At 33.4% G+C, this 72,089-nt stretch overlaps 4 protein-coding genes across 13 annotated transcripts; 1 reads left to right on the top strand and 3 right to left on the bottom strand.

Moving 5' to 3' along the window:
* Positions 1–4,433: 4,433 nt before the first annotated feature.
* Positions 4,434–13,742, bottom strand: LOC7457187 (uncharacterized). 3 transcript variants are annotated; one of them, XM_024605769.2, is made up of 14 exons: positions 13,562–13,742; positions 12,163–12,543; positions 11,432–11,509; positions 10,280–10,470; positions 9,180–9,255; positions 8,078–8,145; positions 7,675–7,927; positions 7,346–7,465; positions 7,141–7,247; positions 7,004–7,057; positions 6,688–6,771; positions 6,057–6,220; positions 5,238–5,387; positions 4,434–4,938 (listed from the first exon to the last, which is right to left on the bottom strand). In XM_024605769.2, exons 2-13 carry the CDS (start codon positions 12,452–12,454, stop codon positions 5,240–5,242), a joined length of 1,635 nt encoding a protein of 544 aa, XP_024461537.1. In that variant the 5' UTR covers positions 12,455–12,543; positions 13,562–13,742; the 3' UTR covers positions 4,434–4,938; positions 5,238–5,239. The 3 variants fall into 3 exon arrangements, with proteins under 3 accessions (XP_024461537.1, XP_052310615.1, XP_024461538.1); XM_052454655.1 differs by having other exon boundaries at positions 4,434–4,901; XM_024605770.2 differs by having other exon boundaries at positions 10,280–10,437; positions 13,562–13,740.
* Positions 13,743–24,675: 10,933 nt separating this feature from the next.
* LOC7471426 (nuclear transcription factor Y subunit C-2) lies at positions 24,676–28,371 on the top strand. Of its 3 annotated transcripts, none has more exons than XM_002310045.4 (2): positions 24,676–24,845; positions 27,302–28,371. In XM_002310045.4, exon 2 carries the CDS (start codon positions 27,355–27,357, stop codon positions 28,129–28,131), a length of 777 nt encoding a protein of 258 aa, XP_002310081.2. In that variant the 5' UTR covers positions 24,676–24,845; positions 27,302–27,354; the 3' UTR covers positions 28,132–28,371. The 3 variants fall into 3 exon arrangements, with proteins under 3 accessions (XP_002310081.2, XP_024460707.1, XP_052310750.1); XM_024604939.2 differs by having other exon boundaries at positions 24,679–24,841; XM_052454790.1 differs by lacking the exon at positions 24,676–24,845 and adding an exon at positions 25,689–25,710.
* An 8,762-nt stretch (positions 28,372–37,133) lies between these two features.
* On the bottom strand, positions 37,134–41,400 carry LOC7462542 (probable splicing factor 3A subunit 1). Of its 5 annotated transcripts, XM_024605133.2 has the most exons (6): positions 41,239–41,400; positions 38,736–40,986; positions 38,303–38,600; positions 37,811–38,117; positions 37,558–37,618; positions 37,134–37,453 (listed from the first exon to the last, which is right to left on the bottom strand). In XM_024605133.2, exons 2-3 carry the CDS (start codon positions 40,884–40,886, stop codon positions 38,331–38,333), a joined length of 2,421 nt encoding a protein of 806 aa, XP_024460901.1. In that variant the 5' UTR covers positions 40,887–40,986; positions 41,239–41,400; the 3' UTR covers positions 37,134–37,453; positions 37,558–37,618; positions 37,811–38,117; positions 38,303–38,330. The 5 variants fall into 5 exon arrangements, with proteins under 5 accessions (XP_024460901.1, XP_024460900.1, XP_024460903.1 ...); XM_024605132.2 differs by having other exon boundaries at positions 37,811–38,600; XM_024605135.2 differs by lacking the exon at positions 37,811–38,117 and having other exon boundaries at positions 37,558–37,810.
* Positions 41,401–52,416: 11,016 nt separating this feature from the next.
* Positions 52,417–56,302, bottom strand: LOC7462543 (protein S-acyltransferase 11). 2 transcript variants are annotated; one of them, XM_024605749.2, is made up of 5 exons: positions 56,158–56,302; positions 55,189–55,411; positions 54,685–54,762; positions 54,464–54,591; positions 52,417–53,152 (listed from the first exon to the last, which is right to left on the bottom strand). In XM_024605749.2, exons 1-5 carry the CDS (start codon positions 56,179–56,181, stop codon positions 52,670–52,672), a joined length of 936 nt encoding a protein of 311 aa, XP_024461517.2. In that variant the 5' UTR covers positions 56,182–56,302; the 3' UTR covers positions 52,417–52,669. The 2 variants fall into 2 exon arrangements, with proteins under 2 accessions (XP_024461517.2, XP_002310659.4); XM_002310623.4 differs by having other exon boundaries at positions 54,464–54,762.
* Between the last annotated feature and the right edge of the window lie 15,787 nt (positions 56,303–72,089).

Below are 72,089 nucleotides of genomic sequence, written 5' to 3'. Positions count from 1 at the left end.
ATGTTAATACTTATCAGCACAATGGAAGATGGACCACTTATGGGATTCGGAGTTGAATTGGTCACTCCATCAGTTGTGCTACTAATCTTGGAAATGGCACCTTAAACCCAACCTTGCATCTGAGTGCTTCCAGTGGAACTTGTAGAGCCATTTTGACCACCCTAACTTGGCGCAGGAGATGCTGAACTTTGAGTAGGACTAGTCACCATATTGCGGTTACTGCATGTGCCTGCTGTAACAGCATGAACTAGCCAATGTGCGCTGATGCATGCTCACAATGCACGGAGGTGCATGGCTGAGATGAAGGATGATGGTTAATGGGGAGAGTGAGAGCGGCGAGGATGAAAAAGAAAAGAGTCGAGGAGGGGGAAGGTATGGCTGGTTTGAGACCAGGGAAGAGGAGAAGAAAAAACTGGGGGAGGGGGCAGCGGCGGCTAGTCTAGGATTCTGCCGCGCCCCCTTTTCTTTTGTAATTGTCTTTTTTTTTATATGTAGGGTTTTTGGTAATGACCTTCTCCTGGGATTTTCTCCGCCTCCCTTTTGCATACATTAAGATCTGTATTTATAGTGCAAGAGTCCCTTTGCGTGTGAGAAACCAAGTTTCAATCAAAGTCATTCTCTTCTTTGAAGTTTGAATTTGATTAAGAATCAAATTTGAAAGCAGATAACTATCATTATCTTGAAGACAAGGATTATCTTGAAGATAAAGATAGAATGACAAAAGCACATTGTAGTCCTTAATTTTCACGTAAGTTCACAAATCACACTTTTCATCGAAATAAATCTCTGATCTTTTAATTTTACATTTTAAACCCTGTAAAAATTAAATTAAAAGCCAATGGGCCAAAATTGGATTACAACATGAGTATTGAAAACTTGCCTAGATAAGAAAGAGTCTCACACTTAATGAGGGTTATAGGCATCACCCTAAATGTGCTCAAAGATCGATCGTCTCTCAATCCTTTATTTACTAGGCTTTAAAGAGCTTGAGTAGTCTTGTTCGAAACGAAAGAAGTGATAATTGTTGTTCATCCTGCGGTAACGAGAATGAACGCACCTTAAACACTCACTCTGTGCAGGGGTACCACGATAATGAGAGCAACCCCTCGTGGGGCTTGATATATGTTGGGGCAAAACACTCTCTTGAATGTTGTCTTTCTTAGACTTTTTAGAGTAGTGTTACTTACAGGAACCCAGAGCGGCCAATGATGGTGGCATAGGGGCATCTAGTGTCACTAAGGCATTTAGTGTCACAGAGGGGGCCAAAACTTGCTAAGGTAACATGGCTTGATTTTTCTTCTAGGTTGCTAACACTTCTTAAGGTAGGAGTTACACCTAATTAATAAGAACTAATGAGGCATATCCTGCCCCAGGTGCGTCTTGGTTGACTACTAAAGAATATCATGGAAATGTGAAAAATAAGTTCTAGAAAGAAACTAATGGCTTTTTTTTTATCATTAGTTCCCATAGACAACACTAATGGATGATGTTATAAAGTTCAAGATGTTCAGGAATAAGATTCTTTAGTGGTTGAATTATGGGTTAATCAAGTGCTCTTATAATTACTTTTATTCTCCATCATAAAGGAAAGTGATGGCTTGATATAATGCTCATGATACCTACAAGGACTCTCAAATGCTTAATTCAATATCTTTGTTGAAGGAAAACGTAATAACTATACAAAAGAACATTAAATTCTAAAAACAAGATTTACTGTATTTACATGAGTAATGTTAAATGTATAATAATATTCAGTACATATAATTGAACATATATAATAATATAACCTATTAAACAATAGATTGATGCAGTTTCTTAAAAAAAAAAACCAACCAAATCATGTTCTTCCATCATAAGAATATGAGACCATTTATTTACATCATGAACTTGTTGGATTCTCTTACAAAAAAAATCAGCCAAAGATGTTCTTTAGATTGGTCAAGATATTAGTTGTGCTCTTTACATGTAGCTTTTGTTCTAGAGACATGTCATTGAACTAAAATCTACTTTGAATTTTAGAATATGAAAACCTAATTCTCATTTCTCTATTAATGACATTCATTTACTCAATGAATACGAGAGCAAGAACCCTCCCCACTAAAAAAAAAAAGTGACTTAGCAACCAAATGAAGAGAGAGAATGTTATGTCATCATGACAAAGCCATCCATAGTTGATTGTCTCAGGCTGCATAGTAACAGCAATAAGATATGCAATATCTACCAAATCTCATAAAAAATAAGACATGCAATCTATTGTTACAATCCACAATAAATTATCTCTGTCTACATAGTAATATCACCAGGAATTTATTTTTTTTAATGGTAATTCTGCTACCTCATAAATATATTTTTCTCTTGTTAAGAATTGTTTTCTATCAAATCATTTTCAATCTAACCACTCATGGAATGAACCTTTACTTAAAACTCTATAAGAGAATGGAAAAAAAAATCATAAACTCAAAAGAAAAGACTTAGAAGGGTAAGAAAACCAATAAACTAGATATTATAAAATGAAAAATATCATATCCAAGACATAAATCCGAAAATATTGAAAAAAAAGAATAAAAAATGCTACAGCTAGTGACAAAATCCTTTAAAAGACCCTTGAAACCCTAGAAAGAGAATAGAAAGAAAAAAAGGTTTTATTTAACTCTATTGACTAATTTTCATCCTTAAGGTAAATATTTTTTTATAAATAAATCCGCAATTGAAAGTAAATTATTTTTTCACCATAGTTTTTTTAATATCCGGCCCATGTTTGCTAACAAGATTTTTTAAAATTATTTTTAGAAAAATTATCTTGACCCTTATATAATTTAGTTATTTTTTTATTTTATTTCTATTCTTTTAAAGATTACAGAGTTAATATATTGGGTCAATTCAATTTTTAAATTTAAACAAAAAAATAAATATATCCTTATATATAATATAACATAAATAACTAAAATTTACTCTTCATAAAAAAATACCTTAAATAAATTTCATAATCTAATTGATTTCATCTCTCCTCTTTAACACAAAACCTCACAAAAATCAAAACCTAATCTTATGTATTTAATCAATTTGTTTTCTCTTCACTTATGATGCAATTTTAATTAGGTTGGGAGTTGTAAATTAATTATTTTTATTTTTTAAAAACCAAAAAAAAATTCCATATTGATTTCAAAACCTGTTTTTTCCCTTTATAAACTTCAAAAATTGCTTGATTTTTGTATAACAAAAATGCCATTCAACCTTTTGCTTTTTCCACTCAATGAAACCCAAGCACTTCTTACAAAATACTTGCCACAAAAATTTGAATTTTTAACTAGAGCTTGAGAACAAGAGCAAGGCCTTTTTGTTTTGAAGTTCACACAACATATGAGAGAGGGGGGGATAGACTGTGGAGATGTGTGGCTGTTGTTGGTGTGAGATTGCTGGTGTGGTTTTGATTTGGAAGAGATAAGAACTAATCGGTGATAATAGTTGTCGAAGGAGGAATAGACAATGTGCAGTGGTTGTGTTGGTTTGTAGGGATTGTTGATCTTCGTGGAGGAGGAGATGGGTTTAGTTTTCATTGGCTGCAGTCTCATTAGGCATGAGATGTTTCGCCGAAGATGGTGGATGTGGCATGGTTGGGCTGGCTTGACAGTGGTGGTCGGTGGTAGAGAAAGACAACAAGGAAGAAGAGTGGTCAAGGTATGAGAGAAGAGATGATAATTTTGTAATTTTATAATTTTAATATTAAATCTCTTTAATCATTGATTGAAATGGAATAATAATCTTATAAATTATTTAAATTATTTTGTTAATTTTTTTTAATAAAAATGTAAAGTGTCATACAATTTTAAAAATCATTTTGAATGTAAACTATAATTTTTTTTTAAAATCACAACAAAGTAAAAGAATAGTAATCAAGTCGCACCAATACTTATTAAAAACCTGTTTGAAAATATGATTGTGGTTGTTTTTCAATGTACTTTTCATGCTGAAATATATCAAAATAATATTTTTTTAACGATCCAAAACATACCAAAAACATTAATTTTTAACAAAAAAAAATTAAATTTTAAAAAAACACGGTTTAGGTGTTAGCAGTTATGATTTAAAATATTTTTTATTTAAAAATTTATTAAAATAATACTTGTATATTTTAAAAAAAAATAATTTTGATATCACAACGATTTAAAAATACAAAAAAGAATTATTTTTAATAAAAAAAATTAAATTTAAAAAAACACAATTTATACCACCACAATTCAGAACCTTAGTAAGCTAGATTAGACAAATACCAACTCCATACTCAAAGCCCGAGAAGGCATTAGCAACAACGCAACAAATAAAGCGACCCTAGAATCCCACAAGTCTGAAGCAAATCGTTCCCAATCTCAGATAAATTGACTTCTTCATTGTAACCAAGAAATAAAAAAAAAACCATGGAAGGAAGAGAGACCTTAATAATGTAGTGTTCATCTTCCTGAATTCTTATTGCTAAAAAGCCTCTCATTTCATTCAGCACATTTCATATCAGTTCTGCTTTCTGATTTCACAATTCTTTGCTGCTATTTGCACTAGCCTGTCACTCCACAATACAGGCCCCCTGATCCAAAAGATCCATGCACATGCGAGCATGAACTGAGAAGTTATTATGGTTCTAAAGAATAAAGCAATATTAGGAGACAAAAACTAGACATTGATTGTTCACACACATTACTGACTCGAGGAGGGGCTCAAAATGGGAAACCTCGAAAGTTTGGATGCCCCAAATCTGGCAATGTGAACACATCTTCTAGGAATGAGTTTTATGGATATTTTGTGTGCATGCAAACAACAAAGCTTTGCCCAGCTTTTCGTTCCGTGAGGAACTTGCCATAAGTTGTAACTGAGTAGGAAAAACCCGATTCTTCTTGTCACCTTTGTTTCTGAATAAGCCAATCAAACAACTTCAAAATTCAAATCCTGAAAAAAGATCCAGAAGCCCACATTAACTGAAATTTGATATTAAAGCACTGTTTGAGGGCATCTTAAGTAAGTATATGAATTTTCTGTCCACGACTCTAATAAGATGTTAAAGAACAACTGATAGCTGTCGGTGAACTGTAGAAAAGAGAGTCAATTTCACATAAATGATTTCAAATAAAATTCAGTTTGACACCAGGGTAAAAATTAATTCAACCAGTTTTGCAAAGAATTAATTCATTTCATCATAACATGACCAAGGCAAAAATTAATTATTTAAATCCAAAATTTCCGTATACCTTCAAGTACGAACCCACAAAGGTTCTAAGGAAAAACCCTTCTCATTTCGGGAATGGGCAGCTGAAGCCCTAGGTGGGGGTGCATGCACTGTTATAGGAAGAACCCACTCACTTTTGTCTCTACCTTCTATCAGAAGAGGATGCTCATATCTGAGTATGGAAGGTCAAGAGAGTTAAGGAGCAGAGAGAAGTAAATATAATCAAAACTGAAGAGCAAATAACCATATGAAATCACACATCATATCAACATAGCTAAAAGCGAGATTTTTCACGTATTAACACAAATGAGCAGTAATTTTACACTTATAGATGCAATGTCTAGTCATCTAAGTGTCCTCAAAGAAGAGATCACAAGCTCATTCACCAGGCTTCAACCTTCAAGACCTTAATCCAACTAGCTGACACAACAGAATTGCCTTTAAAACACTGGTTATCTCTTTTTCAATTGCAAGTAATTTTATTGTTGATGATTCCAACTTCCATTCAATGAATTTTCATGCTTTTTAGTAAGAACAATTTCACGACTATGATATCGCCAAAATCTGATAAGTAGTTTTTTCCTGCAATCTACATTTTTGTAGTTCCTTCCCTTCTGCTTCTTTTTTTTTTTTTTTTGGAGTCAACTTGTCATCTCAAGTTAGCAACTAAGAGTCATTCAAAACTGAGCTATGAAACCCAAGATAGAATAAATAGCATCCAGAAAAGAGAAAAAAAAGAAAGAATATTAGTCTACAGTTCATTCTTTGCCACCAGCATACAACAATTTGCATTACCAAGTGTATTATCTATGCTATATAAGTAAAGACCATATGGGAATACCTTGTCCAGTCCACATTTTTTGGGGTGGTAAAAAATTCAAATCGTAGAACCCATTGCACAGAGACATGGGATGTGGAAAAAGACATAGGCCCATCCATGGGAATTGAAAACAGGAAGCTCGTCTGCACCAAATCTGCAACAACCTCATGATGATCGCTTTGAACCTACATGAATCATTCAACCAATATGCCAGATAAATTTTTTTTCAGAATGTTCATATTCATTTAAGAAAGTCAGATTAACACTGGATTCCCCACAAAAGAAAACAAACTCAATAAGTATCTTTTAGTGTTCCATAATAACTGTTTGGTAATGCTGCTTTTCCTTCATATACACAACAAATATGTACACGCACACCAGAAGACAGATATGAAAAACATCATTTGCTATTACAAAATTCCATTCGGAATAACTTGACTCTGTCTATGGCTTGTCTCAAGTTACTGAGCACAATAACTCAGGTTGTTAAGTTAGAATAGTGACCACTCAGAGATAAATTTCGAGGGCATTTTTTACAGTGATATATATGGACAAGGGATGAGTCTTCATTTTTTTTTTGCAAAATAAGTACATCTATGATACATCAACCTCAATCAAGCAAAGCCATATTGCATCAAATTCTATGATGTACCTTAGTAATGGTCGGGGAGTTCTTGCGAGAAGGATGAATATAACGTCGACTTACAGTCTCTGAAGTTTCCAATGTTATTGAAACCTGCAAGACACCAATCCTCAAGTCAACTTCACAACCATTACATCATTAGTAGTTTACAATGGGAGAATTTTTCCAAATAACTGATCCATCCAGCAGTGGATGGTAGGTAATGTATGCATTGACTGGCAGTAATGTGCACTGGAGGGATCAGTTTGTTCTGGAAATACCATTTCCCTTTCACTACATGCTATATATGCAACAGACTATTCCATTGCTTGTTATATGCAGTTACCTCAAGACATTTCTTGGCTCCTTCTTCGTGAAAAAACGTAAGAGTTCCACCTATCTGTTACTAAAAACAGGTAAATAAAACGAAGGGCAGAGGGGGGGGGGGCTGAAAGGAAAATAGATCTCTGCAACTGACGTTACCATATCACTGAAGTAATAAGTGGAGTCTGAGTTCCTAGGGGAAAATCTCAACAGAACATGATCATCCATCCTGATATTGTAAGACCTCCCACGAATAAAGCCTTCTGCTGCAGGAAATGTTTGTAGCAAATAAGTTTACAGGTATAACATGTAAACAATAGAGTTTTTAGGATACTTAGAAGGAGAAGAAGGTTTGATAATTTACATGCTGCAGGTTCATTGTTTACAGATACAGTTCCTGGTGTATAAGATACCCCTGCCATGTCATCTCTAAGCTGCTGGCTTGGAAAGACCATAGCTGACGACTTATCAGGTTCTGCCATATCTGTTAAGAGATAATTTACAGTTCAGAAAGCCTTTTTTATGACTAACAGATAACAGAAGTCTTGATTATTTCAACAGGCAAGCTGAACAAATTGCAAAGGAAAGTTTCATTATCATCCAACCAACTTTTATCTGAACTAAGAAATGTAAAGTAAAGCACATTTAATCATGTGCAGAACATATAATCACCAATGTAGCCTCATGACTCACCTGCACCAGAGTCATACAAAACCTCAGCTGCGGACAGGCGAGGAAGTGCCAGAGTTGATAAACTTCTGCGTCCTCCTTCAGTAAATGACGCATCCTTATTTGAAGACCTTGCCACAGATTGCAGGGACAGAGAACTTCCAAATGTCTTGTGTATACTTTCTCTATTGGGATTGTAGGAAGAAACAGATGAGATTTCATCCCTTAAGCTTTCATGCCCTTCCTCAACTCCATCATCTAAATCATTTGCTCTGGCCTGTGAAGATCAATTGAATGACTAAATTTTGACAGTAGCTTTCAAAAGTGAATGATGTTAAGATGGCTCCAGTGGAATACATAAAAACACAAACATAAACGCTACATATAGCACAAGCAATGAAAATAAACAGAACAACAGACTGACTACCCATTCATTGTCTCCATCCATCTCTTTCCAGTATATATCCAATTGAATGGTTGTAGGTGGAACAATCCCTGAAACATCGAAGTAAGAAATGTATTCATGTAAATGTTTCAATAGATATTAAATAAATTAGATTCAGAAAATCTTATCAACATGCAATTTGGATGCACTATTTTTCAATTTCAGCCAAAGTTGGGGGCTACTATAGTTTTTCACTTTTTCACATGTAGCAGTATAAGTCTAACAAATCAAAATCCACTTGGAGCTGCCAGAAGTTTTCACAAATCAAAATCCACTTGGAGCTGCCAGAAGTTTTCTGGAAAGTGTTTTCGCAGTAATTAAGAGTTGAAGTCTCTGACAAGAATGGACTTCAAGTTTCTGGGAATGCAATTTTGATCATTTATAATAAGAACAAGAATTTCTCGCAAGCCTTGGCTGTAAGAGTACCTACTGCCTAATCTGTGGCAGTTTCTCTTGTCACCATGTTTGCACGGCATTAATTGCTTCATAAATTTTCGTCAACAAAACTCTCTTATTCTACCATTATATTACTTTTGCACCTCCTCATGGTTTTTAAAAGGAAAACTTACCACCTTTTGCTACACTATAATGATTTTGATTCCCTGAACTTTTGTAAGCAATAAATGCTGTCCAACACATGGTGGACTGAGAAACTGCACATGTCGGGTACTGTGTCCTACTGACAAGGTTTGTAGGAAAATTTTTGTTCTTAAAACAATTAAGTCAGTTTTTCCTTGTACAATTTTGGTTCTGCAGCTAGGCAGCTTGTGTTGTCAATATACACAAGTCAGTCATACTGTCCAAGGTTTGAATTTTTGCCAGTTGAAAGTCTCAGACCCTAGAAAGGATAACATCACTTTCTTTTCCAATTAATTCTTAATTTCCTAAATATAGAACCCTGGAAACCAAATGGCACAATGATAGCAATTATTCCTCTCTTTCCCTTATTCTTTTAATTCCCTGGAATCTATGTGCTGAACTAAAGATTTGCGATTTTTTATCCCACATTTTACAATCATCCTACATCACCAAAGCATTGGTATTTGTTCAAAACCCAAAGTAAAGGGATCTGAAAACTACTCACCATCACTTTGACCTTCTTCCACTATTAGGCCATTGCCTTTCTGAGCCACCCATATTTGTAACGGAATACGATCTTCCTGCCAGGATTTAAATTATAATTGCATGAGAACACATATGAAGAAAAATTACAACAAGTCAAGGACTTCAATATACAACCTTAGTGTTTTCTGCTATGACATCGAATGGGAAAAAAACATAAATTCACACGATTGCTAATGTTTTTCTTTGGTACGGCAACACACAATTGCTGACTAGAAATGGCAAGATCAGAAAGTTGTCTTCAAGATCAGTCAAAATGCACTCGCCATTATGTAAGAGATGTAATATAGTACAAGCTTATGGTCATTGTTTATCTATGCTGGAGGCAGTAAAGTTTTAGTGGATGACTGGACCATAGGAGCTCAACATTGATTGGCTATTGTCACAAAGTAAAACAGTTTCATTGATGGGATGTCTTTAACATAATAACTACAGCATTGTTGACAGAAAACTCCAGGAGACTTTAATCAGAAAGGCAGGATAAAAACACTTGATGAGCAATATCCCATGCATAAAGCCCAATCTCAAATTGCAATATCCTCTATTCATTTGAAACTAAAACTTCAACTTATGTAACACATGTATGATCCATGTATCACATGAAAAAAGTTTTTTGCAAGCTAATCATCATGCATGATGCAACAGATGTTATGTAGAATACCCAATATTTAACCTCTAGCTATCAACATGGAGAGCAATACACGTGCTTAAACCTTGGTTGCAGCCGTTTTTTGACTGTCGAGGAAGTATCAAATCAATTGTTGAAAATAAAAAATGATTCATTGCTGCTACTAATTCACCAGCTACAACAGAGTATTGCAACAATTAAATCTCACTAACAAAAAAAAATAAAAATGAAACATGCACGCCTCCAAAAAGCAAATGTAGGAACTCATAATATGCTAACCAACAGTTATCATTGTGAAGTTGGGAAGACTTCAAATAATTTCGAATTTTTTGATAACTTAAAAACAGGCAAAACTGCAAGCTAATAAAACAGCTAATAAAAGATAAACTTTTCAAGAACCTTAAAAAGCAGTTACGATATTTAAGCAGACCAACCAGTTGAAGAAGATCTTTTGATGACTCTCTATGAGAGTTAGTATTGTCCAGCATCAGCTGTTGTCCAGATAATGTACTCTCAACATAGTATATATAGCGAATGGTAGCACCCCTGTAAGATGGTGGTATAATGCTAGGCAGCAAGGTTCGTACCACATCTGTAGATTGCACCAAGTGATTCGTTGAATCAACTAGAATCAATTACATGGAGTTAAATAAGCATGAAACACAAACTCTATGCATGTAGATACCCACAATACATCAAAATTCATCGAACTTGTATTATGGTAGTTGTTGTGCAAAATCCTTCATTGTATGCTCATGCTAACGTCTGTCATTTATGTAGAGTAAGCAAAACTAATGCAAGTATAACTATAAAAAACAACTTATATGCTCTCAATCAAATATGTCCCCGGGAGAAGGCAAATGAATACCAGTTGTGTTTGGTATGTGGGGATAAGGGTTAAAAATTACTTTTCTCATGTTTAGCACACAATTGTTGCGAGGGCGAAAAGTCAAGGAGGGTAACATTTAACCCCAAAAGTGGGGGATTAAGCGTTTCACTCCAAGCATCGAGGGTAAAACTTACCCTCCTAAAAACTCATACTCATTGTCATCATTTATTAATGCATATGTTCTATCTAACAATACTTTTATCATATTTTAAATGCTTAATCCATCCACTTTAAAGTGTGAGACCCATTAATGTTATTTATAAATCTAATTTATTAAGTATGTATCTACTACCCATAATTTTTTCATCTCCCACCAAACATTCTTTAACATTTCATCCCTCAACACTTTTTACACCATTAACATTTCACCCATAAATCTTACTTCCTTAACATTTCCCCTCCAAAATTTCCACCCCATACCAAACACAACTTAAATGCTATTTATAAAATATAAATAAAATAAATAAATACTGATCGTTCAAGTTCAACATTGAAAGACCACAAAAACCATCAACCATACAATCAACTTAATGAGTCTGCTTTATTCTGTTCAAAAGATAAACTAAGAAATAGCAATTGAAAATGTCAAATACAGGAAGGATAAATAACCATGTAGGTGTAACATATATAAAATTAGATAAGCTTTCACATATGAGTGTGGAGAGATAACATAACATTAAATCAGACCAGATCTTACATGTTTTAGTCGCACCAGAGGACACAATCTGATTTGAAACTATTGATGATGTAGAGCAGTCCATGAAAACATGTTCCCCTGAAAGAGGTCAATAAAAAATATCACCACTAAAATTACTGAAAATGAGAATGAGAAAGTACTGCAGCAAAAGAGTTATTTCAGAGGTCTCTTTTCATTTTTGTTTCTGCTAACAACACTTCTATCGATCTCACAAGTCTGGGCACACAAAAATCCCCAAAAATTAGTGGTTACTGATGTCAGTATTATTTCATGGGATGGACGGAAAGACAAATACATTCTGGTAGGGATGCTTGAAAATCATTCAAGTTAGCAACTGAAAGTAAATATTTTGACAAACCCCTTCAGATTTTTCCATTCCTATAGAAAAAAATTCATTTAGTTTTCTTGGCAGTAACCAATCTTGAGGCATCATATATTCAGAGGGAAGTATAACCAGCATGATAGATGGAATAATTTGTTAGATTAAAAAGAGGAACAAAGGACAAATAAGAAAAATCACAAGTACATTTGTTTCAAGCCCCTCTTCTCCCTTAAAAACACATCCTATTAACTCTTATTTATTCCTGAGGCGATTTTGTCTTCTCAAAAAGGAAACATCAGACATACAGATTCAATAACACCAATGAAAAAGATTTGAATATATTTCAATGAACTGGTGAATTAACTAAACTATTAAATGTCGACAACCCTTGCAGAAACACAATACAAACCTCTCCTCTGTTTGGACCCAGGCAAAGGCTTCTGAGTGGCAAACCATTGATTGTCCAACTTCTGAATACCTCTAATCGCAAAACCAAGCTTTTCAATTAACAGAGAAGACATAACATCTTCACTGGCACCATCTTTGGGGTTGGATATCTCAATAGTAACAAGAATGGAATCACCAGGTCTATACACATCTTTATCTGTTTGCACTTTTAGTGTTGGCACAAGCTCATCCTTCCGACCATCCGAAGAATTATCAACCTTTCTAGAACCCCCACTCCCAAAAAAAGCCAACATTTGTATCCAGGTATTGTTGTTCAGTTCTTGTTATTGATTAGTGGGAGCAAGACGAATAAATACGAATGCAATGTCAACATTATTCTGCACTAAAAAAGGTAAAGTTATCATAAATTTCAGTTGTGAGCACCCAAAAAATCTCTAGATAGCAAAAAGATAATATACTGCAGAGCTAAACTTAGTCATATTACTAAATTCAGTTGAAAAAAATTGGAAATTTTGTGCACGCACACACAGAGAATTCCAATTTTCTTTATTGATTTTCCTCCACTTTCCAAGAAAGTAAACCAAAAACTATGTATGGAATGCTACTTTACAAATGCAACTCTACTAACATGAACCAACACTTAACTAGTAAGCAAAAATGAGTTCAATTTTTAGTAAGCACAGAACAAAACAACAAGGACACCTATAATTTTCTTTTGAATTCGAATTCTATTATACTATCCTAGGAACCAAAGAAAAAGCAAGAATTTCCACAAAGCTAGAAAGGAAAATTGATTACTAATATATATATTACTACTATTACCACCAGTATATGTTTTCCATAGTAAACATAATTACAAGATCATATCATTCCCCTCTATCCCGCTTGCTTTTCTTTCACTTTATCAGAATCCAAACAGAAAATAAAACCCGCAATGCCGATCCATCTACGCAGAAAATTGTACTAAAATTCACATCATCAAATCTATAAGGCTAAAACTCGGCTTGTGACTGTAAAACTAGTTGATCATTCAAGATCACATTAAATCTCTCACACATGGATTAGTAAATTCTGCTTGATTTTCCTTCACTTTCTCGGTATCGAAAAGGAAAATAAGAACTCCAATGCAGAAAATCTACTGAAATTCACCTACTCGCAACTACAAGGCTAGATTCGGCTTAGGGGAGTAAGATTAGAGCTCTCTCAGATGCAACGATTTTCCTTCATTTTCTAGGAACCCAAACAGAAATCACAAGAAAACAAAATTGCAATGCTAAACTATATTCGATAAAATTCGGGTTTTGAGAGAGCGAGCACAAACCAAGTCGTTTTGATATCAGATTCATATTTTCTCGGGAACCAAGCAGGAAATTGAAAATAATAGAAGAAGTGAAGATTACCAGAGATCATATGAAGATCGGGTTTTGTGAGAAGAAACGATTCTGTTATGAATTCAAAGGTGTAGATCGAGGCTGCTTCGTCTGGATCGTAAAATAGAGAAAAAAAGAAATCGATCAATTTTTTGGTGAATCTACTCCTGCAATATGGTAAAAAAGAATTGGCCAAGTTATATATTGTGGTCCTGTAGATTAAGAAATACTTCCTTTCGATTTCTGCAGTTAAAATCATAGTTTTTAAACACAGGTTCGGGTTACGGATCTTGACCGGATCGATCGAGTCAATTTCTATTTTAAAAAAATTTAAAATAGTATTGTTTTAGTAAAAAAAAAACAAAAGTCAACGGGTTACAACCGGGTTTTGCCAGGTCAACCGGGTTGCAGGTCGGCTGGGTCACACCGGGTCATAAATTTTCCTATTTTTTTATCAACTCGGCCCGGTTTCAGCCCCGGGTCGGCCGGGTCTCTAGTCGACCCGCCAAGCCAGACCGGGTTTCAAAACTATGATCAAAATATTTTCTAATTACATGTTTGTTTTTACATTAAAAAAATGTTTTTTAAAATAAAATTTAATTTAAAATATTTTTATATATATTTAGATTTTTTTGATATTCATATTAAAAAATATATTTAAAAAAATATATTTTATTTTAATATATTTTAAAAAAAAAAACTTTAAACAACAACTACATTAAAATATTAAACATGCTATCAAAACAATACAAACTATAGTATTTATAAGGATATTGGATTGAATTTAAAACATGTTTGACGAATTGTTTATTTTTGTATTTTAAAAGTTTTTTATTTTTTTGTTTTAAATTAATGTTTTTTATATTATTTTTTATCTTCTAATATTAAAAATAATTTTTTAAAAATAAAATATATTTTTTTAATATATTTTTAAATAAAAATACTTTGAAAACCTACTTTTAAATATAAATTTTAATTTTAATTGTTTAATAGTTTTATTTAATGAAACATAATAATTTGTTCTTTTGCATGAGACGGTAAATAAGCTTCAGAAATGATTGACTATACTTTTGATCAAAACAGGAGATGAGCAATTAATGACTAGTTTTTTTTCCTGGGATTGTTATGAACAATTATAAAGAGATTTGAATCATTTTTAAGATATTAAGACTAATGTCCCATAATGTATATGAGATTTGATTTATTATTTGAAATTTATTGTTGGTTGAAAATTAAAGTAGATGGTAGGGGTGTGCAAAAAAACTGGAAAACCAAATAAACCGAAAAAACCGAAAAAAAATTAACCAAAAAAACCGAACCGACAAAAAAAACCGATTAAACCGATTAGAATAGTTAGAAAAAATCTTGGTTCGGTTCGGTTTTCGGTTTTGTAATGCAGGAACTGGTTAACCCGGACCGAACCGAACCGGTTCAAATAGAAATAAAAAAACCAGTACTATAAATACCTTCCAAACCCATCTACAGTTCTACATTTCAGTCTCTTCTTCTAACCTAGTCGCTGCCCCCCCTCTCACTCCCTCTTGATTAAATCTTCATCTCTTTTTTATTCTCTCCCATCAACAATTCAGTTCTACTTCTACATTTCAGTCTCTTCGTCTAACCTAGCCACCGCCCCCCCTCACTCCCTCTTGATCAAATCTTCATCTCTATTCTCTCTCATCTACAGATCTGCTTTGTAGTTTATTCTTCTAACCCTAGCAAATCTAGTCGCCGCCCCCCTCCCTCTTATTCAATCTCTCGATCAGATCTTCATCTCTCCCATATACAGATCTACTTTTTAGTTTCTTCTTCCAACCCTAGCAAACTCAGCCGCCGCCCCCTCCCTCTTGTTCAATCTCTCAAGCAAATCTTCATCTCTCAATCTTTTTGTCTCTAAATCAAAACTAGCAGTCGCTCCTTCAAGTTCTTTGTCTCTCCAAGTTGGATCTGTCTATTCTCTTTTCTATATTGTTTTTTCTTTTTCTTTTTCTTTTTTTAATTTTTATCAGTTTATATTAACCTATTTTGTTAAACTTTTCAGGTGAACTATTCAAAAGAACCAAATGAACTTTTAATGTCCATGCTTGCGCGCCTCAATAATTGGTTTTTTTCTTTGCAATTTCTTCTCACTTGGTTTCTGAGAAAATACAAGCAATAAAATGTTGAAGACATATGGTTTACTTAACAATAATATTAAAATAGCAGCATTTTTTCTTTTGTTTTGTTTTTGTGAGTGCTGGGAGAGAGACTGTTGATGCATTTTATTTCAATTTCAAGGACTCCTGCAGATTGTATTTCTTTAGTTTTATCAGATGCATTGTTTTCTTGGTTTAAGTGTTATTTGTTGTATAATATTATTTTGCATTTTGATTAGAGTTGATTGGTTTGAGAAAATTGGGGTGCAAATTAAAAGATATTTCTCCTGTAATTTGAGATAAATTCTGGTAAAGAAAAGTTAAACAATGAATATAGGTTTTTTTATATCGATTATAAATTTTCAAGCTTTTTAAATGACCCCATCAAAAGTCATAAAAAAGCCAAAAAAAAATAAACTGGTTTTTCCGGTTTTTCTCTTCAATTAACCGAACCAAACCGAACCGAAACTGGTCGGTTTGAACCGGTTTCAGTTCGGTTTCGTTTTTAAAAAAAAAAAACTGGTTAGGTTATTTTTTTAGATGAAAACCGGACTGAACCGAAAATGCTCACCCCTAGTAGATGGTTATTATTGGTAAATCTTAAACCGGATAGTTTTTGTAATTTCTTTGAAAACTAAAGAAGATGGTTATTATTTGTAAATTTTAAACTATAGCAATTTAAGAGGAATACTTCTGAATTTACAAGGGTTAAAATATAATTTATCCAAGATATTTTGTTATAGTATCAAGGCAATTAAACACGTGAGTGTATCACTAAATTCGACAAGTAATGCAAATTATTTCAAGTAAATATAATAACTAATAATATAACTTAAAATACTTAAAATATAAAGATAAGAGATATAATTTGCAAACTTGTTTTTAAGTGGTTTGGTAAGTCTTTATCCACACCTTAAATGTCAAACCATACTTGAGTATTGTATTGTTTTATTAGTCCAAGTTCAAGAGCACAATAACCACTTGATGAATTCACACCAACCTTTTCGCACCACTTGAAGATATGCACTCTTCAAGATTTTTTTCATGGTGAAATTTCATCACCAATATCAAGAGTTTTTATCTAATTCTCAGAGGTTTTTAAGAATGATTTTGTTTTTTCACAACAACTCTCCTAGTAGAGTGGATAATACAATTTAAATTACAATATTTATATAACTCACAAGATAACACTTATAGGATTTAAAGGTATTTAAATGTTGTGAGAATGAGATTGAATACTCTTATACTAAAATATAAAGATTTAATAGCATAAACTAAAGTATGATTAGATATTGATGATTTTGTAGTTGTTTTACTCTTAGAATAACTTGTATATAATATATATTTGGATTCTCTTGTTAATTTTGCAATTAGAAAGAGCACAAATTAGAGTATGATAAGAGATTGATAATTTTGTAGTTTTGCTCTTAGAATAGCTTGTATATGATATATATTTGGATTCTCTTGTTAATTTGCAATTAGACAATATATATATGAAAATGAAAAACAAATCGTTTGTAGCTGTTATAATTTAGTGACTTTATCTTCTACCCCAGCACATAGGGAATAAATTAAAATGAGAATATTTTTTTGGACCAAAAACATTAACATTTGAATGGGATCAAAATAAATAATCAAGAAATTCAAGGAGCACATCGTACTTTTCTGCGCTCATGTTGCAAGAAAAAATGCATTGACTACACTAAGTCTAAGGACTAGTGTTTTTTTGTTATAGAATAAATTTTATAACATGATCAAAGGCCAAAACCACCCACATCAAACCTATTTTCTAAGAGAAACTCATTGACAAGATCACCATCTTTTTCATGGCTGGATACCAACGACCTAAAAGTTTTTCTTTCTTCTTCCTTTTTTGGTGACTCCCTTCATATTCCAACATATAGGGACTTAATCACAATAAAAATAAAGTTTTGGACCAAAATGTTAATATTTGGAATTAATGGGATAAAAAACTCAGGGACTACACTATACTTTTTATGCCAAGCTATTGAAAAAATACATTATGGATGAATAGATGCACAATGTTTTTTGCTAAGTCTATTATATAAATATTTAATTTATAATAATAGATGATGGTTTATACTAAAAAACATATTTTATATTGAATAAATAAATAAATAAATAATAAGAATAATATATAAAGTTGAATTGAGTCACTCGTAATAAGGCTTAAGTTTTTTTTTATATATATAGAACTCAAACTCAACTATCAAATTTAATATAATATCAGAACTTCATAGTTATTCAATGTTCTAGTAGAGATTCTAGAGCAAGATTTGGAGCTTAAGTCATTTGACATACCAAAAAATGAGATGTAACTAAAGAAGAGTATTAAAGAACATAAACCACTTTAAATAAATAAATAATAAAAGAAAATTATATAAAGTTGATAATTGACTACCCATCACAAAACTTTAAGTCTTTTAAATATTAAATTTAAAAGTTTCCATGATAGTTTATAGAAAAAAGAAAATATATATTAGCTCGATAAATATTTTTGTTAGGCACAAAACCACATAACAATTAACAAAAACTAAAATAATCAAGAAATTCAAGGAGCACATCGTACTTTTCTGCGCTCATGTTGCAAGAAAAAATGCATTGACTACACTAAGTCTAAGGCCTAGTGTTTTTTTGTTATAGAATAAATTTTATAACATGATCAAAGGCCAAAACCACCCACATCAAACCTATTTTCTAAGAGAAACTCATTGACAAGATCACCATCTTTTTCATGGCTGGATACCAACGACCTAAAAGTTTTTCTTTCTTCTTCCTTTTTTGGTGACTCCCTTCATATTCCAACATATAGGGACTTAATCACAATAAAAATAAAGTTTTGGACCAAAATGTTAATATTTGGAATTAATGGGATAAAAAACTCAGAGACTACACTATACTTTTCTATGCCAAGCTATTGAAAAAATACATTATGGATGAATAGATGCACAATGTTTTTTGCTAAGTCTATTATATAAATATTTAATTTATAATAATAGATGATGGTTTATACTAAAAAACATATTTTATATTGAATAAATAAATAAATAAATAATAAGAATAATATATAAAGTTGAATTGAGTCACTCGTAATAAGGCTTAAGTTTTTTTTTTATATATATAGAACTCAAACTCAACTATCAAATTTAATATAATATCAGAACTTCATAGTTATTCAATGTTCTAGTAGAGATTCTAGAGCAAGATTTGGAGCTTAAGTCATTTGACATACCAAAAAATGAGATGTAACTAAAGAAGAGTATTAAAGAACATAAACCACTTTAAATAAATAAATAATAAAAGAAAATTATATAAAGTTGATAATTGACTACCCATCACAAAACTTTAAGTCTTTTAAATATTAAATTTAAAAGTTTCCATGATAGTTTATAGAAAAAAGAAAATATATATTAGCTCGATAAATATTTTTGTTAGGCACAAAACAACATAACAATTAACAAAAACTAATTGTGCATAGAAAAACATTGTTCATTATGAGTGAAAACATTGTTCACTAAAAAAGTGTAATAACATTTTTTTTCTTTCTCACTAAAATCCTTAAACTGATTATTGGGAGCATTGAGATCTTTTTACAAGGCTCATTAATCATTATCAAATTGATTAAGAGTAAATAAATATTTTCACATTTTAAAAGCACAATGAAACAGCCAAAATGTCATTGGAAACAAAAAATTTAAAGCTAATAGCTAAGGGCTTTTTCATATTCTCACAAATTGTTATTTCAATATTATTAGGTTAGATGAGGGGCAATTTGGTATTTGGATAAATATTAAAAAAAACCAAAAAGCAACATGTAACAATGTATGGGGGCGCACTCATACCTATCAGGCTACACATGTGGCACCTCCTGGCTGTCAAACATCAACTTTTGCCATGTCATTAGAAGTGCCGCAATGTTTTATTCCTATTGAAGCGACATGTGGTGGCGTTGGGATAGCGATACTACGTTGGTGACCTTTTTTTTCTTCACCTTCCTCTTTTCTTTCTCATCTTGAAAAGCACGCTAACAATGCAAAATTTCAAAGTTGTCCTCTAATTTATTGATATGTTAAAATCAGCTCTTATTCTTTTGATTTTAATTTTTTGTTGTTATCCATTCTATAAAATTTTGCAATTGTATCTTCCAATCTCAATTTGTTATATGTTATTATTTTTTTTAATTTGGTTCTCATTCTTTTAATTGTTTTTTTAAGTCTTTCTGTTAAATTAATTTTTCTTTTTAATTTCACCCTTCAATAAAAAATTTATTTTTATTTTTTCTTTCAATTTTTATCTTCATCCTTTTGATTGTTTTTTTATTTGGATCCTTTTTAAAAATTTATTTTTCTTTTTAATTTCACCCTTGAACTAAAAATAAAAATTTATTTTTAGTTCAATTTGATCCTCATTCTTTTAATTGTTATTTTTTTTCTAGGTCTTTATGTATAATTGAAATTCTTTTCCAATTTTAGCCTTCAATATTTAGTTGGTTGATAATTGGGCTTTGTGATTTTTTCAAATAAGATGCATTCGGTCTAATGATCTTAGCCACGAGTTTGAAAAGATAACACGATGTAACATCATTTTTTTAATGTATTTTTTTTCAAACTTTCATCATTTGACATCGATTTTTTTTTATATAAAAAAGAACTAAGTTTTGAGATTTTTTTTGTTTATTTTTCTATTAAATTATATCGATCTCATGACCTAGGTCATAAGTTTAATTGGTTGATCCAGGATGACTTGGCTCTTATTACTTGGGTTATAGGTTTATCATGCTAACATGAGTTGAATCAGGCTAGGTTCTTTTTTTTTACCCAATATTTTCCTTTTATATTTAATAGGCCGAGAATTGAGCTGCATTATTTGTTCCTTTTTTAGAGAAAAACAATTCAGGTTATCGTGATCATTTTTTTTTGAATTTGGTCCATATAAACCCAACATATTTGACTCAATCAAATCTATAACTTGAGTCATAAATTTTTCCTTCATGCTTTAAAACATATTTATAACATCTAAACATCATTTTTTTACCAAAAAAACATATTACATAACACAGGTCCATAACTAGTAATTGTACTAATCTAAATTCGTACATATCCAAGGTTATATTTTCAAATAAGCATTTGAATATTCAATGTCAAATGATAAATGGAGATTTATATAATATTTAAATTGCGAGTTTTTTGTTTCTATCTCCAAATAAAAATATTTTTTCTTTCAACCACGTAAGTTTTTAAATAATATTTTGAAATGTACATTTTCAATCAAATTATTTATTAATTTTTTAACTCTAGTTTTGGGATTTCATCAATAATTTTTTAAATTTTAATTAAAATAAATCAAATTTATTTATTCTTTTAATAAGCCACATCATTTTATTAAAAATTTCAATTCACTAAATAGAATCTTTTATAACTTCTCTACAAAAAAACAAATACATTTTCATTCAAAATACTTTTCTTTTAAACAACTCTTTTAGAGTTTCTTAATAAATATGTGTTTAGTTTTTTTACAAATATTAATTCATTTCAAATCTATTTTATTTTAATAAGATACATCATTCTATTAATAATCTCAATTCATTTAATATAATCTTCTATAACTTTTCTAAAAAATAGTACATTTTCAATCAAAATACATGTTTTTTTTAGCAACCTTTTTGGGTTTTCTCAACATGCATGTGTTTAATTTTTAATAAAGAAGAATTAGTCTTGTTTATCCTTTTTATAAGGAATCTATTCCATCAATGGTCTCAATTTATTGAATAAAATCTTTTATAATTTCTCTACAAACTTATTTAATATATAGTACATTTAAATTGTTTTTCTTCTCATTCTAGATATTTTCTACCTCCAAATTAAAACATTGTTTTTTTTCAATCACATAAATCTTTTTTACTATGCTAAAAAAGAGAAATAAAAAATACATTATGAATGTAACAATTTTCACAATGCAAGGCTAAATTATGAGTAAGCAACTTTTAAGCAATTATGATCGAAAATTTTCTAAATATGAATACAAACATTAATTAGCATATATACTATCTATAATAAAACATTTGGGGTGCAAAACACCTCTTTCATTATTTATATGAATAATGAAGGAGGTGGATTTTTCTTCTTTCTTTCTCTTCCCCCCCCCCTTCTTTTTTTCTTTCATTTTTGTTCTTCTTTTCTTAATTTCATGTTTCAATATTTGTTTGATTTTGAATTTATTTTCATAAAGTTTTTTGATTTACTTTGTATAAGGTTATCGTAGACTCAAACAAACATCATGATATTTGGTTTATACTTGATTTTATGAGCATTTCTTTTTGTTATCGTATAGTTAAATAAAAAAAGTTCTTAAACCTAATAGAGTCCATTACCTGAATCATGAATTTGATGGTTTACACCGTAAAGCTCATGTCGATCTAATATGTTGTTGTTTCAATATTAAAAACCTAGGGACCATGCTTTTTTCTGGTTGCCTGGGTTGCTTTTGGACCTCCAAGTCTACTTGGTCATATTATGTCAACTCCCATATGGTTTAATTTTAAACTTTGATTATGTAAGGAGCGGGTCAGAAGGTTTTAAAATTGATCAGTTAGATCATCTTTAATAACAATGCCAAATAGTTTCTTGTAGTTCAAACAATTTTTTTATGTTAAAAAAGATTTAATACGAGTCATAACATAGTGCAACCGTGTAAACTAGTTATACTAACAACTAAAAATGTTGTGAGATAATTTAATTATTCATATGAACAATAAATTAGGTTATTAGTCATTTAGTTATAAGATTTCTATTGTAGTATAATTGTTAATGTGTGGAAGTAATGTGAGGTCACAAGTTCAAGATTTTAGGCTTCATATTTTTTTCTCAGCTAACAAAAAACAATGGTTAATATATTATTTTGATTTAAAATGAACACAGATGACTTGTCGTTTATGTTTGTTCTTTTGTTTTAGAAAAAGGAAGGGGCAAAACAAAGATGGACTAAATGCGAGGGCCTCTCTCGGGCCCATACACCTGGCTTTTGAGGCCCATCTCAATGTGACAAAGCTTTTTTTTTTTCTTTTTTTTTAATTACTTTTTTCCAAGTCCATCAATTAGAGTTAGGCTTTTATTTAATTTTATACTTTAGTGTTGAGTTGATAGTAAATCATTTTTTTTGCATTTTTTTATTATATAATAAAATAAAAGAATTAAATTGATCCATTAGAGTCCATAATCTAAATCGTGAGTTTGATGAGTTAATTAAATATTAATCAAAAAGTTAAGTTGGGATTTTTTCCACTTTTTTTTATATCTTTTGGTTTTTTATTGTCAATTTATCATTTTTTTTTGGGACATGTCATCTGTGTTTTTGTTTTTTAAAGGAAGGGCCAGGCAAAGATAGGCCAAGCGTAAGGGCCTCCCTCAAGCCTATGTGCCCAACTCTTGAGGCCCAACCCAGTGCAACTAAGCCGAGCTTTTGTTTTAATTATTTTTTTCAAATCCATCATTTAAAACAAGGCTTTTATTTGATTTTATTCTTCACTAAAGTAATTAAATCTATCAAGTAGAGTTTATAACTTAGGTCACGAGTTTTGCAGGTTAACTAAATATTAGTCAAAGAGCCGGTTTGAGATTTTTTTGCATTTTATTTTTTTGTTGCCAATTCCATCATTTATTTTTTTAGACCTACCGTCTGTGTTTGTTTTTTTATATGTAAAAAAGAAAGGGGAGGACGAAGATGGGCCAGGTGTGTGGGCCTCCCTTAGGCCTATGTGCCTAGCTCTTGAGACCCAGCCCAGTGCAACTGAGTGTTTTTTTTTTTTTTTATCTTAGCCATTTTGTTTTTTTTTTTGCTTTTTTTTTTAATTATCCGTTTCAAAGCCTATCAATTAGAGTGGTTCTTTTATTCAATTTTATTTTTCGGTATTGGATTGATGGTAAAATAAAAGAATTAAATTGATCAAGTACCATAACTCGGGTTGTGGTTTAGGTGGGTTGACTAAATATTAATTAAAAAGTCAGGTTGAGATTTTTTGACATTTTTTTTCTTACATCTTATTTTTTTTTCCAATTTCATGGGGTTTTTATTGAATTTTATCACTTAATATTGAGCGGATGATAAATTAATCTTGATATTTTCTATGATATAATAAAACAAAAAATTAATTTAACTTAGTGGAGTCCATAACTCGGGTCACGAGTTTGGTAAGTTGATATCATTCAAAAAGTTGGGTAGGGATTTCTCAAGTTTAAATTATTACACAAAGTTTAATGATAATGTCAAAATGTTTTTACAAAACTAAATATATCTTTTAACATTTTAAAAATTTTGTGTTCTAGTCACAGTGAAAATGCAAGCAAATAAAAAACTAGTAATTTTAGACTCATAGTAAAAATATATAAGCAATTTTATGTAATTTAAATCATTATTTTACTTAATATACTTATATATAGTATTAAATAAATTCAAGGAATATATTTGAAAAACCTTATAATATCAAGAAATTAATTTGAGGTTTAGTGTGTTTAATATTGTGATAAATAATGTTTTTTAAAAATATTTTTCACTTGAAAATTAATTAAAATTATTAATTTTTTTAACATTAACACATCAAAATTATTAGAAAATATTAATTTAATATTTTTTCAATAAAAATATAATTTTAAAAAACATTTAAAAAATAAAATTTAACACATTTTCAAACCGGACACAAAATGAAAACAAGCATGTCACGTGCCACGTGACATCACGGGGCAGTGGTAGGTAATCTCCTTTCTTTCCACTCCTGACACAGCACGCGCTCTCCACGTGAGCTTCCTCACAAAAAAATATTAAATTTCCCAAAACACCCTCACACTTTCTTTTCACTACTAAAATACCGTGACACCGAGTTCTGTAAGTTCCTAAAACGTCACAGTGGTTCACCTGAAAACCTCTTAGTTATTCAACACCCACTAATACTCAACCACGTGTCTTAAAAAGTCCTCTTTAATAGACAGAACTCTCAATGTCCGACACGTGTCTCAACATAGATGCCCCTAGAAGGGTCTCTCTCTACACTTTCAAAAGCTCCCTCCTTTTTAACTCCTCTCACTGTCTCTCTCCAAAAAACCATCTCTATCTCTCTGTTGGGTTTTTGAGCTTTCAGAGAAGATTCAGCTAAAAAGATTTGGTGGGTATGTTCTCTTTCAGACTTTATTGAATTTAATGGGCTCCTTTTATTTTTGGAATTACTGATTTTTTTTAGCAGAAGTTTGTGTGTTGTGTCTAAGTTTCTGTTTGGTTGGTGAGAAAAGTTGAGAAATTTGAAGGGAAAGTTTCGAATTTTAGTATGAGTTCCAGTATTTTTTTTTAATTTCTAACAGCTAAGATAAAGTTCCAATCTTTTCTTTTATTTTCTTTCACTTTCTAAGCTGCCAAACAAAGAATAGTATCACATGCATGAGTTGGTTTTTTAGTTTCAAGCAAGTAGTGATTATTCTTTGATTATGATGATTTAGTGATGAAATATTGAAGCGAAATTGTTATTTAGCTAGTGAATCTTAAGCAAGTGTGTTGGTTGAGATTCTTTGATGGAAGAGATTGATGTGGTTGAGTTTTGTTGATTTACTGGATTTTTTTTCTTAAGATTAATGTTTGTGTATTGTTCAATACATGCATGTATTAATTTCCCAATTTCTGGTGTATACATGAGTTTTGAGGTTTCTTAAGAGAGTAAAATTGTGGATTTGACCAAAATTAGAGCTTATGGAAGCTATGTCTTGATTGATGCGAGTTTCAATTCCCTTTACTCTTCCCTTTCCTTTTCTTCATTATAATCTGCAAATTTTCAGTTTCTCTGTAATGTGACTTGTACAAAATGTATTTTGTTAGATGGCATGCATTCTATTTTGGGTTTTATCATGATTTATTTTGTTGTTTGGTGGCATGCATCTTTAGGGGACATATTTTGCTGCAATGGCTAAAGTCTTGAATTTGCAACAATAATATTGTTTAGGTTCTAGTTTTAAGAGCAGCCACTTGATGCAAAAATGCTGAAGGGTAAAACTCCAAAATTCCCTCTCTAGGATCTCATTTTGTCATGGAACAGTAGTTGGGAAATTGATATTTATAATTTTCTCTTGTGATCTTTGTGACTTCTTCATATTTTTTTCAGTACAAGGGTAATGAGGTGTTTGAGAGTGTGATAGCGGTTGCTTTTCAAAGTGCTTTTTACTCGGAAATGCATCAAAATACTATTTTTTTTATTTTTTAAAAATTATTTTTGACATTCGCACATCAAAATGATCTAAAAACATAAAAAAAAATTAATTTGAAGTACAGAAAAAAATAAAAAAATTTCAAATTTTTTCAAAAGCCCTTTTGAAACTAAAAGGCAAACAAGCTTTAAGCTTAATATAGATCATGATTTAAGGACTCAGGATTTTGGATGAACCCCAAAATTAAGAGGGCTGCGAAAGGTCCAAATGTGGAGTGGTTGAATTTTTTGCATGTATTGATAGGGAAGAATCCATGGTAAAAGTTTGGGGTGCACGTCTTGAAATCTAATGGTGAGACATGACAATACAAGCTCAACATGGTTGAAGGTAGTGCAGAAGTGATAGGATTTGAAAGTATATCAATGCAGAGATACCTGGTCATCAAAGGTTTATATTCATGATGATAGAGGAAGTTGTTGATTGGTTTTATCAAGAAAACCTAATTTTAAGAGAAGGTGTCTTATCATGAGCAAACTTTTCTGGATGATTTAATTTTTTCACAGTGGTAAAGCTAGAAAGAAAATGATTATGCTGTTATAATTAACTTTTGAGGGTGCATCATCAAACTAGATGCTCATGTATTCGAAAGGGAGGTACCGCTCTCTTAAAAATAATGTAGTTTAAGATACTTACTGATTCCTGAACACCTGTAATTGATGGAAGAAGTAGTTAAGTAAGGAGAGGAGCTGGGTTCCTAGTTTTAACCACTCTTAGTAGAAGGTTATATATCATGTGTATTCATTAGGTCAACTATCTAGCAGTATACTGGATATAGAATAGTGAAACAAGCAAAGGACTAGTGACTAGCTTATAGTCTCATTGCTCACATGCACGTGCATGCAAATCTGTGGTGACAAAGCTTAACCAGATATGTTCAATAGCAAGAATGGATGGATGCTTGTGCCTTCGGAAGACTTTTGATAGATAGGGAAGCCAAGTCATTTGTCTCCAGGTTGTTGTGGATAGAAGCACTAAGAGTTATTAGCCTCTTTCTTTGGAAGGATAGAGAATCTGTATGAATATTAATGTGGTATCATATTGTTGTTGGAACTTGGAGTGGAGATCCAACTTGATTAGGAAATTGGTCATTCTTGAGATTTACTTATTTCACTGGTTATGAATTTATGAGATTGACCCTTCAGGTCTAATCATTAATCAAATCTTTACTTCTGTTTCTCCTCCATTTCTGTAAAAATTTAGATGTTTTGATACGTTTCGAATGGGTTTTGGATGCTGTTGCAGGCTGTCTGATTGTGAGAATTACACTTAAGAAGTTTAGCCCTTTTTTTTCTTTTATTTTTGTGCTTCTCGTCAATGTTTCTGAGTTTGTGATTACTCCTGAGAATGTATTGTTTTTTGTTTGACCTTTATAGTATTCTGATGAGAGATAGCTAGAAAGAGGGCCAAAGAAACTCTACAAGCATCCATGGACCAATCACAACAAACCCGACAGCAACAGTCACAGCAGCAACCTGTAGTAGCTGGTGCAGGTCAGATGGCCTATGCTTCTACCCCCTACCAAACTGCTCCAATGGTGGCTTCTGGGACTCCTTCCATAGCCATCCCCTCCCCAACTCAGTCTCCAGCCACCTTCTCTAATTCACCACACCAACTTACATACCAGCAGGCCCAACATTTCCACCACCAACAGCAGCAGCAGCAACAACAGCAGCTTCAGATGTTTTGGACCATCCAAATGCAGGAAATTGAACAAACAACTGACTTCAAGAACCATAGCCTTCCACTTGCTCGGATTAAGAAGATAATGAAAGCTGATGAAGATGTTCGGATGATTTCAGCAGAGGCTCCTGTTATTTTTGCTAAAGCGTGTGAAATGTTCATCTTGGAGCTCACCTTGCGCTCTTGGATCCATACTGAAGAGAACAAAAGAAGGACGCTACAGAAGAATGATATTGCAGCTGCAATTTCCAGGACCGATGTTTTTGATTTCTTAGTTGATATTATTCCAAGAGATGAGTTGAAAGAGGAGGGTCTTGGGGTCACTAAGGCAACTATTCCTGTTGGCCCTCCAGCTGATCTTCCATACTATTATGTTCCTCAGCATCCTGTAGGACCTCCAGGGATGATCATGGGAAAGCCAGTTGATCAAGCAGCTGCCTATGAAGCCCAGCAGCCACAACCTCCAGTGGCACTCATGCCATGGCTGCAGACTCAACCTCAACAGCAGCAAAGCGACCCTTGATGTCCAGGATGTGTGGCGGGAGTGTAGCAGCAGTCTGATTGTCAGGGGATTATTTTAGCAGTGTCTTTGCATCTGTGGTGAAGGGTTTAGCTTAGCATTAGTCAGTCTTTGTGATACCAAAACTGAGTTGTCTATGATGGTCAAGATGTGACATTTGCTTGTTTGCACTATTGTTTGAAAAATCGTTATGATTCTTTGGTGGTTTATGCTTGAAGAAAAGGATGGTGATACTGTTTTTAATTTTGTTTGTGCTTGGATGAAAATAGCATTAGAAGTTACGGGAATTTTTTGCAAACTCGGTTCATGGTAATCCGTGGTGATCCATATTTTAAGACTTTTGCTTCGTTTTGATAAGCGGTCAAGAGTTTAGATTTTCTGCAATTTAGAAAGAACGTAGTTTCGTTGTTCTTGTTTTAAAACATGCACCAGAAGCGAGCATTCCATTGTTCCTCCAATTGTATTCTGGGCTGCTCAAAGGCAATCCCCGTCAACTTCTCTGAGCACCAGAAGCGAGCATTCCATTCTCCCTTGGATCACTTTTACTCCCGTACAAAATCAAGTGCGTGCGCGCACACAAACAAAACGCTAATTAGTTACAAAGTTTAGGCAGCATCCAAATCCTATTCGAATTCATCAACATACCACTCACAACGTATTAAAAACAGAATATAAAAAAGGATTAGTAAGCCTACACAAGACCAAGAACTTGTACACAATGCAAACGTTAGAACAAGAAGAAAAGGCCAATAAATTTTTATCCAATTCATTGACATATTGTTCAACAATCACCAAGATCAGAAGATTACTTATCTACACCATAAACCTTACCATTGATGATTCTTCAAATTTTCCTGGATGCAATCTGTAACCCATAGCCACTAAAAAGCTTCAAACTTTATACTTTATGAGAACACAAAAACCTAACCCCGTTATCAAGATCACAATCACCAAAAAACACCCTATTTACATTGATCTACCGAAACAAGATTGTTTCATAATTCACATTCCACCCTTCTTTTAAACTCAGAGTCAGAATGGTGGTCCATTAAAACATGTATTTCCACCATTCTAACTCTGCATTTGATTGAAGAAAAGTTAGGGTTTTCTGTTGTTGAGTTTAAAGACGACTATAAAACATTTCTCTGAAGGTGGTGATAGAAGAGCGATGAAAATAATAAGAGTATTTCATTATTTATGGCCCTGTCTTTCTTATTCTTTGCTAAGTGTTGCATCTTTGCTCAAGATGTGTCCATATAAGATCTCAAGGAAATGGTCATGGAATGGAAGTGCTCAAGTGTCAGCAAATTCTGTAAGCTTGAAAGAAAGGTCTCCATTACTAGAAGAAATCTAAGTTTCCTATAGTTGGGATAACAATATCAAACTCATCTTTCCAAGATGGTGTTACATGGGATGATGATTGAGCCATTAGTGTGTTTTGAGGGGATTCTTAATGTCTTGAGTGTGTATTGTTGGCGTTGTGGATTTTGAGTGTTGGGGTTTATTCTAATAAGGGATGGAAATTGGGTTTGTTGCACAACCAAACTCAATACTATAGGATCTTAGCTAAATAGCCAAGACCCAACTGGCTCCACAGGAAGAGCCACTGTAATTGGGTCTGGCTACTTAGTCAGATCCAATTCTATGGGGTCTGGCTATGCAACTTTATATGTTTTTCTCTTTAGATTTTTTCTCTTTTCTCTTATTTAATTTTTCCCCCAGCAGGACCCATTAGAGTTGGGTCCTGCCCCTAGCAAGACCTAATAGCGTTGGGTCCTACCCCTAACAGGATCCAAAAAACCTTTGGTTTGGTTGCATAGCAGGACCCAATAGCTTTGGGTCCTGCCCCCAGCATGACCCATTAGCATTGGGCTAGACCCAATGATATTAGGTCTGGCTTGGAAGCCAAACCCAAATCGCTTCCAAAAGATTCCAATAGTGTTGAGTCCACCCTTCAGCAGGACCCAATAGCGTTGGGTCTAAATATTGCCAATTTTATTTGTTTTTCTCTTTAGATTTTTTTTTCCTTTTCTCTTATTGAATTTTGGCGTATTTCTCGAGCCAATTGGTAGAATTTGTAGGGCGTGTAAAAGGAGGGAGTTCGGTATATGGAGCCACCGAGGGACGTGAAAAATGCCTTTCAACAACATAAGGGAATGCGGGATATATAGTTCAAATGAACTACCTTTTATGACTTACACTCATAGAAGTTCATTGAGTTCCTCTACATATCAAGCTACCTACATATCTTCATAGTCTTAGAAGCATCTTTCTTCTTTCCCAATAGCGTTGGATCCAGATATTGCCAATTTTATTTGTTTTTCTTTTTAGATTTTTTTTCCTTTTCTCTTACAGGACCCAATAGCGTTGGGTCATGCCTCTAGTAGGATAAAAAATAGCTTTGGGTTCGGCTGTACAACAAGATCTATCAGCATTGGGTCCGGCTGCGAGCAGGTTTGGGTCCTCCCCCCAGCAAGACCCATCAGCGTTGTGTCCTGCCCCCAACAGAATCCAAAATAGCTTTGGGACAGCCAGACCCATGTTTATTGGGTCTGGATATTGCCAATTTAATTTGTTTTTCTATTTAGATTTTTTGTTTCTCTTATTTAATTTCCCTCCCATCAGAGTTGGGTCATGCCCCCAGCGGAACCCAATAGCTTTGGTCCGGTTTCCAAGCAGGACCTCATAGCTTTGGACCTGGCTATCCAGCAAGACCCAATAGCGTTGGGTCCTACCCCCAGCACGACGCAAAATAGCTTTGGGTTCGGCCTCAGTTGGACCCATTCTGGCTCTGTAGCCAGACCCAAATGTATTAGGTGTGATTGCGGTGCCAGACCTAAGTTTGGCTATTAGGTCTGACTCTGCCGCTAAAGTCAATGATATTGGGTTTGACTGTACAACCAGACCCGATAGCAGAACCTAATAGCGTTGAGTCTTACCCCAAGCAGCACCCAATAGTTTTGGGTTCGACTGCCCAGCAGAACCAATAGCTTTGGGTCCAACCTCAGCAGGACCCAATAACGATGGGTCCTGCTGGCACCTGGACCTATCAGCATTGGGTTCTGCCCCTAGCAAGACCCAAAAGCTTTGTGTTCGGTTGCCTAGCAGAACCCAACAATTTTGGATCCGGCTGTAAGACCCAATACTTTTAGGTCTGGCTTGGCCGCCAAGCCCAAGACACATAAAAGATTTTTTATGCTCTTTATTTTTTTTACATTTGAAAAAAAAATTGTTATTGATTAACTGCGAAGCACGACCAATATACTAGTTATAATTATATTGTATTATATAGTATTTTCCACGTGGTCATTTTTGTATTGTTTTTTTTTATCGTGTTTCGAAGCTGAACATTTTTTATTTTTGTTAGGGATTTTTTAAAATGGATAAAATATTTACTAGGCCATTATATGCTTTTGTTCTTTCATTTTTTTTTTTACTTTTTATATCATGAGAACACGTCATTATGCTATAATGCTTGGAGTTGGCCCGTTTTTTATATTATAAAAGAATTAACAATCTGTTTAAAATCAGTTTTTTATTGTAATTAAATTCAATTATAGTATTTAATTTTAATTTAATTGATAAATAAGTTAAATTCACATGTTGAAAGGGAAAAAATTCAATTCAATTTGTTTCTTACTACTCTCATCACTTTCATCTTATTTATTCAAAGATCTAAAAAAAAATGAAGGATAAATGAGTACTTTGAGGAAGCTAGTTTTAATATTAATTTCTTCTTTTAATGTAGTAGATCAAAGGGGTTCAATTCTGTTTTTAGAGATTGAATTCTATTTAAAATTCAATTCTTGACACTCAAATTAGATCCAAACATGCAATTTAATTAAAACCTCTTAATTAAATTCAATTCAAAAAGTTCCAAACATGCTATGAAAGATTTTGATTTTTCATTGTTGATCTATCATGTTTCTTTTCATATTTCACTTTTCATGTTATTTTTTATAACCAATTTTTTCATTCTAAGCTCCTAAATTTTTTAATATTTTGTAATTTGGTCATTAATTTTTTTTAAATTTCATCCTTACAAGTTATGTTAGCATGACTTTGTGTGTTAGGATATGTTTCGTATGCTCTCGTGTATCCAATATATCATGTAATATTTCAATAATAAATTAAAGTCTGATTTTATGAAATTGAATCTTAGGTTATTCTTAAAAATAATTGAAAGAACAAGGAACAAAATTAAAAAATAAAACGAAGTTTTTTTTTATCAAGAACATCAAAACGAACCCAACAACATGGAACCCAAAACAGACAAGATTTGATCAAAATAAAGGCACATACATGTTGAAAATCATGCATGAATCAATGATTTAGCATCCATCCACTTCGTTTATCACTTAAACATCATGATTTTTCAAGATGGGTTTTAGTTTAAAACTAAAACTCTAGGATTAAAAAATTCATGGTTTAAATTTCAAAATCTTATTCAAAGAATAAATGATTATGATGTTGAGAACTAACATAATTTAACAAAATAAGCATACTTCATGCTATAATATTTAGATTGGAACATTCTTTATAAAGTGATATTAACTACACTGAGAAACTAGTCACTGAAAAATTAAGTCAAACCACTTATGATTTTTCTAATATTTAAAGGATCATGACAGGTTGTTAAACACTGTACTTGATCTTCAAATATAAATCAATTAATTATTAAATCAATTAATTTATTTAATCTTATTCCACTTATGATTTATATTTGGACTAACTTATTAGGGAACCTAATAGGTCACACATATAAGAACCATTTGTTAGAAATTAAAATGAGGTGATTAATCAAGTGTGACGTGATTGTAAATAAATTTTAGAAATTGAAGATTAGAATGTAATTAATATAGAGGACTACAACTCTAGACCTAGAAATAATCAAGTAAGGACTTGATTGAATAAATTTCTAAAATTAGATTAAAATAATACATGTGATATTATTTAAGGGGAAATTTGATATTTTTTTTCATTTTTAGGATTTTTAGGTTTTCCTATAAATAGAATGATATGTCTCTTATTTTCTAAGATGAAAATATGAGGAGAGTACAATACAAAAACATTTAAAATACAAAAGAAAAGAGTTAGAATTCTAAGGTATAACAATCCTTGTCTTCTAAAAGGGTTTAGGAGATTTCTCGCTGGTAGTTCGTGTGGATTACCATTAGAGGCCGAATATGTGAACGACTTGTAGTTTCTGACAGTCCAGTTTTGAAGCAATTATTCAAAGCAAAAAAAAAAAAAACATATAGTCTTCATGTAATCTTTGTATAAACCCTAAACTACTCTAGATCTATCTAATGCGATCCTTGAAACTCTTGAAAAATTTTATATTTATTGTTTTCACTGTGTATATATGTTTCGTGTAACCTAACAATGCCAACCATAATTAGAAGTAAAAATTGTCATGTTTGACAATTTTGTTGAAGATGTTTCTTTTGGCATATTTGGTGCATGCCTACTAGTAACAAAAATGAAATTGATACACATAATATCAAAGAACTAATTCAACCTAAAAGCTTAAGTTTTTAGGTGAGGTCCCAAGATATGATTTATATTATTCTCTAATAGACCCCTTCAAGTGAAAGTCATTTGGGTTTGAAACTTACATATGTCCACGCTACTTTGTGCTTAATTTTTATTAAATAAATGGGGATAATGAGATTTAAACTCATGACCGCTTGGTTATCATGATACCATGTCAAAGAACCAATTCAACCAACTTAAGCTTTTAAGTAAGGTCCCAAAATATAATTTATATTATTCTCTAACACATAATCACTTTTGAACATTCATTAAATAGCTAGAAGTACAAATTTTCTACATTATTTCTTTTAATGGGATGCTAATTATCTTAGATTTGGAGCCTTAATGGTGGATGTCTTTCCAAATTTAGAGGTTTTGTAATAGGTAAATTAAAAATTACATAGGTACAATTATTTTATGCCCACTTAATGGCAGGTGTAAATAATAATAAGTGAGATACATTTAACAAATACAGAATGGAACTTTTTTTTTCCTTTCGTTTTAACGGTTTATTTAAATCCTGGGATAAAATTTCATTCTCTACTTGTTTCTTTGATTATTGTTAGGCATTGTAAGGACTCAACATTTAAATAATTCAATATATTTATATACACACATATAAGTTCGGGGAGAACGTTAGTGCGTACTTACTTGGGCTTTGTCCTCACATAATCAATTAGTCATTTACCAATTTATGATGGCACACTACTTTACGGGTAGGATAAAAAAAAATTGAACATGAAAAAAAAATTTAGACCATAAAAACTTATTTAGTATTGTTATTAAATCTAACCTTAATCTTGAAATCTCTCAACTCAACTCCTTAGCTCATTCAAGTTTAAAATTAACTTATGTGAGAGTTGCATTAAGATGATCCAATCAACTTGACAAGTCCAAAAAATAACCTATATAATCATTAAAAAGCATGGTTTGTTTTTTTTTAAAAAAAAATTCAAGATGATGTCTTTTTATTTTAATATTGAGATGACAACATATCGGATTGACCTGGGCTATACAACTTAACTCTCTAAACTTGTGACCTGAGTCATGGATTCCACTGAGTTTAACAACTTTTGTTTTTTTTTTTTTTAAAAAAAAACTAATTTTAACTTAATGATATGATAACAAAAAAGTAGACACTCACAAAATCAAGCACCAATCAAATATTGTGATATTTGCTTGAGACTGTAATAACCTTATAGAAAGCAAATAAAAACAAGTTATGAAGACCAATTCAAAATCCAATCAAATGTTGATGAATGAATTTGAAAAAAGAATCCAATAAGAATTCAATCCTAAGAAAAGAATTGGAAGATGGAATTTTAAAGATAATAATAAAAAAACAGAAAAGGAAAAAAAAATGACATGACCTAGTAGGTCAATCTTGAAACATCTTGATCCAACTCCTTACATAGCATGGATCTAAAAGTAATCTGTATAGGAGTTGTCCCAATATGATTTAGTTGTTCTGGCAAGTCTAAAGGCAACACAGACAACAAGTAAAAAACATGCTTTAGCTATTAAAAAAAATTCAAGATTATATTTTTTTAATACTGAGACGGTGACATATTGAATAGACCCAAACTTCACAGCTTAACCCACTAAACCCGCGATCTAGATCATGAACTACACGAGGTTTAACAACTTTTTTTTTTTTTATCATTTTCCATGATCTCAATAATTTGCTTGTCACTCGATAATTCTAAAGTTGCCTGTTTTCTTGTAGGTAGTTCAAAAGGTACTTAGTACCCATTATATCACGATGCTTTAACGTTTTGATTAGAACATGCAATTGTTGAACACTATCATCTGAGTATTGATCCAAATTCTCTAAAGCCACATTATTCATAGATCTAGTTTTACAATGTCGAAAAGAATTTGCAATTGTACTTGCTTTAACTTTTGTTGTCCAAGCAGAGATTGCAAGACTCATTACTTCTAAAACATTCATCTTATTTTAGGATCTCAATTTCATAACTCTCTAAAAGATTTTAATAAAATCAATGATGATAATGCATCTTGAAAGCTTGTATGATCTCTGTATCACAAAGTTAAATCTTTAATGTTATGTTGGGTGGCAAGAAAAACATTTCAATATTTTTCAAACCTTTAATAGTTTTTGGATGGGCAAGACAATTATCAATAAATAGAAGATCTTTTCTATTATCTATTTTTTCTATTAAGTTGTCGAACTTATTTTTGGAAGAGAATCCTAGTCATCCATGCTCATTTGTTAGCATGATACTCGCAATTCATACTATTCAAGTTCACATTCTTAAAACATCATGGTTTAACATGCTTGCCAATTACCATAAAAGGATTTTATCATAACCATCCTTATAATAGAAAATAACGGTTACAAGTCTTTTCTTGTCTTGTTTCTTACCTTTATATTGCTTTGTTGTAAGAGAATGATGTGGTTGTAGTTTATAAAACAATATTGTTTTATCCATATTAAAAACATCTTTCATGGGAAATTAAAATATCCTTTTCTATTAAATTGCTCTTCATGAGTTTCATATCAATTGATGTGTTTCTTTAAAAAGAAAATACATTTTAATATCACACGTCTTAATTTGAAATGCTCAAACCAAATCTCGGTAAAATAAAATTTTAGGGCATATATAGGTACATCTTCTTCAGAACTCCTTTATCTTCTTCAGAACTCCTTTATCATCTTTGTGATTAGTTCTCTTGTTATATTCATATGTTTTTGGTATTAAACAATCCACTAATTGAGAATCTTTTCTAGCTTCAAGAATTTTGCAGTTTTGTATCGTTTGGCATGGCCTTAGAAGGAATAGCATTATGTAATCAATAAGGAAGAAGGCGGAATGGGCGGCGAGACGGTGTCAGAAGCTGGCCATATCGTAGCAGCTCAAGGCATCGAAGGACTTCCCACTTTCTAGAGAAATCACAGGGGTTGATGTTCCAGACGTCCAAAATCATAGCAGCTTCAAAGAAAAATGACTTCCCACTGCTACCTTGAAAGACACTACAAATGGTCAATCCTCTGCTGAAAATAACTCGTACACTTTGCACACTTGCATTGTAATATGGATTATGATTGTAACCACACTACCTTATCTGCATAATTCCAGCCTAAAATTAGCAAGTTCCATTGGCTTACAGTGGACGATTGATAATGATTTCACCGAGACCAATTCTGGTTAATTTAAAGTGATTTATCATCTTCATCTTCTGTTTCACTCACTGAGATGAAACATTAAAGCAGCCGTGCTACACGTTGCCTGCAGAACGATGGTGGTTAGATAGAACCGATACTCGTAATCCGGCCAAGGGCACTGACCTACATCCTTGAAAAGGCACACTCTAAACCTAGAAAAACAAATTAAACGGGCCAATTCCGATAATGGTTTATACGCAACAGGTACGTAGCAAATAAATTAGACCGCTACGTGCAAATAACCAGAAATGCTGCCATGCTAACCAGCTTATAGCCAGAAAGATTAAGAAAGAACCCAGGCAAAATAGCCTAAAAAAAATGGCAATAAAAAACCAGAAATGCACGCAGTTATTGGTGGCTAACAAAGAAAACAGATTCTAATTCCAATTTCTCGACTCACAAAGGAGCAACATATTAGAGAAAATACTAGAGGATTATAGAACAGAAAGATCTGACAATTGTATAGATCCATAAACTACCTAATGTTGTGATCTACCATATCCAGCTAAAAACAAAGATTTGTAAGCCACATCCCAGAAGGAAAAAATCAATATTGAAGCCAATTGGCAGCCTCCTTGTAATAGCAATGAACCGTAGTAAACACTGCATAAAAGAAGATGGGTGAATAAGAAGCAGGTTCAGGCACTGCGATCACGATTCAGCACATAAGGAGAAACCACTACTTATGAGATGGGTGAATCACCGACCTGCCTCAGCTAAATTGCACTGGGTTGCAGAGATCATTCCATCCATTACAAGTTAGCTTTTCTGTTGCCATAGAAGAAAAGTATCAGAAAACACCAACTCACTGCTAGCTACTTGGCTAGTTAAAGGAAAGCATGACAGCAAAATAGAAACAAACTATTGAAGCATAATCCCTCCACAAGAGAAAGAAAGTTGGGTGCTTAGTATAATCTGCATGCACCCACTCATTCCTACAGCCCAGGCATAATCACTTACCTACAAAACAAAGCCTAGTTCTAGTAAATCACCCTCCACGTCACTGCATTTACCAAGAAAAGAACTTGCAGCAACAAAACTAGAAAAGAGAAGAAAAATTGAGTCCATAAAATATCATCAATTTATTGATAACAAGAACTCAAAAAAACAAAATAAGACCATGAAGCACTTATTTTCCAGAGAAACAACTGCAAATGCAGAAGGAAGCAGTAGTTAGTGATGTAAGCAGATGGCTTGCCGTTCCTAGGCAAAAGAAACTGGTCTACTTTCCACTGCCCTTAAAGAAACACTTGCCATGACGCCATATCTGTATTAGATACCACTTGCTATCAGTTCAAATATGACAATTCAACATAGCAACAATGAGTCATATAATCATACTAACAATACATTGCCATTATAATTTCCAGAATAGCATCAAAGGAAGCAAAATAACAAAGTCCCATAGGAATATGTGAAAATCTCTGGTGATGAGAAAGTTCTATCAAAAACCTTGAATGGGCCACTTCGAAGAGCCTCTTCATCTCTTTCTACCACCACGCTCTCTCAAAGAGAGAGACAGAGACTCTCCTGGTCCAACATTGTAATATGCAAGTGACATATTATCCTTGAGAAAACCAGCTTTTCCGCTCAATTTCTGTTTGTTGGCAGGAAGTTGGATCTCTCCAGCAATTTTTTCCTTCAGGCTGCCAACAGTTTCGGACAAGGACTGCATCATAATCTCCAGAACTTGCCCTTTGAGATTTCCTTCATCAAGATTGGGAACGGCAACAGTGATGCGCACAGGTCCCTGCATAAAAGGCACAATATCAGTTGAACATGTAGTCAGATAAAGGAAGAAAGACTGCATTCAGACACAAATCAGGAATGACCAATCCAATACTGCAGAATAAGAGTCATAATTTTGAAAAAGAAAAATCCATACCAGATGTTGAGCCAGAAACTGATCTTCTGGAACAAGCGCAGAATCATCAAGCCTCTGCCTCTTGGGCTCTGGCTCATCTGGAAGTGGAGGAGGAGCATCCTCAGGTGGAGGTGGTGGAGGCATTCCTTGAGGCAAAGGAGGTGGTGGAGGCATCATAGGCAATCCGGGTTGGGGTACATGAAGAGGGACAAAAGGTCGATGAACTGCCATAGAATTATATTGAGATCCAGGTGGAGGCGGCACATGCATGCTTGGATTTCCAGACATAGATGGAGGCATAGGGGGTGGTCGATTTACCATAATGGGTTGCTGTCCAGATGCCATTTGCATTGGAGGAGGAGGGGGGTAATTTGGCTGCATCATTGGTATACCGACCGGCCTTTGTGGAGGTACAGGATATGCCCCACCAGCTGGACCAGAATATTGAACTGTATTTGGAGGTGCACGAAGAAGATTCAACTGCAGTCCTGGTGGTGGAGGGAGGGGACGGACTGGCAGCACACCAGGTCGGGGAGGGGGAGCTGCTGGGCCAGGAAGGTTCCTTGCATCATTATTAACAGCTTCATTTTGATCCTCCCCAGCATTCTGAGACATAGCTTGGTTTGCAGTGCGCCCAATGCTTCCCGAGTGACCATCCCATATGACCTGCTTCGGCTGCTCATCTTTCTTCTTCTCAATTTCAGCCTTCACAGCATTAGAAACTTCTTCCTCCGTTGTGCCAAAGATATCAGGACGTAATCGTGCAAGTCCCACTATGTTTCGGGAGATCTCATCATCCTGAGCAAGAGTAGTTTCCCGAATCTTGGCAAACATCCTTTCCTTTTGCTCCTTGTACTTAGGATCAATGAGGGAAATTCTCATATGCTCGGACATCTCACTAATGGGAATTAGCTCACCAGTGATAGGGGAAACAACAAACTTTGTTGGGTCTCTTTCAGCAGGGATCCTCTCCTCAGGTCTCTTCCAATTTTTCACAATCCTCATAGGTGGTTCTGGTTCCTCATTTGTCCTTGTGTCTTTCTCACCATCATTCTCTTCGATACTTGCAATCCTCATGCCTTCCTCGACTAGCTGCATCTCTTCCTCGTCCATTTCCATCTCCATCTCCTTTCCAGGCTCAATGATTTCATCTTCATCCATAGCAGATATCTTGCTCCTCCTTATAACCTCCTCAAGTGTCATTGGAGGGGGCAAGTCCTCATCTTCATCGTCTGCAAAGTCTATAGTCTCAACCACAACAAAATCATGCCAATCAATCATTGCCATTTGCATCCGCTCCTGTTCAATCTCATCCTCAGCTTTCTGTCTTGCCTGCTCTTGTGAGCGTTCCCATTCAAGGCGATGCAAGCACCTTTCAAGCACAGTGGTCATGTCATCAACACTCTTTGTCAGCTTCTCAGTCAAACCCCTGGGAGGCATCAAAACTTTAGAATATGCATCAGCAAGTCCAGTAAAAAAGGTGAACATGCTGTGGGTTGGCTTCAAAAAGTGGAACTGAGGATTGTTCATCTCCCTGTTCGTCAATCCAGTCAAGAATGTTTGCCCATTTCGAGCTACAAACTGAGCCGTGAGCTTAATAATATCAAGTTCCTCTCCAGTAATTCCTTCTGGAAGCCGAACAGTATACTGCTCTGCTTCTGGGGGTTCAAGAACCTTAGGAGGAGGTAGTCTAAACTGGGCTGCAGGATCCGGTTTGGTAGCTGCTTCATTTGAATCAGTAGCCAAATCAGGTTTTGTAGCTGAATCAGGGGCAGCTGAATCCGCAGGCTGTGAAGTAGGCTGCTGTCCAGGAGCTTGATTCTGTGCACGAAATTCTGTCAAACGATGCTGATAATAAGCATGATATGGATCCGATGGATTCAAAAAATTGAACTTGGCATTATTAGCATTGTTTGCAATAATCCTCTTCTCAAACTCAGGTCCATTTTTTGCCACAAACTGCGAGGTTTTATCAACAATACTCCTAATATCCGGTGGAGGATGAATAATTCCAATGGTTCTCGTATGGGTCGCAACTGGTGCTCTGTTCTGCTCCTCATTTTCCGGTCTACCTTCCCTTGGCTGCTGTTCTATCACTTGGGATGGTGGAGGAGGAGACCCGTCTCCATTAACAGGAGGTGCTGGAAGCGATAAGATTGCTGCGGCTGGCATTCTTTTTTCTCCAAGACTCGATCAAAAATCTCAAAAACAAGCCGCATCAAACCAGCTCCACACCAAAGAAAACCCCACAAATTTAGATTAAAAAAAATACCTGCAAATAACAAGTTGCCATAAAAAAAAGAATTGATTAGTTCAGAGTAACCCAAAAGCAAAATCACAAACCAAACGAAACCCGCCAAATTTCCATTCCAAGAGACCCTATCAATAACTGAAACCAGTCATTCATCTCGAAATTGGAAACCCTAATCAGTAAATAACATAACAAAAAAGATGATTAATTTCCAAGCAAAGATAATCTATACAGTTTTAAAATAAATTAATGAATGGAAATAAGAGAACTTACTGAGCTGTAGAGAGGATTGAAAGATATGCTAGGGTTTTATACAAAAAGAGAGTCTCAGAGCGAGAAAGATGCAGTGTCGATTATTTTTAAGGAGAAAATCCCAAGAACAGACTTTATTTATATTTTGGTTCCAAACGATTTGTTTTCTGAAGCGGGTCGGGTTGATTTTCCTCTAGCTACACACTTGGGCCCCTTACGCATACCGGCAACAAATAGGCCCGATAATTTTTAGAGAGCGATAGATTTTAAAAATAATATATTAAACTATTTTAAGGTGGAATGGTAGAATTTAGTATAAATAGGCGGCGGGCTAATTATTTTTCACATAAAAAATATTAAAAATAAAATAAAATTCATGAACGTTAAATCTACATGTATAGTTAGATCATGATTTTTCTTCGATAATAATAATATTTTTTAAAAATATAATAATAATAATAATAATAATAATAACAATAACAATAATAAGAATAATAAAAATAATAATAATGATTTAAATTTGGGTCGCACGCCCTAGCCAAACCTAAGTTTCTAGGATCTAGTTCTCTTAATAATAATTAAAATAATATTATAATATTAAACTTACCTGATCTAAGTTCTTATAGTTTTTAATCCATTCAAGTCAAATTTATGATTTTTCTTCAATAATAATAATATTTTTTTTCAAATTTAATAATAATAAAAATAATAAAAATATTAATAATAACACTAATAATCATAATAATAATAAGAATAACAACAACAACGATAATGACGACGACAACAACAACAACAAAAATTTTTAATTTTACCATTCAAATCAAATCTATGGTTTTTTTTTCAATAATAATAATAATAATACTTTTTCAAATTTATTAATAATTATACTAATAATATTAATAATAATGACAATAATAATATTTAAAATATTAATCATAATATTAAACATGAGTGACCCAAGTTCTTATAGTTTTTAATTTTACTCTTCAAATCAAATTTATAATTGTTTTTCAATATTAATAATATTTTTTTTCAAATTTATTCATTATTATATTAGCAATATTCATTATAATAAAAATAATAATATTTATAATACAAATAATAATATTAAACTTGAATGACCCAAGTTTAAGTGGGTATGGTTGCAACGCCAGGCCTAAGAGCCTTGGGTCTGGCTGCAACACTAGACCCAAAAGCCTTGAATCATGCATCAATCATAGGTTTCTATTCAAGATTTTTGGAAACTTGACTTTATTGAAATAATGAAACTTTCATCGATGATTTCATCGTTGATGTTATGGTTTAGGCAGTCTCAATATTTCTAAACTTGAAATTGCATTCATTAATTGAAATTAATTTTTAAAAAATTGTTAACATGTTTTTTATTTTTTAGTAGTGCACGAAAGGAAAACAAATTTACATTGAGTGGCTGGGCTTTTATTGGGCATGGTACTTTCTAGTAAATAGATCCTGCTCTGAAGGGACCCCCACTTAGTGTGACAACTTTTAATTCAATGCGCCTGTGTTGAGAATGGGTGTTTGTGACTTAAATGCTTGTTCCTGGTTGGCTCCCAACAACTTATAGTCGTTAGAATCACTGCTAGAAGAACTAGCAGTGATCATGTTCGTACAACGCGATATTGACTTTTCCTTAGGTATCTACACAAATTAAAGGATTAAGATACTGTAAATCATTTCTATTTTTTTATTAAAGAAAACAACACCACCTCTCTTGTACGGGAAGACTACCCAAATTTTGATTACTTGCAAATACACATGAATTTAAATTTGATTGCCACAAACCAGTTGATTTTATTCAATTTCTTAAAGTGTTGAATTTGAAGAAAATGAAAAATATAAAATATTGTTACAATACATGCATGAACATTCTATTATGCTACACCAAGTTAAGCAATTGCTAGGAATTTTGGTCATTTAAAAAATTTCTAGTGAACATTTTAACTAAAATTTTTAATCTTTACTTTTTAACTAAAATTTTACTTTATAAATAGCAAAGCTTCTTTTCTGTAATTTTTTTAATATATACAATTATTATCATAATAATATTATATTGTATATCCTATAAAAATCAATCTAAATTTATAACTTAAACTTGTAATTGATAAGGACAAGTAACCTAAACTTGACTATAGTTAATTACATGCCTAATAAGCATTGGGGAGGGTAGTTGTATATACAAGCACCATCATATGCAAAAAATCTTGGACAGTTTAATAAACATGAGTGAGTTTTGGTCTCTAAAATTGATGCTTACAGCTCAACTGTAGTTGTGCAATATTTGAGTTTTCTCAACCATTTTTGTCTTTGAAAATTTCAAATATTATTGGAAAAATAAGTTAAAAAAACAACAACCAAGTTTTAAACCATTTTTTCTTGCTCTTAGAAGAGTTTGTTGCTCTAATACATCATCTAAATACAACAAAATTGTTCTCATATAAAAAAATTCCAACAACAAGATTCCAACAATTATTAAGAATACAAAAATAAAAAAACAAATATAATGCAAAAAACACAAAAAAAAGAAAAAAGAAAAAATCTTACCTTAAATTCACTGTGAGCGAAGCTGAGAAGATAAAAAAGAACAAATAACAAAAAAAAAAAGAGAAGAGAGAGACATTAATTTAAAAAAAAAAGGGTAAAAATAAGAAGAGAAAAGAAGAAGAGAATGACATATCTGGTACGCGTGGAGAAGAAGTGAAGTGAAGAGAAGGAGTTAAGGAGGAGAGAGATGTTTTCATTTTTTACAGAAGAGAAAGAGAGAAGAAGAAGAAGGTTATGAATTAGGGATTTTGGTCTTCTAATTTTGGGCTTTTTTACATACGATTTTACTAAAGAATAATTAAATATTAATATTTTTAATATTTTAATCAGTGTTTCCATCTATAACATTTAATTAAAATTTTTAATTTAATAAAATTTTTTCAGAAACCGATGCTTTTTCAGTCCATCGGTTATTGCAATGAATAGTAATTAACAATGTAATTGAGAAGTGAACAGTTTCAAAGCTCTCTGGAATATACCAATGGATATAATCCGTCAGTGATGCCATATGTAAAGAACACAATGAACAATGTCATTAAGAAGTAAATAACTCCAAATCTCTCTAGAATATATCAACAGACTTAATCCGTCGGTATATCTGTTGGTATTTTACGGTTTGTCAGTAATTTCATCTGTATAAAATAATTTTTGTGGCCAAATTATATCTGTATTTCTTATCTATCTATCCTGCAAATATTTAAAATCACAACAACACACAACATAATAAAACTGATTTCATCTATCTATTCTGTGTATAATAATAAAATCACAAAAAATAAATGTTTCTTTGTCATGTAATAATAAATTCACGTCACTGTCATTATATTAAAGTTAATTTTGTCTAGAAATATTACATTATAGTTAATTTTATTACACATTCGAGTTGTGCACTTTAATCAGAATTGTCCTTTTTCTTCTTCAATTTCATCTTTATCATCGTCATCTCCATCGCAATCTTCTGCATTGATTTCATCGATATTATCATCTTCATTGACTTCTATATGTACGCAGGTTCTCAAAACATCATTTAACTCCTCAACATCAACAAAAGTTTCTCAGCGATACAAAATTTTGAATTTTCTTTTAAGTCGGGAGACAAAGCATTTCGATATGGATCAACTCACTCATCAAGTTGAAAGATATCATCTCCCACATTTACTTCATCATTAACATCCTGATCCAAACCTTTTAATCACATGGTCAAGCAACCCCCAACGAAGTAGATAATAACCCGAAAAGTCAAAAATCAAGTTTGATAGAACCTTGACTCAGATGTAACCCTATACCTAAGAACCAAAGGTATTGGAAAAAAACTTGAACCTAGAGATAACCTTGTTTCTAAGAACCCTAAGTATGCGAATAATGTCATGAAGCCAATTAATTTTTGATAAGTTAGTGTACGATCTTTGTTCTTGTAAAGAAAAGTTGTTTTCCCCACAAACAAATAAAAGAAAAACTCACATTTATGCTCCAATTTGCTAGTGAAATTTACAGTTAAAAAAACATAATATAGTCTCCTCAAACTAACCCTAATGGATTTTTTTTGGGTTGTAAGCTAATGGACCTAAACTAGTAATCAACTAACATAAGTCCAATAATGAAATAAACCCTTAAACATGTTTAATGGGCCAGAACAAACCCAAAATAAAAATTACTATTCAACATTAAATAAATAAATAAAATAAGATAATAAAAACAAAGTTTTCATGCCAAAATTTCTCCATGTAGCCTGAATCTTCATTTTTTGCACATTCTTAGTAGATTTTCAGTCATGGCTTCAAACACGTCGTTATCTTTTTGGGATGTTTGGTAGTGTGCAAGTTCAACTTTCTTACCAATTCAGTATTAGCTACACTAGTATAACTACCACCATCTATAATTAAGTTACATACCTTATTATAAACATGTCATCTCATGTGGAATATATTATCCCTCTGACCTTTTGAATCATCCACCTTGGCATGTATATTTAGTACTCTCCTCACTACAAGTGCCTCTCCCTCAACTGGATACTCAACACAAACATCATCAGCATCCTTTAATGGTGGCATCTTCTCTTCATCCCTCCCATTAGTCTCAACCTTATTATTAGCTTTCATAATCATAACTCTTTTTTTTTTGGACAATATGAAGCAAAATGACCAACAACTAGACAACAAAAGCATTTAATGTCACGGTTACGAGAAGTAGGAGTAACATTGTTACCTTTAACAACGATCGAGGTGTCTTTTTCTCTCTAGGGTATTTGGCCTTGCCTTCCATATTTTTCTATGATGGACTACCCCCTAGTATTAGCCATCCAATTGGGTTTCCAAGGTTTTGAAGGTCATAATGGTGGCTTTTCTGAATGGTACCCTTTCATTTAAATTGTTTCTCCACCTTCACAGCCATATGCACCATCTCTTTTAACTCCATATAATGATGCAACTCCACAATATGAGCTATATCATAATAAAGGTCATTCATAAATCTAGCCATAGTAGCCTCCCTATCCTTCTCAATATTAGATCGAATCATAACAAGTTTCATCTCTTTAAAGTATTTATTAACACTCTTTATACTTTGACTCAAGCTCTACAATCTTTGATACAATTCTCTATAAAAGTGCCTAGGCATAAATATCCTCATCATAAGGGATTTCATCTTATCTCAAGTATCAACTTGCCTCTCATAATTCCTCATGTGCTTTGTCATTAATTGATCCCACCATATAATGACATAGTCAGTAAAAATAATCGCAACAAGCTTGATTTTCTTGGGCTCTAGATAATTGTCACACTAAAAAATCCACTCCATCTTCTTCTCTCATTTTAAACCAACTTCAATTGCATATAAATTTCATTTGTAGCTCCAGATATGTCCTAGACAATACACAAAGGTTTAGTTTGACAAATTTAACAATATATGTCTAGTAATTTTGACCCTTTGCAATAATATGTTCCTGAACTCCATTTGACTTGAAACTTTACCACAATATAGTTCCATGTGTCTGGTATCTCCCTATAAAATTTTGGCTCGTTTTGATGTATGGTTTGAGAGATATGTTCGATCTCACAAAACTAGTAAGTAGACATTTTAAGAAAAAAATTTAAACCTGACTTGGTTCGTATCACATCCTAAAGAACCTAAACACGACCTCTGTGTTTGGTTTTTACTATGGATAATCAATCAAGTCTCAAACAATTCTTTTTAAAGGAAAGAGTGTATATGTAATAAACTTGCTAGTATTGCTTGACGACATCATCGACATTGTAGAGTCTAACATTTGTATTAATTTCGACCAAACCCTTATGGGGATCTACTATGATTCCTTTATCACTGGTATCATACCAATAACATTTGAATATAAAAACTTTGTTTTGCTTACTATGATATTGCAATTCAATAACATCTTCTAACTTCTCATAATAGTCAACTTCAAACTCATTAGAAGTAGATACCTTAACATATACTCCACTATTATATGTCTTTCTACCCTAACCATACTTTTCAGTATGAAAAACATGTTTATTGATGAAATACCTGCTATATCACTTCACCTTTCTTTCAGGACCTAGACTTAGTAAATTCAAAATAACACTAGCATTCCCACCCAATTGATAAACCTAGTACAATTACAACCATTAACAGTTAACAAGAAATATGTAATGAAATTAAGTATCTTGAAATATAAGAATAATGAAACAGTCCCTATATGTGATATGAACCACGTGAAAAATTATTCATCTTGTAATCGAAAGATTTGGGATTTAGTCAGCTGTGAGTTTTGAGATAGTAAAAATTGATGATATTGTTTACAAAGAATTCAACAATCTATTAATTTATGATATTATAAGAGATATATTGTTTGAAATTAACGACATGTTAATTATTATACTTACTAAATAAAAGGTCTCATCTCATCGTAGTTAAATAGCACATAATTATATGCCTGTTTGAATTCAATTTTTATCAAGCATCTTCCCCTTATAACATTTTTTGGTATAGGTTGTCCAGGATGGGAGAATATTGACAAGTTCTCACTTGAAGACACTTCTCCACCGTCATCATATCTTGGAACGCAGTTTATACTTGTTCTCAAATGAGGCTCGAAATAGTACGCCTTGTTTTTTACTTTTCTCTTAAGGTTTAATAAGTATTTACATGGAATTAAATGAATATTTTGAATTAAAAAAAAGACAATAGAATTTTAATTACGATACATGTGTAATCCCTAACCTTTTGAATGGATACATTCATCTATATTGGATTAAGCCTCCAACTTTTGTCCCAAACAGTAAATGTATGGGTAGATACTTAATTGAGTCGAATAACGAAGGAAGGAATATCATCTCAAGTGTGTAGATTGTCTGGACGATATTTATTTCAATCCTCTTCATGTGTTGTGTTTGCAACTTATTAGAGCATATATCTATAAAGAAGTGAATGATCTCTGCGAGTGCACTACATATACCATTTGGAAATAAATCCTGGTAAGCTAGTAAATGGGTGTTTACATAAACATGTGACAATCATAACTCTTTATTCCATACAATATGTAATCCTCTAAATTCATCAATATAGATTTGTTCGAAGCTTATCCATTAGGAAAATACAGACTCTTAAGTCATTGGTAGACAAGTAATTGTGTATTATAGTCTAAGACGAAGCTGGATTTGGGCTTTGCAACCGGTGAACCATCATAAATCAACTCCATATTTTTACAGTGACAAAACAAATGTATATTTATTCTAGCATTTCCTTGTCTTCCCTTTCATGTCCATAATTATGTTAAAAATGTTTTCAAACACATTATTTTCAATGTGCATGATATCAAGGCTATGAAAAAGGAGATTGGTATTCCAATAAGAAAGCTCCTAGAAAATACTTCGATTTATCCAATTGCAAGTCAAACCAAAACTAGGAAAATTATGCTTACCAAATTAAAAACTAAACATAATGTCATTGTACTGCGACATTATATCATACAATTCTTCACCTAATGGTAGCAGCGGTGCAACATCCCTTTCAACTATACCAATAAAAAAGTCATTTATGTTCCTTATGTACTTGTGTTCTATTAACAAAAACTGTCGGTGACAATAAAAAAAAAGACATTTTACTATCATTTGTTAACATGGAGGCTTATTATTTTCCATACAGTACATGTTAATTTTTCGTACGTGCTTCAAGTAGAAACCATTCCACATGCAAGAAAATCATTGATAGTCCACATCAAAGCTATCTTCATCTAAAAATTTTGTTTCCTCGATACATCATAAGTCAAAGTCTTGAATGACCATAACTATTTCAACTCATCAATTAATGGTTGAAGACAAACATCTATATTCCGACTCAGACTATTAGGACTGTGTATGACCATAGATAAAACATGTATTCTAGCCTCACACATATCCTCGATGACAAGTTGTAAATTATCAGTATCACCGGCCAACAAGAATAAGAAGTAGTAAATGACCTGAATGGATTGAATTTTTCTGTACACAACTTAAAACGCAAGTTCCTTGATTCCATTGAAAATTGAGGATGCACCCTAGTAAAATATTTTCAAGTTTCATCATCGGAAGGGTGCATCATCACTTCATCTACTGTATCATATGAATGATGTCATGTCATATGCTCATCAATCTTTAAAGACATGAATAACCTTTGCAGTCTAGGTGTGATTGAGATGGATCTACGTTTTCTAGGTACAACAAGAGTCCTTCCACTGTTAGTTCTGAGTTTATACCGAGCAATATGCAGAAGTTTGGATGCATGTCAATTTTTTGGTATCTTAGGTCGAGGGGTTTCATTATGGATTTAACAGTATAATTTTTTTTTCAGCCTATTCTCTTTAGGTAAAATTCTTATCACCCATTTAATAATTTTATCATAAACAATCTCACTCAACCCATAATCTGACTTGATAGTGAATATTTATGCAGCAACTAATAATTTACTGTGATTTGTACACCCATCCTATAATAGTTTATCAAAATCTTTCAAAAGATCAAAGAACATAGTTGCGTTAGCATTAAGTTCTTCATCCATGACTGGACATTCACCTGCATAACCCTAATTCATTATCATTGCATCCATAACCATATTCCTATAAGGATTACTATTGTCATCTACAACTTCATACACAATGCTAGAATTAGAAGTTGATCCAACTATCCTTTATATTATGGTCTCGTAAGTAACATATGATATTTCTCCACAAATCCTTTATATAGAAGATGCATCGTTACAACATATAGATCATGAAACTTTTTTATTCTTACACCTCTTACATGAATATCAAATACCACCTCCACTAATATTTCTTGAATTAGATAGTGCGTAATTAGAAGATGTTTCTCCACAATGATATTTTATGGTCTCGTAAGTAACACATGATATTTCTCCACGAATCCTTTATATAGAAGATGCATCATTACAATATATAGATCATGAAACTTTTTTATTCTTACACCTCTTACATGAATATCAAATACCACATCCACTAATATTTCTTGAATTAGATAGTGCGTAATTAGAAGATGTTTCTCCACGAATGATATTTTATGGTCTCGTAAGTAACATATGATATTTCTCCACGAATCCTTTATATAGAAGATGCATCATTACAACATATAGATCATGAAACTTTTTTATTCCTACACCTCTTACATGAATATCAAATACCACCTCCACTAATATTTCTTGAATTAGATAGTGCGTAATTAATAAAATCCTCAATCTCATTACAATAATCCATCCTACGTAACCATTCGGGTGAATCTCGATACCTCTATGAACGGTCATCCATTACTTATATCAAACCTATATAGAATATTAATGATAACATGTATTAATTAATTATGTAAACTAACAAAATTAACTAACATTGGTTTAACTCAAACTTATTCAATCTATTTTAATAGTACTCTTAATTCATTATCAATTATCTATATAAATTCATATTTCTATACATTTACCAAAATTTTCAAGTCAACAATAAAATTGACAAAATAGAAAATAGACTTGTTAAGTAAGCCATTATTTATTTCATTACAAAACACCCAAGTCACAAATTCAAAATAAATTTCATCAATTTACAAACAAATATATTTTTTTAAAATCTCAAAACAAACCCTAACATGTACAAATCATACATTCATACAACAAATTTCTATGGTAAAAAGCTATAAAACAAGTAAACACTTAAACAAAATACATATACTACAAAAATATGCAATAAAAATTAACATTTTAAAATTGATTTCAAACAAAAAATGGGTAGTTTTACTTATTTGATGTGGGGGATCCTTAATAAAATTTAAATCAGAACAGGGATGTTGACAGACTGAGTGTTGGGTTGGCTAAATTTATAGGAGGTTGATTTGTGCTAAAATAGAAGGTATGTTGTTTATTGCAGAGCCGAGATGAAGAAGAATAAATGGGGGAGGAGGGTCGCTAGCCAAGTTATAAATTAAATATTATTGACGATATTATGAAAGGATTTCACTGACAGGTTAATTCTGTCAGTCATTCCGTCTATATAAATGACATGTCAGTGTATATTTTAGTTTTTTTTTTAATATCTTTTTTTCCACTATAATTCCCTTGATATATACCAAGGGAATATTTTCTTCACTGTTTAATGATAGATACAACAAGATATTATTCTGTCAGTAAAGTTCACCGTAATTTATTGACGAAAAAATTCTGTTGGTGTTTCCGTTTATATTTGCTAATTTTTTTATAGTGTTTTTTTGTTTTTGATCCTTTCATGAAATTAAATTTTCTTTTCAGTTTCATCATTCAATTCAAAAATATCAGAGTCCTCTTATTTGTTTTCATTTATAACTTGGCTCTCATTCTTTTTATTACTATTTTTTATTTATTTTAGGTTTTTTTGTAAGTTTGAATCAGTTTTCAATTTCATCTTTCTATATAGGGTTGGTTAGGAATTGAGTTTCGTGTTTTTTTCTAGATTGAATGATCTCAGTATGATCCAAGTTGTAGATTTAAAAACTTAACTTTGGTTAACATCATTCTTTTTATATTAGGGTTTCTTTTTATACCAATTTTTTTTTTAAATTTTCATCCTTTTAAATTTGGTTTTTTTAAATTGAGCTTTATATTTTTTTAAAATTTATTTTATATTCAATTATCTCAATTTTAACAACGAAAAAACAACACGAAGTGATGTAATCATGTAAGAATTGTCAGATTTTTTATTTGTTTAAATCGAGGAGACCAGAATTGATATGTTGTCGAGAATAGCTTTAAAAGACTGCTACAGAAAGTTGAGGAGCTATTATACCCTCAAAATATCAGGTCCTTTTCTTCGATTTGCTTTACATTCAATTATCTCGGTCTCCTCGATTTAAACAAATAAAAAATCTGACAATACTAAGACGTAAGAAAACCATATAATAACAATTTTAATTGTATTAAATATTCTCCACAGTTATGTTAAAAATAAGGATACTCCATAGTCATTAAAAATAAAAATAATGTGATTTATTAATAAAATTTGAAATAGATGAGGGGAGGAATTAACAAACCATGGAACCGGCTATATATATATATATATATATATATATATATATATATATATATATTAGATAGATAGAAGGCTAGCAACACTGTCAGAGACTCAGAATATACAAAAAAATTGAACCTTCCCTATCTCTGTCTTCTCACTTCCATTATGTAATAAAAATACACTGAATTGCAATATCAACTGCCTATGTTACCTATCAAAATGGTAAATAAATTAAGAGCAATCAGAAGAGGCTAGACTGAGTCGCCTTGGAGTTGATCCCAAAAGAAACTGAAAAGTTTCAAGGAGAAAGGGGAACCGATTCTCTAAGTTCTGCAGAAAATAATGGTGTCTTTCACTGCCAACGTATCCATTTCACTTCTCGTGTCTCTTGGGTGAATTCCAGAAATTTGGCAAGAATCTTAAAACAGGATATGGGCAGCCGAAGAAACGGAAAAGATTTTTGCAATCTTTTTCTCCAGCTTCGTCACCTCCCCGCATACTTAAGCTGCTTAAGTAAGTTTGTCCCTCATATATGTAGCAGAACTGCTGCCACAGAAGAACGCTTATTCCAATCTCTAAAGAAATACTGGAAACAAAAAGATAGACGAGTACAAGCCCTCTTGTGGAAAGGAGCACCGCAGAGCTTACTAATGCAATAGCAACATCCTGCAATGCTCTCCAAGCCAAAGATCTGTCACTAGCACGAAAATGGTCTAGGTATCTGTATGTTAATGGAGGCCATACATGCAAAACAGCATATGCGGACATGATTGTAACATACATTGTGCTGACAAGAACTGATATAAGGAATGCAATGAAGTGTTGGTGATTTGCTGCACCAACACAATTTCCAATCTGCAAAAAGATTTTAATAAGGCATGGTTAGTGTCCTTAGCATGCAAGAACATGTGTAAAGTAAGGGCAAGTTGATGGAGAAAGTAATGACCAAATTTGCACATAGGATAGAAAAATAACCTATTGAACATTCATAACACAATCCATGTATAGACAAGGTCTGAGGTGGGCTGGGTGGCCAATCCAGCAAGCTACCTTCCAAGGCATAACCTCAATATGAAACAAATACATTGCATTAATAACTACTCCCTCTGTAATTATTTTGACTTAATAGATTGCAATGCATCCTTAGGCTCTCAAAATTTTATATGTTAATTTAGCTTGGGTTTAAAAATGAGACGGAAAACTGAATGTGAAGGCCTTCATGAAGTTTAACCACCTCCCTCTTTTATTAAAAGAATCGTTTTCAATTGTAAATCCTGATTGCAAGTGAGTACGCATATGGATTCTTATATGCGTGTCCATGTAAGATATACACTAAAAAAATACAAGGCATAGGAAAAAAGAAGAAAAGGCAATTAAACAGAGTTTAAAATGGTAAAAATATGAGAAACATCAGAAAAATGTTCAAGTTGGCAGCCAGATAAAGTGGTACTAATTAAAGATAAGAATATATTGTAATTTAACTTGTTTACCAATTATTGGGATCTGAAAAGGAAGTCCTCTAATTCCGGTACTTAATAGCAGGAAAAGGGAGAAATTGATGAGTATTTATTGTATCCATTACATAGTTGCTATTGCTCTTTACATGCACTCAGCAGAACATAGTACGGCAATCCAAAGCCTGACAGGTCATAAACATAGCTCCAAACTTTAACATTAGCTTCAGCAAAGAAAAATAATTTTGAGATCCTTAGGGAAAAAAAATGAATTTGTACCCAAATTATGGATATCTTTATGTATTAAAATCCAGTCTATTTTCATCTTTTTTTCTCTTGTTTGGCAATGCAATAAGATGCTAAGACTGGTACAAATTTATACAGTGACAGGAAAGAAGACTGCTGCAAATTCATCAAAAAGGAAAGCAGGCCGCAACCTAAGATTTAAAGGCCATTCAACTTCTTCCTGGTCTTAACAAGTCAACACTGAAGACAAATTTTTCCAATAGAGGAAAACCAAAACTTAAGGTATGGACTGCAAGCTCCTTAGTCCTTACATTTCCAGATAAATACAGCTTTCACAGATTACCCAAGTAGAACTAGTAGGAAGTCACAATTCCAAGAGAATAAATAACATGCAGAAACAAGACTCCACATCCATGCTTCCAGATTATTAAATTATTTCGAAATTCTAGAGATAATGAGCACTTACAAAAGGACAGTGATGATCCATGTCCAGTACACAGATTCCACATGTACGGCAGTGATGAGTTCTCGGTGACTTGGGCTTTGAACAGTAGTGACAGAAGGTGTAGTTTTCAAGCTGTTTTTTTCCCACAGCTGGGTAGCCACCCCACTCTATTAGAGGTGGTGTTCCAGCACTTCTTAAGGCCGTAAGAGTAAACAGTAATACAGTAGTTATTGACAAGATACCTGTTATGGTTAGATGGAAAATCCCACAAAAATAACTGATAGAGAAGATGACAGGGTACACTGCCCACACACCACCACCTGCACTTTCAGAAATTGGATTAAGATGAGATAGATAAAAACTTCAGTGATATTAAAAAGCAGTAAATCAGAAAATGGTTTGATGAAAAATGTTTCTGGATTAATTCTGAAATCAATAGATATCCTCGTATAGTTCAATAAAGAGAAATACGGTCTTTAGGATGAAATTTGATTTTGTGAAACGAAGATCCTAGTTCATGATGAAAAATCAAATGCAAGTTGAAAGAAAATATGATATTTGCAACAAGGATAACAGCAAATAGAAAAAGAGAAGTTCAGGCCAGTTAGAAAACTTCCTTTTAACTTTCCAAAGTTAAAATTGCTTCATTCCTCTTTTTAAAAGTTCTACAAAAAGAAATGCTTAAAAACATGTTCACTGCAAGGAGTGAGACACACGGTTTGAAAGAAGAAATTACTGTGACATACATATTACAAAGAGAATGAAGCCGATGAGGACACATACAAAGCAACGGTCACGCATGTGTCTCCACCAATAATTCTTGTGATCACATTTCGACTCATATTTATCTGTTATTGCCCCACACCAGCCACACTTGAAAACAGGTGCATTAGGTGGGTGAAGAAGATGCAACCCGCACCCCCAGCATGGTGTCTCATGATCCTCGCTAACCACTGTTACTAAATGCTCCTGTGTATGCAAGAAAAGAATACCAAATGAAAAACAACAGCATTACTTTTCTCTTCCACTGCGTAATACAACAAAAACAACATCTTAAAAGTTTCCATTTACTTAATCAAAAGTACCACGATCTTTACCAAATTCTGGTCAAACGAACTGCACAAACATATTCCATTTAGACAAACCATTTCCAAACTAGAACTACTTCAACAGTCTTGAATCAGTTAGCCCACTTTATATTTCAATCCCAAAACTTCAAAAACACCATCACTAGCACTCAACTTCTTTATGTCTCTCAAAATTTTAAAACCCTTTCCAATAAAACTTCTTTCCCAATAATGATAACCAGGATCCTTCTCCTGTATAAGAAACTACTCGATGTTATATTACATGCAAATTCCAGTGGCAGTATTTATCAAAAGTATGCAAAGTAAACCTTGTGAATCATGCATATCATTTTAATCTCTATCTCAACAATTTTTAAATCACCAATATATTTTTTGTTCCCGTGATACAGGTTCAGTCAAAAGCAACAAAATAATTTGATAAATATTTGTACTTTACCTACAAAATTTTCTCCTTCTGACCTCTCTTATGTACTCTAAATTTATGTCAAGATCAAAACTTTCTAACAGAATAACAACATAAAATCCATTCTAGCAACTGGGTTTCAATCAATATTTAAAATCTTTCTAACATAGACAACAGCAAAAAAAAAAAGAAATCAAACCAAGAAAAAGGGAAAAAAAACTAACCTTGTTAAGGTTCGAGTCAACCATGCTTTCGCTTTTGTTTTTCCAGATAAAAAAGAGAGAATTGTTCAGTTAAATCAGACATGAGATGAAGCTCTCTCACATATTATATAGGAGAATGTATCGCTGGTGGTTCTTTTGATTTTTCGTCTTGGCAAAGATACAAATGTGTCCCTAAATTATCACTTAATACTAATTGTATCCCCAAACACCAAGTTGGCTCCTCCCCGTCTATTGGACGTTGACTAATTGAACGCGGCTTGGAATTTTTACCTTTGTAATTCTTAAAAGATTACGGCACGATTGTTGGCTGGAAGTTGTTTATTTAAAAAAAAATGGTTTTTATTAAAAATCAAATTTTAAAAAGTAAAATACTATTTTAATTTTTAATAGTGCCCATAAACAATGAGTTGGAAAATATTTTCTAATATTCGACTATATTATGAAAAATAAGTTGTTAAATAATTTATTAATGTTTTGATTTTTTTTTAAGTTTATTAAAAGAATAAAAACCAAATCTGATGGATAAAAAAGTTAAAAGATGATGAAATTGAAAAAAAATTAATTTTATAAATTATTTCAAATAATACAAATATCAATCAAAAAAATGGAAACTAAATTTGACAGATCAAAAAATTAAAAAATAATAAAATTGAAAAAAAATATTTTAACTTCATAATTCTTTTCAAATAAAATAAATAGTAATCAACAAAATGAAAACCAAATCTGATAGATAAAAAATTTCAATTAGAAAAAGGATAAGAGAGAAATAAATAACAATTAAAAAAATAAGAACTAAAATTGGTATAAAAATCAAATTCAGTTGAATTTTAAGGGATGAAATTGAAAAATACATTATTCAAAACAAAATATATAGCAATCAAAAGATTGAGGAAATTTGATATAATTAACAAATAATCAGATATTTTTTAATTCTTCACAACTTCTGAAAAGTTTTTTCTGTTTAAAATAAAAGGAAAACAATTTCCTGAAAATCAAGTTAAAATTTTCTTTGACTAAAATGTGTGTTTTTCATTGAACAACTTTTCTAATGGTAAACAAATAAAAGAAAGTTTTCATAAAACCACTTTCCATGAAATAAACAGAAACAAAACTTTTTGCTTACGAAATGTTAGTGTAACCAGTGTTTTTAAAGCCGGCTCGGTGGTTGACCCGGCCCAAGGCTTGGGTCATGGGTTTTGACCAGGTCACCGGATTTTGATAAGGTAACTGGGTCATCCAGGTCAACCTCAATTTTTTGTATAAATCAAAACGACATTGTTTTGCTTATAAAAATAAATAGTCAACGAGTTACAACCGAGTTTTTGACCAGGTCTTACCGAGTCAATCAGGTTTTTGATCGGGTCAACCGGGTCGCTGGATCAGCCAGGTTTTTGAATTCCCTTATTTTTTCATAAACCCGGCCTGGTTCCGGCCTCGGGTTAGTCGGGTCCTGCGTTGACCCACCGTGCCGGGCCGGGTTTTAAAACTATGAGTGTAACGTAGTAAGTTTTTCATATAGAGTTGTTCATAAGATTAAAAGTTTGAATCAATTTATCATAATGGTTTGTTTATGTTTTTATATATATTCATAGTTATCTTTAAAAGATTTTTTAGTTTCAATCATGATAAGGATTCTTTTGAAAGAAAAATGATGTAGGCACCATTTCGATTGCGGTCCAACCGTGCTCTTTTTTTTTTTTATAAAAAGCTTTAAATTAATATTTTTTAGTGATTTTTATCATTTTGATGTGCTAATGTTAAAAAATTAAAAAAAAATTATTATAATGCAATTTCAAGTGAAAAATACTTTGAAAAACAATATCTACTATACTTTCAAATAAGCTCATAATATGAGTGCAATATTTTATATTGAAAAGTTTACAATAGCTAGCCTTTTTTTCATTCTTCATCACCAAAAAAAGGACTTATTTGTCTTTAAGGATTAGTTAATTTGGACAATATCTAATAGATAAGGGTTCAATTGGGAATAATTTTTTATTTGAGGAGCTACTTGAGAATTAAGTGATAGTTAGGAGACAAATATATCATTTTTCTTGTTTTTCATAATTACATGTGTACGCGTGTATTTTTTTATCATATATAATTGGTTCTTTTCTCATGTTAAAAGGTTCGACCTGATGAAAGTTGTAAAACTAAGTTGGGTTTAAGCCATTATTTCAACCCGATGAATTTATGAGTTTGGATAAGAAGAAAACATGTGATGTGTTGACCTCGACCTCAATCGGGTACGACATCAATAAAATAGATAAATGGCATTACCAAGCCATGTTGGAAAGTATGGACCCTCATTTCTAACTTTATTTTTCACAAAGTTAATTGTTGAAGGAGAAGGGGAAACTTCTGCAAGGTCCATAGAAGGGAGCTTGTCTACATCGAGGAGGGGATCTTCATCTCTTGACTTAAGTGGAGATAAGATTGAAGAAGAGATGGAACACAACCCCATCAACATAGAAAAACTCATTGTTTCTGAGGAAATAATAGTGGGAAACACCACTTCTGTAAAAATAAAGGTGTTCTACCTAGTTAGGGGTCAAGCAGAGTTGAGTACTTACAGGTTATGGTGCCTGCTTTAAGAGAAAAAGGGTCTCAACCCCTATAGAGACTAGCTGTGTAGCCTTAGTTGTAGAGGTCTCTCTTGCCTTAGCAATCCCAATGCCCACACCCTTGATTTCATCTGCAGAGACTTCAACTATTATGACCTCTATCTAGGGCTCTTGTGAGGAAGCTGGATAACCTGGGTTTAAGGAGCTATTGGTAGAACCTATTTGTGATATCCCACATCGAAAGCGAACATCTAGAGCCAGGGCTTTATGAGTAGTGCTGGTCGCTGACCTGTTGTACGCGTTTTAGGGCGTGGGCTCGCGTCACCAGGAATAAAATCGTGAGGGCGGTAAGGCCCAAAGCGGACAATATACGGCAGGTTGGGCCAGGCTATTACATTGTCCTTCAAACAAAGGCTTAGTAAGCACACATTCCCTATAAATATAAATTTCCTATAAAGACAGATTTCCTTTCTTCCTCATGGGTTGATTGAGTAAATTGATAGTAGTCAATAACTTGGGATGTCATAAATACAAATGAAACTCTACCGAAATTTTGGGATCTTTTAATAACATATGTTGGGATCTTTTAGCGTTGATCAAATCATACAGTAATCTTAACGTGAAGTAATCTTATGTATCATGTCTTTTATCCTCTTGGAACAAACAAAACTTCTTGAAGGTATGCGTGTATAAAGGCGACACCATATAAGATGGATATTAAAAAAAGTATTTCCTCTTGATAGCTATAAAGACTTTTATGAGGGTGGCATTCACGAGAGTTGTATGTCTCATTTCAGGGTATTTCATGTGCTTCTTACCGGCCTTTTCTAACCTTTCTTGGAATTATTATCTCTGTTATAAGAATGATTTTGTTTGAAAGGCTTCTCTTCTCAACCTCTTAGTAGAAACAAGGAGATTCGTGCCTTAATATACTAGTTTTTTCTACCCACATATGATTCTCAATGACTTTTACCTTTAAAAGGCTTCTATCTGGTAGAGCATATAGATCTTTCCATAGAGAATGTTCCCTCACTCCATTTATCAAAGCCTTTGAGGTTACTAGCTCAATTAATTCCTCCAACTTGAGCATTTTTTTGTTGAACCTCTTCAAATATACCTTAGTGGATTATCTTCTTGATTAAGCAATGCCAAAGAGTTATATAGAACTCCTCTTAAAGGGTATACTAGTGCTATAACATGACACAAGTTTAGCATAAAGGTCATTAAAACTCATGATAGAGTCTAGCTCCAGGTTGTTATATTAGGCTTTGAAGGTTGTATGAAGGATCTTACACATAGCATCATCATATTGGATGACAACCTCAAGGTTGCTATGCATGTATTAGACATGTTCTTATGGATATGCAAGACCATCATAGTTTTTCAAAGTTATCTTTGTGGAGATGTACTTTTTGGGGATAAGGGTGTGCAAGACTTGTCCAGATAAAATTGATCTCTTTATTTAATGAAGACTATTGTAAACCCTTGGTTTTAAAGAAAATAAGAATAAGAATGGTATATATATATATATAGTAAACAGATAAATAGTAAACAGTACGTGGCGTTGTTATACCTGAGAATGATCTTAAAAGATCGAGTCACAGGTTTCCAGCCTATATACTGATTGCATAAAAGAAAAAGAACAAAGAAAAGAACAATATAAACAGATTTCTGATGCGAATGATCAAGGCAAGACCAACAATGTCAGGATCCTTGATCAAACACAGAGCATACTTAAAAGTAACAAAAAGAACAACAACAGATATAACAAAAAACGTAGATAAGATTATCTTACTTTAAATTTGTAACAAAATTAAGACAGGAGATATTGGTTACAGAGGAGAATGGGTTACAAATTTTTAGGGGAGAGTAAAGTTTTCTAGGGGAAAGATTGGTCCGCCCTCTAAGGGTTTTGAAGTGGCCTTTTATAGGCAAGTTGGCATGGAAGAGGCCAGATTGTCCTGTTGGAGAAGCTCTTCAGGACCCATGTGAACCCATGTGGCCTTTGGCAGAACCTATAGGAGCCCATGTGGTGCTGTCTGCCTTGATTGGATGGCGACAGAATGGAAATTGTCCACGTTTTTGGTTGAGCTTCGTTTGTTGTCGTCTTGCCACCAACACTTGATTGGTGGGTTTGTAGTAACCGGTAACTTTTGTAGAAAAAGGCCTTAAAACAGATAGGCCGAAAAATAAAAGGCTCAAAACATCTGAGTCTAAAAGAAATGGGCTCTAAACAGATGAGCCTTAAAAAGACCTGAAATACTCTTTTTTTTTTTTTTTAACGTCGCGTGATAGATGGCAGGATACCAAAACAGTCATCTTCATTATCATTGCCGAGGGAAATGGCAGGAGATGTTGAGCCAAATGAGCTGGATTGGGACAAGACCGTTTCTGGGTCTTGGCTTTGTATAATTCCTTGTACTATTTGTAGGTATTCTTCCTCAGTTCTAGCAGAGGCAAGGAGAGCTGTCGTTTGGGCCTTTCTGGCTAAGAACTTTGATTGAGGATGAGGATCGATGATGGGAGTTGTTTGATGTTTTTGTAACCATTCCCTAACAGCTAATTTTGAACTTTTGGACTCAGCTGCAAAGGAATCCCACCACTTGATTTTGAATTTGCGAATAAGTACTGGATGCCCGTTTTGTAAATTATAATCAAAGAACCATGAACATACCCACGGAACAAAAAATTTTGTACAGAAGATAAGGAGGGAAGAAAACTTTCTTTCAGAGGGAGCTGGTTGGAAATTGTTTTTGAAATGTAGATAACCATTTTCAACTAAAGGATGTTCTTTAAGGTAATCAACATGACAACCATAAAAGTCCCACCATTGAAGGAACCAGAGGGGGAGATTTGTAGTATTCATGGTATTGTGGAAGTAGAAGAGCCAAGAATGGCTATGATTTTGATTTTGATTTTGTATGAGGAAGGCATTAAACCATGCCTGTTGGTAATCCCAATATGTGTAGGAGGTATTGAAGTCTTGGGGGCTTGTGCGGTATTGTATGGGGAAGGAGATAGGTTGATGCAGGGGTTGTCCCCAATCTTTAGGGTGGATGACTTTATGAATAATGCATGTAGAGTATGCTGGTTCAGTGTGATCAGAATGTAATTTGAAGTGTTTGAATTTGACAGAATCGGTAATTTCAAGGATAGTTGCATAATAGGATTGTGGTTGAGCTAGATTCCAAGGTTTATAGTGCCATTTTGGAGGGAATATTTTTGAAGCAGCAATGGAAGGGTTTTCATGGTAAAATCCTTCTTCCATAGTTAAAATGTTTTGGAAAGCATTTTTGAAAATATATTTGGATTTGGTTTTTGGAAAACTTGTTTGTTGTAAGGAAAGGAGGGGTTTTGAAGATAAAATGCCTCCTTGGGGTTTTGAAAGTGATTTGGAAATACTACCTGTTTGAGACACGGAGTCACTGGAGGCTTGTTGGGATACTTTTTGCAATGCCAGGAGTAATTCTGGCGATTTGGATATAGTGTCAACCCAATGTTGAACTGCGTCTGTTTGTACTTGTGGTGGTTTTGTAGTGTCTTCATCTTCAATAACTACCTCATACCAAGATTTGATAGGCTTGGCAGCGAGGATGGCTGAAGACATGAGTTTTGTAGAAGGCTTGGGGCTCTTTGGTTTTGTAGGCTGTGTTTGAGGGGCTTTTCCCTTGTCCTTGGCTTTTGCTTTAGGAGGCATCAGGACCTGTTTTGAAGGAATTATCGGGTTAGGAAATCAGGGATGGAATTTGATTCTCCTTTAATGTAAACAATATCAAAATCAAAAATACTTAAAATGGCTTGCCATCTGGCAAAGATTTGTTTGGAAGCAAGATTTTGGACATCTTTTTGGAGAACTTCTTTTGCGGATTTGCAGTCAACACGTAAGAGAAATTTTTGATTTAATAAATCACTTTGAAATTTTGTAATACAAAGAACAATTGAAAGGATTTCCTTTTTAATAGTAGAGTAATTTTTCTGGCAGTCATTCCAGTGGGCAGATGTGTACTGGATTATTTGTTCTTTGTTATCTTGTAACTGTTTAAGAATTCCACCATACCCTAGGTCAGAGGCGTCAGTCTCAACAATCTTAGGGGCTAAAGGGTTAGCTAAATGGAGGAGAGGAATAGTTTGGACCTGTTTCTTAATCTGTTTGACTAGATTGGTATGGAGGTCAGACCAAGGAATGGGGTTGGTTTTTAACCTGTCATGTAAGGGTTTGGATAGACGACTAATATTGGGATAGTAGTCCAAAACATAATTAAGACTTCCTAAAAATCTTTGCAATTGGGTTTTATCAGTGATTTTGTCAGGAAATTTATTTGTAAAGTTTAAAGATCTCTCTATTGGTGTTACGGTACCTTGGCAGATGTAATGACCGAGGAAACGGACACGGGTATGAAAAAGAGAAATTTTTGTTTTAGAAACAACTAAACCATTTTGTTTGGCAGTATGAAAAAAGATATGTAGATGCTTGAAATGTTGTTCTATGGAATGTGAAAAAATGAGCATGTCATCAATGTAAACAATGCAGAATTTTGAATGTGCATTGAATATGTCATTCATGATGCGTTGAAATTCGGATGGTGCATTTTTGAGGCCAAAAGGCATGACATTCCATTCATATTGGCCAAAAGGAACTGTAAAAGCAGTTTTGTACCTATCTTTGGGATCAATCTGGATTTGCCAAAATCCAGATTTCATATCAAACTTAGAAAATATGAATGCGGAGTGCAATTTTTGTAATAAATCTTTTTTGTTGGGGATTGGATACCTGATCCATTTTAAAGCAGAATTTAGAGGTTTGTAATTGATCACAAGTCTTGGTGTGCCCCTTTCAATTTCAGAATTTTTATTGACATAAAAGGCCGCACACGACCAGGGTGATCTAGACTTTTGGATAAGACCTTTAGACTCGAGATCGTGGATTTCAAGTCTGCAATGCTGTTCTAAGTCAGCATTCATTTGTATAGGTCTTGCTTTTGTAGGGATTAGTTTTTCTGAAAATGTATCTTCATAAGGAAGATCAACGATGTGTTGTTTTCGCTTCCAAAAAGCATTGGGTAAGTCTGAACATATCTGTTGTTCAATCTTATTTTGGAAATCAATGATTTTCTTTTGTAAATCAGAACTTTGTAATTGTTTGTTGATACGACAAAAAGAAACATGGTTTTGTAAATCATGTAGATGGAATTGTTTCCCATGAATTAGAGCATTGATATGACAGGTGTGTATGGAACATGCTTTAATTAAATTTAAATTCCTAGTCTTAGATTTTTCTAAGAATGAAAAAACAAGTTTGGTGTTATGAATTTTGGAAGTAATATAGTTATGACGTGCTTGATATGGAGTGATCATGTCAATAAATGGAGTGCCAAGAATGATGGTATGATTGATGTCTTTTGTAACAACAAAAAATGTTTTAAGAGAAATGCCGTTATTGAAAACGGAGGCTTGGGTTTTGCCTGCAATGTGTAATTTGGAATTGTTAGCAGCAGAGAGTTTTTCAGAGGTATTTTGTAAAAAGCTTTTTGGAACCACGCCTTCTTTGATGCAGTTCAAATCTGCACCTGTGTCAAATAAGGCAATAGTATCAAGCTTGAAATCTTCTGAGAAAACAAGAGTAATTCTAATTAAATATTTCTTGGAAGATATTTGGGTTAGAACGTTTAAGAAATCATCTGGAATATGCTCAATATTTGTAAGTGTATGTGGTAATGCATGAGATTCAATGGTTTGATCCTCTGTATCAGACTCAGTATCAGACGGGCTTTCAATTTTGGACAGAAGATGTTGTAGTATGGCAGAGTCTTTCTGTTGGGCTTGTTTGAGGATTTGCAATTCTGATTTGAGGGTTTTTATCTCAGACTGTAGTTCTGGAATGGTGACTGTGGTTTTGGATTTCTTTCTGCCAAGAATTTTTGTAAGATCATAGGTATTGGTGCTGGCAGAAGGTAATATAGAGCGGTTAGACTGGGGGTGCTCCGGTTGGTTGAAGTCCTTCAATAATTTATCCAAATAGGTTTTTTGAAGTTGAGAATCATCAAGTCGTTTGATAGCCTCAAGAATGAACTCTTGATCTTGGGTCAAGACGTTGATTTGTTTGGAATTTGTAGAGGCATCTGAAGTAGCACTGGTGGTTGCTATTTCATCGATTTGGAATTCTTCTTCAGAAGTGTCTGAAGGAGAGTGGTCAGTGTCTGTAGCCTCAATGTAGAGATTTTGTATTTGGTTGATGGCGTCTTCATCTATTTGGAGTTCCTGAAGTTTAGTATTGACCTTGCAGAAACGGGATGTATGTCCTTTCTGGTTGCATTTATAACAGGTAATGTTTTTGGGGTCAAATTTTGTTTTAGGTTTTGACTGGAAAGGTTTGTGGGGCTTGGTAAATTTGTAGGGCTTTTTGTAGTAAGGTTGATCTGGTTTAGAATAGAATTGTTGTCGGTTTTTATGTAGTGATCGTTTATAAGGAGGTCTCTGGCTTGAATATTTTTTGGGATGTGAACAGTTTCCGTTACAGGAGGGTTTTTTGGTGGAAAGGTCGAACTGGTGACAGAAACTACCAAGTTCTTGCCTGGTACGTTTCATTTCCCACTTTAAGTGCTTCTGGAGTTTAAGATCTTGACAGATCTTCAGATTGGTAAACAGATAAATAGGCTCTGATACCAGATCCCAATAGGCTCTGATACCAGACCAATCTTACCAGAAGATTGGATCCTTGAAGGTACAGCACCAACAGAACTACCACCACCACCTCAACCCAATGTCCAAATTAAAAATATTACCCAATATACAGTTGGAAAAGTCAAACTGTCTTTCCACCGACACTCTACAAGTTCCAGATTCTCAGAAGCCTCTTCCTCTTCCAGTACAATAGATTTGGGAAGAATTTCCAAAATCCCTTCTGTTATCAATATCCCTTATCACGAAAACCTTCCAAGAAAATCTACATCCGATATCCCTTCTCCTAGTTTCCAAAATGCAGACTATACTACAAGTATACAAAAACCTGTCTATACAAACCTTGAGCAACCATCTCCTCCAACTTCACCGACCTTTTCAGCTATTACTGAAAATATCCAAAACGAGCTGAATGTTTTGACTTCAGAGAAACATTTCGTTCTTGACAAAACACTTTTCAAAAAGGATTTCTATTCGGCCTGTAACTCTACAAAACGAATTTGGTTTTTTCAAAACTTTCTCGAACATAGAAGTGAAATACAAAAACAATTTTATAATTTCATTGAGCTACATAAAATACAAATTCTATTCTTTGATTGGTTCGAATTATATTATGCATCTGAACATCACATTTCATATCCTTTTGCATCCATTAAGCATGCATGCCCGGTCACATCAAGGTCAAACCCTGTATGGAACCTCACCAGTGGACCTACAGTTGAGTCTGAACATCCACCTTTGAGAAATATCCAAATAACCCATAATAACCAGACTGTCGAGGCAGCCCCTTACAAATTATCCACCGATGACACCCTTTCCAATACAAAACACATCATTAACCAAAACAACTTTACAAACACCAACCTTAATACCTTGGGAAAGCAGCTTACACGGCTTGAGAAACAAATACAAAGAACTGCTACAAGTTCAGCTGGCATTAAAACCTCAACCGACTTAAAGCTAAAAAACCCAGTCTTCAAACCCTACCAAATTACAAAAACCAGCCAAACACAGATCCAAGAAAACTAAACAGATTTTCTTAAAGCTATTAAAATGCATCTACAACACCTTGACAGTTCATCTTTAACTGTCCCCGACACACCACAAACAACCAACCCTTCTACCTCTACAAATCAAGTCAACACTTTACAGAATAGTCCTCAGGAATCTTCTGATGAAGGTACTTCTCCACAAAAACCTCTTACCCTAAACAGACTTACCTGGCAAACTCCAAAAACAACCATTGCCCCAGATATTTCCATAACTACTGAACCAACTATTCTTACTCAACACAAGTATAATGCCTCTTCCCTCTATGAATGGAATATAGATGGAATGTCCGAATATAATATCCTAAACACCCTCCAACAAATGACCATGGCAGCGAATGCCTACAAAACCCAGACAGGAACCCCCCAGATAAAGCTATTGCTGAGCTCCTTATCGCTGGTTTCTCTGGCCAGTTAAAAGGATGGTGGGATTACCATCTCACTGACACTAATCACCTGCATATCCTAAACTCCTTCCAAACATATGAGGACCAAACACCCATCCTTGACCCATCCAGAAACACCATCCAAGACGCTGTGTCAACCCTTATTCTTACAATTTCCCTACATTTTGTTGGAGATCCTTCACATTTGAAAGACAAAAATGCTGAACTCCTTTCCAACCTTAGATGCAAGAAACTAAGTGACTTTCAATGGTACAAAAACACCTTCCTTACCCGTGTCATGCTTAGGGAAGATTCAAACCAACCCTTTTGGAAAGAAAAATTCCTTGCCGGACTACCTATTCTCTTAGGAGAAAAGGTTAGAAACAAAATCAAAGATACCTTCACAACAAAAACCATCCCATATGACCAGCTCACATACGGTGAACTTGTAAGCTTCACTCAAAAGGAAGGTCTGAAGATCTGTCAAGATCTTAAACTCCAGAAGCACTTAAAGTGGGAAATGAAACGTACCAGGCAAGAACTTGGTAGTTTCTGTCACCAGTTCGACGTTTCCACCAAAAAACCCTCCTGTAACGGAAACTGTTCACATCCCAAAAAATATTCAAGCCAGAGACCTCCTTATAAACGATCACTACATAAAAACCGACAACAATTCTATTCTAAACCAGATCAACCTTACTACAAAAAGCCCTACAAATTTACCAAGCCCCACAAACCTTTCCAGTCGAAACCTAAAACAAAATTTGACCCCAAAAACATTACCTGTTATAAATGCAACCAGAAAGGACATACATCCCGTTTCTGCAAGGTCAATACTAAACTTCAGGAACTCCAAATAGATGAAGACACCATCAACCAAATACAAAATCTCTACATTGAGGCTACAGACACTGACCACTCTCCTTCAGACACTTCTGAAGAAGAATTCCAAATCGATGAAATAGCAACCACCAGTGCTACTTCAGATGCCTCTATAAATTCCAAACAAATCAACGTCTTGACCCAAGATCAAGAGTTCATTCTTGAGGCTATCAAACGACTTGATGATTCTCAACTTCAAAAAACCTATTTGGATAAATTATTGAAGGACTTCAACCAACCGGAGCACCCCCAGTCTAACCGCTCTATATTACCTTCTGCCAGCACCAATACCTATGATCTTACAAAAATTCTTGGCAGAAAGAAATCCAAAACCACAGTCACCATTCCAGAACTACAGTCTGAGATAAAAACCCTCAAATCAGAATTGCAAATCCTCAAACAAGCCCAACAGAAAGACTCTGCCATACTACAACATCTTCTGTCCAAAATTGAAAGCCCGTCTGATACTGAGTTTGATACAGAGGATCAAACCATTGAATCTCATGCATTACCACATACACTTACAAATATTGAGCATATTCCAGATGATTTCTTAAACGTTCTAACCCAAATATCTTCCAAGAAATATTTAATTAGAATTACTCTTGTTTGCTCAGAAGATTTCAAGCTTGATACTATTGCCTTATTGGACACAGGTGCAGATTTGAACTGCATCAAAGAATGCGTGGTTCTAAAAAGATTTTTACAAAATACCTCTAAAAAACTCTCTGTTGCTAACAATTCCAAATTACACATTGCAGCAGGCAAAACCCAAGCCTCCGTTTTCAATAACGGCATTTCTCTTAAAACATTTTTTGTTGTTACAAAAGACATCAATCATACCATCATTCTTGGCACTCCATTTATTGACATGATCACTCCATATCAAGCACGTCATAACTGTATTACTTCCAAAATTCATAACACCAAACTTGTTTTTTCATTCTTAGAAAAATCTAAGACTAGGAATTTAAATTTAATTAAAGCATGTTCCATACACACATGTCATATCAATGCACTAATTCATGGGAAACAATTCCATCTACATGATTTACAAAACCATGTTTCTTTTTGTCGTATCAACAAACAATTACAAAGTTCTGATTTACAAAAGAAAATCATTGATTTCCAAAATAAGATTGAACAACAGATATGTTCAGACTTACCCAATGCTTTTTGGAAGCGAAAACAACACATCGTTGATCTTCCTTATGAAGATACATTTTCAGAAAAACTAATCCCTACAAAAGCAAGACCTATACAAATGAATGCTGACTTAGAACATCATTGCAGACTTGAAATCCACGATCTCGAGTCTAAAGGTCTTATCCAAAAGTCTAGATCACCCTGGTCGTGTGCGGCCTTTTATGTCAATAAAAATTCTGAAATTGAAAGGGGCACACCAAGACTTGTGATCAATTACAAACCTCTAAATTCTGCTTTTAAAATGGATCATGTATCCAATCCCCAACAAAAAAGATTTATTACAAAAATTGCACTCCGCATTCATATTTTCTAAGTTTGATATGAAATCTGGATTTTGGCAAATCCAGATTGATCCCAAAGATAGGTACAAAACTGCTTTTACAGTTCCTTTTGGCCAATATGAATGGAATGTCATGCCTTTTGGCCTCAAAAATGCACCATCCGAATTTCAACGCATCATGAATGACATATTCAATGCACATTCAAAATTCTGCATTGTTTACATTGATGACGTGCTCATTTTTTCACATTCCATAGAACAACATTTCAAGCATCTACATATCTTTTTTCATACTGCCAAACAAAATGGTTTAGTTGTTTCTAAAACAAAAATTTCTCTTTTTCAAACCCGTGTCCATTTCCTCGGTCATTACATCTGCCAAGGTACCGTAACACCAATAGAGAGATCTTTAAACTTTACAAATAAATTTCCTGACAAAATCACTGATAAAACCCAATTGCAAAGATTTTTAGGAAGTCTTAATTATGTTTTGGACTACTATCCCAATATTAGTCGTCTATCCAAACCCTTACATGACAGGTTAAAAACCAACCCCATTCCTTGGTCTGACCTCCATACCAATCTAGTCAAACAGATTAAGAAACAGGTCCAAACTATTCCTCTCCTCCATTTAGCTAACCCTTTAGCCCCTAAGATTGTTGAGACTGACGCCTCTGACCTAGGGTATGGTGGAATTCTTAAACAGTTACAAGATAACAAAGAACAAATAATCCAGTACACATCTGCCCACTGGAATGACTGCCAGAAAAATTACTCTACTATTAAAAAGGAAATCCTTTCAATTGTTCTTTGTATTACAAAATTTCAAAGTGATTTATTAAATCAAAAATTTCTCTTACGTGTTGACTGCAAATCCGCAAAAGAAGTTCTCCAAAAAGATGTCCAAAATCTTGCTTCCAAACAAATCTTTGCCAGATGGCAAGCCATTTTAAGTATTTTTGATTTTGATATTGTTTACATTAAAGGAGAATCAAATTCCATCCTTGATTTCCTAACCCGATAATTCCTTCAAAACAGGTCCTGATGCCTCCTAAAGCAAAAGCCAAGGACAAGGGAAAAGCCCCTCAAACACAGCCTACAAAACCAGAGAGCCCCAAGCCTTCTACAAAACTCATGTCTTCAGCCATCCTCGCTGCCAAGCCTATCAAATCTTGGTATGAGGTAGTTATTGAAGATGAAGACACTACAAAACCACCACAAGTACAAACAGACGCAGTTCAACATTGGGTTGACACTATATCCAAATCGCCAGAATTACTCCTGGCATTGCAAAAAGTATCCCAACAAGCCTCCAGTGACTCCGTGTCTCAAACAGGTAGTATTTCCAAATCACTTTCAAAACCCCAAGGAGGTATTTTATCTTCAAAACCCCTCCTTTCCTTACAACAAACAAGTTTTCCAAAAACCAAATCCAAATATATTTTCAAAAATGCTTTCCAAAACATTTTAACTATGGAAGAAGGATTTTACCATGAAAACCCTTCCATTGCTGCTTCAAAAATATTCCCTCCAAAATGGCACTATAAACCTTGGAATCTAGCTCAACCACAATCCTATTATGCAACTATCCTTGAAATTACCGATTCTGTCAAATTCAAACACTTCAAATTACATTCTGATCACACTGAACCAGCATACTCTACATGCATTATTCATAAAGTCATCCACCCTAAAGATTGGGGACAACCCCTGCATCAACCTCTCTCCTTCCCCATACAATACCGCACAAGCCCCCAAGACTTCAATACCTCCTACACATATTGGGATTACCAACAGGCATGGTTTAATGCCTTCCTCATACAAAATCAAAATCATAGCCATTCTTGGCTCTTCTACTTCCACAATACCATGAATACTACAAATCTCCCCCTCTGGTTCCTTCAATGGTGGGACTTTTATGGTTGTCATGTTGATTACCTTAAAGAACATCCTTTAGTTGAAAATGGTTATCTACATTTCAAAAACAATTTCCAACCAGCTCCCTCTGAAAGAAAGTTTTCTTCCCTCCTTATCTTCTGTACAAATTTTTTTGTTCTGTGGGTATGTTCATGGTTCTTTGATTATAATTTACAAAACAGACATCCAGTACTTATTCGCAAATTCAAAATCAAGTGGTGGGATTCCTTTGCAACTGAGTCCAAAAGTTCAAAATTAGCTATTACGGAATGGTTACAAAAACATCAAACAACTCCCATCATCGATCCTCATCCTCAATCAAAGTTCTTAGCCAGAAAGGCCCAAACGGCAGCTCTCCTTGCCTCTGCTAGAACTGAGGAAGAATACCTACAAATAGTACAAGGAATTATACAAAGCCAAGACCCAGAAACGGTCTTGTCCCAATCCAGCTCATCTGGCTCAACATCTCCTGCCATTTCCCTCGGCAATGATAATGAAGATGACTGTTTTGGTATCCTGCCATCTATCACGCGATGTTAAAAAAAAAATATGGTATTACTATTTATCTGTTTACTATATATATATATAAACACACACACACACACACACACACCATTCTATGTATGTGTGTGTGCGTATTTCTTCTTATTATAATTAATTATAAAGGTTAACTGAAATAGAATATCCGGTTAAATGAAAAACACTTAATTTAATTAAAAAAAGGTATTATGGTAATTTTAGAGGAGAAAAAAGAGAGGGGTATAAAAGGCCATTAGCTTTCTTGGGAAGCGAAGATGGTTAGCCCTTGAAGGTTGTATGAAGGATCTTGCATATAGCATCATCATATTGGATGACAACCTCAAGGTTGCTATGCATGTATTAAACATGTTCTTATGGATATGCAAGACCATCATAGTTTTTCAAAGTTATCTTTGTGGAGATGTACTTTTTGGGGATAAGGGTGTGTAAG

The sequence above is a fragment of the Populus trichocarpa genome, chromosome 7 (genome assembly GCF_000002775.5).
Source record: "Populus trichocarpa isolate Nisqually-1 chromosome 7, P.trichocarpa_v4.1, whole genome shotgun sequence".
Lineage (NCBI taxonomy): Eukaryota > Viridiplantae > Streptophyta > Magnoliopsida > Malpighiales > Salicaceae > Populus > Populus trichocarpa.
This window is presented reverse-complemented; position numbering and strand designations above follow the sequence as displayed.

Coding starts and splice junctions, on each gene's coding strand:
- LOC7457187 (XM_024605769.2), bottom strand. CDS start 12,454: ATGTTGGCTTTTTTTGGGAGTGGGGGTTCTAGAAAGGTTGATAATTCT. Junction 8,146..9,179: donor GGAAGAAGGTCAAAGTGATG/GTGAGTAGTTTT, acceptor TCGATGTTTCAG/GGATTGTTCCACCTACAACC. Junction 7,058..7,140: donor CTTATTACTTCAGTGATATG/GTAACGTCAGTT, acceptor TTTTAGTAACAG/ATAGGTGGAACTCTTACGTT.
- LOC7471426 (XM_002310045.4), top strand. CDS start 27,355: ATGGACCAATCACAACAAACCCGACAGCAACAGTCACAGCAGCAACCT.
- LOC7462542 (XM_052454443.1), bottom strand. CDS start 40,886: ATGCCAGCCGCAGCAATCTTATCGCTTCCAGCACCTCCTGTTAATGGA. Junction 38,601..38,735: donor AGTTTCTGGCTCAACATCTG/GTATGGATTTTT, acceptor CCTTTTATGCAG/GGACCTGTGCGCATCACTGT.
- LOC7462543 (XM_002310623.4), bottom strand. CDS start 56,181: ATGGTTGACTCGAACCTTAACAAG. Junction 55,412..56,157: donor TTGACTCGAACCTTAACAAG/GTTAGTTTTTTT, acceptor TTGCATACACAG/GAGCATTTAGTAACAGTGGT. Junction 54,763..55,188: donor CTTCATTCTCTTTGTAATAT/GTATGTCACAGT, acceptor CTGAAAGTGCAG/GTGGTGGTGTGTGGGCAGTG.